The 72,089-nt window shown below is 45.8% G+C and overlaps 2 long non-coding RNA genes and 1 pseudogene across 4 annotated transcripts; 2 read left to right on the forward strand and 1 right to left on the reverse strand.

The window, feature by feature from the left end:
- The first annotated feature begins 13,393 nt into the window (after positions 1-13,393).
- Positions 13,394-15,615, forward strand: LOC125506123 (uncharacterized). 2 transcript variants are annotated; one of them, XR_007282588.2, is made up of 4 exons: positions 13,394-13,528; positions 13,611-13,786; positions 14,392-14,557; positions 14,988-15,615. It is a non-coding gene; the product is annotated as an uncharacterized LOC125506123 (long non-coding RNA). The 2 variants fall into 2 exon arrangements; XR_015602813.1 differs by having other exon boundaries at positions 13,395-13,528; positions 13,617-13,786.
- Positions 13,417-16,529, reverse strand: LOC125506125 (uncharacterized). 2 transcript variants are annotated; one of them, XR_007282589.2, is made up of 5 exons: positions 16,252-16,529; positions 16,039-16,171; positions 15,569-15,643; positions 13,646-14,015; positions 13,417-13,552 (listed from the first exon to the last, which is right to left on the reverse strand). It is a non-coding gene; the product is annotated as an uncharacterized LOC125506125 (long non-coding RNA). The 2 variants fall into 2 exon arrangements; XR_015602814.1 differs by lacking the exons at positions 16,039-16,171; positions 16,252-16,529 and having other exon boundaries at positions 15,569-15,691.
- Positions 16,530-19,237: 2,708 nt separating this feature from the next.
- Positions 19,238-31,943, forward strand: LOC125506126 (BTB/POZ and MATH domain-containing protein 3-like; annotated as a pseudogene).
- Positions 31,944-72,089: the final 40,146 nt, after the last annotated feature.

Below are 72,089 nucleotides of genomic sequence, written 5' to 3' on the forward strand. Positions count from 1 at the left end.
ATGCTTTGCCGACAAGTGCTCTTGCGCTAATGTGGTGACCACATATGCCTCCATGTATCTCTGCCAACAGCTTTTGTCCATCTTCTCGGTGAATACACTTCAATTTCACACCGTTCAGTCTTCTTCTGTACAGTGTCTCGTCGACAAACTGGTACATACTTGACTGTCGGGCTACTCTTTCCGCTTCTTCTTGTTCTTCGGGAAGTTCTCCTGTCTAAAGGAAACGGACAATCTGCTGCGCCCATGCTGGAGCCTGCGGCTCAACAACAAGGACTAAAGGCGAATCTGTTGCTGCGGGAACATCCGCTTCTACGGCAAGAACCTGCGGCTCTGCCGGAGCTTGACGTTCCCCGACAAGCTTGCCAGAGCAAAACTTGTCGGGAGCTTCTGCTTCAACGGAACAAACCCTAGGCCTTGCCGGAGCATCTTGCTCCTCAGCACTCTTGGTGTTGGCCTCAGCTGCTGCGTGAACATCCGCTTCTACGGCGAGAACCTGGGGTTCTGCCGGAGCTTGACGTTCCCCGACAAGCTTGCCGGAGCAAAACTTGTCGGGAGCCTCTGCTTCAACGGAACAAACCCTAGGACTTGCCGGAGCAGACTGCTCCTCAGCGCCTTCGGTGTTGATCTTAGGGACCTTCTTGGCGGCGGCTTCGGGAAGCTCTGCCGGCAAATAGTCACCAGAAATCAACTTCCTCTTCTTGCTCTGTCCAGTTGATGGTGTTACGAACGGTTGAGTCAGCTTGAGCACAAAGATCCCTGGTTCCACAGGTAGCTTAAGTGCGGCGTACTTTGACAGGCCATCGGCAATGGCGTTCTGAGCTCTTGGAACATGTTCCATTTGTAGGCCGTCAAAGTGCTCTTCTAGCTTTCTCACTTCGTCAACGTAAGCTTCCATCAACGGACTCTGATAATTCTTGTTTACTTGGCGGACGACAAGTTGTGAGTCACCCCTGACAATGAGCTTCTTGATCCCAAGGTCTGCCGCGATCCTGAGACCGGCAAGCAATCCCTCATACTTTGCAGTATTGTTTGTTGCCTGCTCCTTGGGAAAGTGCATCTGGACTATGTACTTGAGGTGCTCTCCGATGGGTGCGACAAGCAACACACCAGCGCCGGTGCCTTGCAGCGAAAAGGCACCATCAAAGTACATCAGCCACTCTTTGCTTGCTTCCTTGACGGGGATGCTCGTTTCTGGAATTTCCTCATCTGGTGTTGGCATCCATTCTGCTATAAATTCTGCCAATGCTCTGCTCTGGATAGTTGAAGTACTTTCAAACTTGAGGCCGAAGCTTGACAGTTCCAGTGCCCACTCAACGATCCTGCCTGTCGCTTCTGGATTCTGTAATATCCTCTTCAGCGGAAAGCGAGTGACAACTGTGATCTCATGTGCTTGGAAGTAATGGCGCAGCTTTCTTGAGGCCATGAGGAGGCCGAAAAGCAGTTTCTGCATGCCAGAGTACCTTGACCTAGCCCCCTGCAAAAGGAAACTGACAAAGTAAACTGGGCGCTGCACCATTTTCTTCTGTATCTCCTGTTGCATCTGCGCAGATCCATCTTTGTCGGGACCAGAACTTGCCGAGGAAGCCCCTTGCTTGTCGCTGGATGCGCCTGCCGTGGTTGCTGGCTCGTCATCTGCCTCCCTCTCTGCTACTAACGCAGCACTAACCACTTGATTGGTTGCCGCTATATACAGCAGCAACTTCTCTTGTGGCTTAGGTGCGACAAGTATTGGAGGGGAGGACAGGTATCTCTTCAAGTCTTGCAGCGCAGCCTCCGCTTCCGGAGTCCATTTCATTGGACCTGCCTTTTTCAATAATTTGAAAAACGGCAGGGCGCGCTCAGCAGACCGAGAGATAAATCTGCTGAGAGCAGCCACACAACCGGCAAGTCTTTGTACGTCCTTGACGCGTTTGGGTGCTTCAATCTGCTCAATGGCCTTGATCTTGTCGGGATTGGCTTCAATTCCCCGCTGAGACACGAAGAACCCGAGAAGCTTGCCGGAAGGAACTCCAAACACACACTTCTCTGGGTTGAGCTTGAGGCTAATCTTGCGCAGATTTGCAAAGGTTTCGTCCAAATCTTGAATCAGAGTTGCCCTGTCCTTGCTCTTGACCACTATATCATCCATGTAGGCTTCCACATTTCTGTGTATTTGCGGCTCAAGGGCGACATGGACTACTCTTGCAAATGTTGAACCAACATTTTTTAATCCGAAAGGCATTCGTACGAAACAGTACGTGCCACATGGAGTAATAAATGCGGTCTTCTCCTCATCCTCTTCTGCCATGAAGATCTGATGATATCCTGAATATGCATCAAGAAATGAAAGCAAAGCACATCCGGCTGTGGAGTCAACAATCTGGTCAATGCGCGGCAAAGGAAATGGGTCTTTGGGACAAGCTTTGTTAACATCGGTAAAATCGATACAAAGTCTCCATTTCCCGTTGGCCTTGCGCACGACTACAGGATTGGCCAACCACGTAGGATGGAGCACTCCTCTGACAAGGCCTGCTGCTTCCAACTTCTTGATCTCTTCTGCTATGAACTCTTGGCGCTCCACTGCCTGCTTCCTGACTTTCTGCTTGACGGGCCGCGCATGAGGACAAATGGCAAGGTGGTGCTCAATCACTTTTCTGGGAACACCGGGGATGTCAGACGGTTGCCACGCAAACACGTCGACATTCACCCGCGGGAAAGCAATGAGCGCGCTTTCCTATTTAGGGTCGAGAGTGGCACTGATGGTGAAGGTACCACCAGTGTCGTCCTCCTTGGCGGACACCTTTTTCGTCTCTGGCGGAGCTGCCATTGTCTTCTTACACTTGCCGGTGGAGCTCGGTGGTGCGTCCTCGACGGCAGCGCAGCACTCCGAAGAGGTGCGCTTGCCGGAGTGGGCATCAGAACTCTTGCCGGACTTGGTCTTCTTCCCCCCGGGAGCTTCAGCGGCAAGTGACTTGCGTTCTACTGCGGCTGCTGCTTCCCGGTAGATCTTGTCGGCACAGATAAGAGCATCTTTCTTGTTGCCGGGGACAGAGATGACGCTTATCGGACCTGGCATCTTCAGCATGTTATATGCGTAGTGAGAGGCTGCCATGAACTTGGCGAGTGCTGGACGGCCAAGTATTCCATTGTAAGGTAATGGAATATCGGCAACGTCAAAAGTGACCCTCTCAGTCCTGAAGTTCAGCTCGCTGCCAAATGTTACTGGCAACGTGACTTTTCCCTTCGGCTTGCTCCTTCCCGGATTGATTCCTTGGAATGTGCCGGTTTCTTCGAGCTCGCTGTCGGGGATTTGGAGTTTCTGGAGTACAGCAGAGGAGATCAGGTTCAAGCCGGCCCCGCCGTCAACTAACATCTTAGTGACCTTGAGGTTGCGGATAGTTGGTGAAACCAACATCGGCAAGCACCCGACCGCAGTTGTGCGATCAGGGTGGTCCTCAATGTCAAAGATGATAGGCGTGCTGGACCATTTCAGAAGTTTGCGCGATTCGACAGGTGGTTCTGCTGCATTGACTTCCCGCACCCACTGCTTGAGTTGGCGGTGTGAAGTGTGCAGAGAAGCACCGCCGTCAACGCACAAGACCTCTGTGGCTTTCTGAAACTCCTGCTCACTGGTCTCAACATCGTCCATGTCTTCGTCGTCGTCGTCTTCTTCATCGTTGTCGCGGCCGCGGGGAGGTCTGTCTCCTTGCCGTTGCTTGGCCTTGCCGCGGCGTCCTCCCCGGCCGGCGCGCTTCTTGCCGGATTCTCCAGCACCTCCTTGGGCCCTCTCCTTGTCTCGCCGCTCGTACTCAGCCTTTTGCTGCTGGACAAGCTGCTCGACCTTCTTGCAGCTCTGGAGGTCATGGCCCTTGGTGCGGTGAATCTTGAAGTACTGCTTGTCGGTGCCGTCCTGCTTGTCGGCGATTTCCACAGCCTGGCAGTTGGTGCACGCGGCAACCTCCTTGCCGGAGCTACCAACTTTGGCCTTCTTGGCGCCACCTTCGTTGCCGGACTTCTCAACGACTAGCACCTCTTTGCCTTTCTTCTTCCTGTTCCGCCGCCGGTTTTTCTTTGCCGGGGCAGCATCTTCACTGTCAGATCCTTCTGCTCCGGTCTTCTCTCCGGGGAGTTTTCTCCCTTCCTCAGCACGTGCACACTTGTCGGCCAGGGCATACAGCTCACTGACGTCTCTGATCCTGCACATCGCCATCTCCTCCCGCATCCTGCGGTTACGCACGTTCTGATGGAACGCGCTGATGACCGCGGCAGGGTGGACATCTGGGATGTTGTGCTATACACGGCTAAATCTCTGAATATACTTGCGCAGGGGTTCTCCTTCCTTCTGGGCGAGCAGATGAAGGTCACTCTCTTGGCCATGAGGTTTGTGGCCGCCTGTAAAGGCGCCGACAAACTGATGGCATAGATCAGCCCAGGAGGATATGGAGTTGTCCGGCAAGTGCATGAGCCAGGACCTGACGTTGGGCTTGAGCACCAGTGGGAAGTAGTTGGCAAGGATCTTGTCGTCCCGCCCCCCGGCAGCCTGCACCGCGATGGTGTAGATGCTGAGGAACTCCGACGGATGCGTCTTGCCGTCGTACTTCTCTGGCACATCTGGTTTGAAATTCTTCGTGCTGGGCCACTGGACTTGCCGCAGCTCACGAGTGAACGCAGGGCAACCTACCGCGTACGGCAAGTCGCCTGGTTCCCCTGGCGCATGCATGTCAACAGAGGGCCCAGCGCACTGGTCTGATTGACGTCGCGCTTCCCTTCGGCGCTCGATGCGAGTATGAGCGTCTTCTTGTTGTCGTTCTTGAAGAACTTGGCGATGATCGCGACGAGCTCGCGGATCTGACGACGCGGTGGAGTCGCTGTCGAGGTGGATCCGGCGAGTCGGCGATCTCGGCCTCCGGGGCGGAGAGTGCACAGTAGTTGCACCCCCACCAGTCTTGTCGTCTCCGGCTCGTGCCTGGCTGGCTTGCCGCGGCTGCGACGTGCTTGGTTGCCGTGGAGTGTCGCCGTTGGCGAAGCCGATGAGACTCTGTATGGTTGCCCTCCAGTCGTCGACCTTGTCCGCCGTTGGAGGGTAGTCTAGGAGCAGCTGAGCTCGCGCCAAAGCTTCTGCTGCAGTGGCGGGCGGTGGTGGCGAACGGTGCAAGGAGCGGGATATGCTCGGACTTCTAACCATGTTAGAAGGAGCAATATCCTGTCCAGGCGACCGTGCCTCGCTCGTGCCAGCATGTTGGCGTGCATGGTGGTCCTGAGCGCTCCGAGATCCACCAGCCCGATCTTGGTCCAGCAAACGCATGGTACCGTTAGTACCATGACGCTGCCGGTCCCGCGCCTCCTGAGACAGGCGCGGTGCATGTACGGACGCCGAGGTCTTGGAGTGCGCCCGGTCGTTGTGGGAGCCAGCTACGCCGCCGATGGGCAGCGCAGCCTCGCCCTTAGACCTGGCAGCACCGTGAGCTCCCTCGTCTACGCCCGTTCTCCCGCCGGCGCCCGCCCCATCAGCCGTTTGTCCCGGCGGTGGTGGGTAAGGCGCGGACGGAGCAGCCGCCTCCGAAACCTTCTTCTTCGGCGGCATGTTGATGAAGATGATGAAGATCTAGCTCGCGAGAACGCCGGATTTGGTTCACACAACTTCGACGCCCCCTACCTGGCGCGCCAAAGATGCCGGGGTGCTGATCCACGAGCACCTATGTGACCGGCGGACCGGGTCCCTTTCGGTTCGGCGGGGGCGGAGATCGTGCAAAGAGCAGATCGAGGCGATGCACGCGAGCGATTTACCCAGGTTCGGGCCGCACGGATGCGTAAAACCCTACTCCTGCTTTGTGGTTTGTATTGATTTCTTGCTCGGGAGCGCGGAGTGCTACAGTACACACCCGCAGCTAACAAGACCGAGCGTGAGTGCTCGAACTAGCTAGCCCCCCTCTACGTTGCACACGGGCCTCCTTTTATATGCTCAAGGGGTTACCGACAGGTGGCAACGGAGGTAAAGGGAAAAAATGGAAAGGTGCTGTGGTAGGCACAGCTACCTGCTACAGTGTATCATACCTAACCCTGACGGCAGGGGACAAGGGCCTTAAATGCCCGTCTGTGTCGCCTAAACAGTGCGAAAAGGGACCGCCAGGGACGCCACCGTTCGCCACGATGGCGATCTTGGCAGCGCCGCTTGCCACCGCACGCCGCTGGCTGCACAGCCTCCCGCCACGTACGCCTGGAAGGGCCCCAGAGCGACACGTTGGTGGATGTGCTGGAGCGCGGGCCCAGGGAGGTGGCTTGCCGTGGCAAGTGCCTTGCCGCTGTCGTTGTCTTGTTGTGTTCGGGAGCTTGTCGCTCACCGGGCCTTGCCGGGGCGCGTGGTGCGCCGCAGCAAGTTCCTTGCAATGCCTTGGGTGGCCTTCCCGGCAAGCTCCTCTTGCCGGGGTTTTGGGATGCTTTTGTTAGCCTTCCCGGCAAGCTCCTCTTGCCGGGGTCTTGTTCTTCTTGGCTTGGACACTTTGTTCTTGAATGGCTTCAAAGAAACCACGGAGGACCTTGGCGGTCACCCGACAAGCCTTGCCGCGGGATGCTGCGACTGCCCGTGCACAAGTTCGGGATACTAGGGTACCCCTACTCTAGTACACCGACACTGCCTGGTGTGGCGGAAGCCACGGCAGCGATGGCTGCGCGGTGGCGGCAATGGGCGGCTCAGCCGGGTGTGACCCGGCGAGAGCGGCGGAGGCCGCTTGCGCCTGGTGCAGCGGCTGCCACGGTGGTGCGGTGGCGGCGATGGGCGGCACAGCCAGGTGCGGCCCGTAGGACCCAACCAAGAACATGCGGATCTCCTGGACCGCCTGGGTTAGGTCCCGCAGCGCCCCGGACACCTCCTCCAGGGTGAGGACGGCGGGGGCGGGCGCGACGGAGGAAGACATGATCGAACCGAAGTTAGCTGATACCAAATTGTTATGGCGCTGCTAGAAGGAGGGCGCGAGAGGGCCGGCCGGGGGCCTTTTGCCCACGGCCGGGCAAGATGGAAGGGATTTCCTTCTTAATTCTTACTTGATTAGATTGATGAATCTCCTCTCTTTATATAGAGAGGTTTACTTGACTCCCAGGCAAGGCTTACTTGACCTCTAAACAAGCGACCCTTATCTCTAATTAACCCTAAGATTAACGTGCTATACCGCCAGCCCAGGCTATTAAGCCCGTTACGTACTCTAACATCCCAATTCTGAGCTTTCTTTAGATAATAGAAGCTTCGTTACCTTCGGCCAGCACCAACTAAAAACTGAATGTAAATCATGTGGACCTTTGGACCTTGTGTTGTAGTTCAGTTTAAAACACTAAGCTAAATAAAAATAAAATCTGCGTGTAGTCATCAAGCATTGACAATCAATATCGTTGTAACAACCCGTTGCCGTGGCGGCGATCGCCGGACGTGAGCTTAGGATACACAGTTTCTTGTGGAGAGAAATGTTCAGAGGGAAATAATAACGAATGTCACGTCACAAATTTTGCTAATAGAAGGTTCCTTGTTATGCTGGAAGTGCAGCCCAGTAGCTATGTCCTTATTCCTTGTTATGCTGTTGAGGGTTTGTCCGGTTTCAGTTTCAGAAAAATCAACTTCAAAGGGATTGTAGAGGGAAACAGGCCTTGTAGTTTTTTTTTTTTTTGAGGGAAGGCTTTTGTAGTTGTCTTGAAAATATATGATGCGTTGGGAGGATGAAAAGGTTGTTGGGGTCGAGTACAGTGAAAACATTCCCCAAAAATGTGGTGTGGATGATGATTAGTTCGGGTCTTCAAGTTCAGCTGGACTGTAGTACTGTCATTGGTGTTCCAAACGCTCCCCATGCCTGCTGTTCTGCCCGCCCAAAGTGTCAAGATGCTTCTGAATTATATGGCCTTTTCCCTAACACCGCAGGTCGTAGCAAACCATGAAATTTGCCAAGCGATATATGTGCTATCTTTTCGAGTAATTTGGAAAGGAGGCAGTATTTTCTGGTCGTGCCAACACCAACCTGACGAGTATTATCGTTGTCTCCTCATTTTCAGAAAAGAAACACGGAGACAGTAGGACCTTTTCATCTGCCGATGCCCGATGCAATGCATGTACAGTACGGAGTGTTGATTTTCCTCTTCGGTTAGCGTGACGTGAATCAACAATTCAACCCTCGGCACAAACAAAACTTCTCTTCTGCCGATGCTCCACCGTGGCCCCCTTTCGCCTCCCACCAATGGCAGAGCGCTGCACCACAATGGCGTCTCCTCGTCAAGGCAAACGAGTAGTAAATGGCATCGGAAGTGCATTCGAAACCCTCCCTCTCGACCGCGACCGCGCCCCCCCGCGGGCGGCCGGCCACGCCTCCCCTCCTCCCCCGCAAGCCCTCCCCCTCTCTCCTCTTCCTCCCTGCCGCCGTCGCCGGCGCCCGCCGCGGGCGACGTTGGCGGCGGCGGTCCCTAGCCCTTACCCGTCTAGGGTTTCTCCGGCGTGGGACGAAGCGCTCCGGGCGGTGTCTTCAGGCGGCGGCGGTCCTGTGCGCAGGCGGGGGCGCCGTTGGCGGCGGGGCTGCGCGGGCTGGTGGCGCCCGCCCGGCCCAGATCTGGGCCTGGGCAGGCCGGCGACAGGCGTGGCATTGGCGTGGCCATCAGGAGGCGATGGTGAGCGCCGTTGATCGGCGGGGGCTGGTGGCGTCAACGCCAGCCTGCTACAGCGTGGCCGGCGGGGCTTAGCCGGCCTATTTTGGGTCTGGCCGGGCCAGGGTGGCCTGGTATGCCCCGCTGCCGTGTCCGGACGGCTACCGCGACGGTGCCGGAGGCGCGAGCCTCCAGCACGACGGCGGTGGAGGTGGTTCCCTCCTGCTCGGCCTCGGTGCTGCTGCTCCCGTCGCTTGGATCCTTTCTCCAGTCTTCTTGGCCTCGTGGTGGTGCTCGCAGCGAGACGGCGTTGGTGGCGGCGCAACCGTGATGGCGCATGGTTGGGCGGTGGTTTGGCGGGTCGGCTCCAGTTGGCTGGTGGGGTTTGGCGTGCGGGAGAAATCCTTGCTGGTTCGTCCGGCTCCGACGCGGTGACACCGGCGGGTGCCACTATCCCTTCTTGGAGGGTGTCGGGAGTAGCTATCCCCCACCCCCCTCCGCGTACCGAGGGAAACCCTAGGTCTGGTCCGGGTAGCAGCGTCGTCGACGTCGTATCCTTTTTTGGAGGTGCTGCTTAGTTCACGGTAGATCGGAGCCTAGGGCTGTGGTGGTTTGTATCCGGAGGGCGCAGCGGTCGCGGGTCTGCCACACTTTGTCGAGCTGGCGCTGTTGGCATTTATTTCTTATTCTTTTTCTTTGGGCTTGATGTGCTGCTCGCCCCAGCATTGCGATGTGTACAATGGTGATTGCTTTGGAATACAAAGCGGGGGAAAACCCTTTTTGTAACGGCATGCATCAAATTTACTCTGACGCAAACATCTAGTACTCCTTCTCTCTCAGTTTATAGGACATACGTGTACCCCTAGATCGTCAATTTGACCAACCTAATACTCCCTCCGCCCGGGTTTATTGGGTCGCGCTATTCGTGTGTTATATATATATATATATATATATATATATATATATATATATATATATATATATATATATATAGGGTCACGATATTCGTCACCCTGGGTGAGGAATAGTTATTCTTCACCCCACTTTATTTTACCATCAATGCACCGTAATTTTATGTTCCGTAAGTTTTGTCTTATTTCCGACGCAAAAAGAGACCGTAAGAAAATATATAATCGTCGTAAAAAATATTTTATGTTATGTAAAATTACAAACGTAAAAACATAGTCTAAAATACACATAAACTGCAAATTTTCTTGTCTTATGATCTATATTTTTATTTTCTTATGTCAAATTTTACGTAGTGAATCAATAGAAATGTAACTATTTGAATTCCAAACGTAATTTAATTATGAAATGATTGTAAGATTACCTCGGGTGAAGAATAACTTATTCTACACCCTGGGTGATGAATAGTAACACTATATATTTAATTCGTTTCCTAACTATTCTTCGTGCAAGACTTTTCATGCTTATATTTTATTTTTGGTTCTAACAATTGGATATGCAAGACTTGCCATAGAATCAAACTATTAATGTTGACTTTTTTTGAATTGCTGCAGGTATATAATGTGCGTATTTTTGTTCCTAACTATCTAATACGTGTATCTAATACTTATCGATGAAATTATATGCATACGCATGTATGTATGTATTGAATAATTTTCTTTTTTCAACTATTAAATTTTTTGTTTTCTAATTATCTAAAATGGGTATCATATACTTACTAACGAATGTATGTACGTACGCGGGTATGTATATACACAATAATTTATTTGTTGATTAATTGCATTTTATTTTTGTTTCCTAACTATCCAATACGGTTATATAATACCTACAGACAAAAATATTGTAATACCCGGTTGACGTATATAACCGGCTATATGAAAAAGGGTATAAAAATATTGTATATACCCGGTCGACGTATATACCCGACTATGTGAATAAGTGTAGGAAAATATTATACATCCAATAATATACTTCAAGTGGCACACTTGTATACCTGGCTGTACGAAAAAACATAAAAAATTATTGTACATAATCAGTCGACGTATATACCTAAAAAAATATGGCTACATGATGTACGTCTATCTAATTTATATACCCAACATATTTCGAGTACAAAAACATACTTAAGATATTTTGGGTTATGGATGTATATACCTAGTGATTTATTCAAGGTATTAGATACTCGGTGAAAAATAAAGGCGAGCAAATAAAAAAAATAATATCCATTATACGCAAAAGAATACCCCGCTACGTGACGTATGAGACATGCATGGGCTTAATTTGGTGGGTATTAAGTGTCCATATTAAGAAATAATTAGCAAAAATTCTTTCCTAATACAAAACTAATTAATTTATCAATTAAAGCTAATTAAACCCATTAAACTACGCGTGAAGGGCGACTAACTAGCCATGCCATGTGGCGCAAGCTGGTTGGCTGCGGTGAGACATCTTTTAGAAAAAAATTAGATGAAGGTGTGGATTATTTTTTTAATGTTTTTTTTTTCTTTTGATGGAGGTGAGGACCTCTAGTATTTTTTAAATGAAGTGTTATGTAAAGTAGCGCACGGAGGTGAGGACTCTATGTATTTGTTTTAATGGAAACAGGCACACAACTTCCTCTCAAGCGGCGTCACAGGATGGCGCCCCAACCACTAGTACTAATTACACGTGCACACATCTTAGTGTCATCCAACGGTTTTTAGGCAAGGTGACCAGGCATCTAGGTGTTCTTTTCTAATATATACAGTTCAGTTTTAAACACTAAGCAAAAAAAATCTGCATTTAATCCTCAAGCACTGATTATTAATGCCCCGAGTAGTAGTTGTGAAGGGGCGTTGGCTATTATTTCCCTCTGGATGTTGCTGGTAGTGCAGCTGCTTGCTACTATTTGTTATGCTGACGAGGGCTGTTTAGATCCAGCATCAGAAAATCGGTTTTAAAAGGATGTTCTTGGAAAACCGGTTTTCCGTAGTTTTGCTTCCCTAGCACAATGCTCAATCTTGACCTTCCGAACGCCCCGCATCAGCCCCTTGCATTCATAGAGAATAGATGCTGCAGTGGTTGCACGGCTTTTCATTGATTGTCATCTCCTCAACCACTTCAAGGAAGTCTGACGGAGCGCGATAGCGTCAGCTGTACTGGCAATAAGAACCTGATCAGGAGGCAATTAGAAGCAGCAACAAATCACCTGCATCGTGTTTGGAAGATGGCTGCCCTCCATCTTCCAAATCACCTGCATCGTGTTTTTCATTTATCACCTTTCCGATGACAAGCTCCTTCCAAACAGATTTTGCCAATGTGGTTCATACGTACTCCCTCCGTTCCAAAATAGATGACCTAACTTTGTACTAACTTTAGTAAAAAGTTGGGTCATCTATTTTGGAACAGAGGGAGTAAGAAGTACATGTCGAGTATATTCACCATCCTTACATTCAGAAGCTGAAGCCTTTGTGCAGGGTTTATACAAGGCCCAAGAGCTTGGGATGGGTAAGATCATGATGGAATCAGATGCGATGCAAGTGCAACTGGTCCAAGCTATCAAAACGGCAACGTATGACTTGTCTCCAAATGGAGTGCTCTTTAGGGAGATTAAAGCTTTTGTTTCTTTGAATTTTAGTTCCCTCCAAATTGAACACTGCCCTCGGGCCTGTAATAATGTCGCAGACGCTCTTGCGCTGTTTGGGTCGAAGATGGGGCAGGTAGCCCCAGCCGTATGGCCTGGTGTTGTCCCTACCTTTGCCCAGGTATTTGTGGCCGGTGATCTTGCTCGGCAAGTTGAGTAATGGAATGAAAGTTTCCAGTTCAAAAAAAGAGAGAGAATATATTCAGCATCCTTTCTGCAGACAGGGCGTAGTGCAGAGTTCATCATATGGCTATTGGCCAGAATGCAGAAGCATGGAATTATTCCGTGTAGGCAGCGCCAAGGAGCTTCTCTGTCCATTTTGTGCTGCAACTTTTCACCATGCTGTTGAGTCCCACTCGTTATGCTGTCGAGTGTTGTTCAGAATTTTGGATTCAGTTTAGGAAAATCGGTTTCTTTTTTTTTGCGAGGGAAAATCGGTTTCACAGAGATTGTAGGGGAAAACAGGTTAGTTTTTTATATGTTTTTTTGTATTGTAGTTTCTATTAAGCAACTGTTGTACTGTATATACTCTGGTGAAAAAAAAAGATGTTTAAGTGTGCCATAGCGTGGTTGTTGTCTTGAGAACATGGTGGGATAAAAAGTTGTTGCGTTTGAGTGCAATGAAAACATTCAACAAAATCTCTTGTGGCAGTCGATAATCATTGGTTTCCAGGTCGTTACGCTTGGCTGGATTATACAATAATTGGTCTTCCAAATGGTAAATGTGCTTCTGAATTATACTACTCGACCAAAACCACCAGATTTTACACAATTATGCCTTTGCACCAACTAAAACCATTGCAGATGAGGCTATCAAGAGAATCTATACTACTATCAAAAGAGCAAACTAGAGTTATTTTACAACCACCTAAATAAGTGTACACAGAACAATCAAAACCCTCAGATCTAATCCATTTAGTTAAATCTAACAGTATATAATGACCCGATGGTCTGCCAGCCGATTGAACAGCTGTGATTTAATGTTCTGCCGCGCCAGACCATGGTCGGGCACTCCCCCCTGATGACCGATGTGATCCGTAATTTCAGGATCATCCTCAACCTCCCTCCCTTCTAATTCGCACAGATTTGCTCCATCCCCAACCTTCCCGACGCCCTACCGCCTCCTCCCCTCATCGCCGCCCCTCGGCAGCCGTCCGTCCTGCAGGCAGACTCTCGCTGCCGCCCCCGTCTGGTCTACCCGCAGACCCGCCGCTCCCTCCTCGCCGTCCTTCGGTTCTGCCCCTGCCGCCCCTCTCTCTTGCAGCGGAGTAGAAGCGGAAGCGCCGAGAGAAGATCAACCGACGATTCATTGAGCTATCCACTGTCATCCCCGGCTTCGAGAAGGTCGGCTCCTCTTCTTGCACATACCTGCATATCCAATAAAATAATTTTCTTAACTGATTGGCCAACTAAGTACGTTAAGCAGTAGCAGGAAAATCTCAAGGCACTCGAGGACGCAACCTCCAGAGCATCCAGTCCACGGTGCTCATCGGGAAGTTGTGCACAGCCACGCCGGAAGGCGTCGGCGGCTGCTGCCCGCCATCGTCTGCAGCGGCCGTAGCTGGAAGCACGACGCCGACGACCGGGAAAGTGCTGCTGGAGGTAGAGCTCCCCTCTTATTGTTTCCCACATCCCCTTTCTTTCAAAATTCTGAACCCAAAGATACAGATCCACCGACGTTGCGCTCGGTCATGAATATTGCATCCTTGCACACCTGCATCAACAAGATGTCTATAATATCTACCTGCATGCTTAGGCTAGCACTTGTGTACGCCCATGTTGCCGTATGCTTCCAATCGGTTCAGAAAAAATCCATCTTATATGTGCATACCTGTCAGAAAGCATAAATCACTCTGGTGAATCACTTTGGGAGTTCATGGTTGTGCCAAAAATTGGTACCAGATCACAGGTTGTTCGTCCATGATTTTCAAAAAGCAAGTACAAGATCATGGTGTTACTGAAGTGGGAAGACAATTGATCTATAACCCAGTTGTGCGTCAAGCCTGCGTCAATGGTGTTTCCAACGATCAACTATCCCCCTCTTTTGTAGTATTGATAAAAACCGTGCTAATGTTGCTACAGTTTCATCACCAAAAAAGAGAATCCAGTTTTGTTAAATTAATTTGTGTAATAATATGTTCATTACTGAACCTGAACAATGAGTAGACAGATTATAGTTTCTAAAGCTTCTCTGTCGGGATGCATAGGCGAGAAGGACAATTGGAGTCGCCGGCGTCGCTTATGGAGCTCCACACCATTGCCCAGTTGTACAATAGCATGTGCAATCTTCTCCATTCAAGACTAATAAGTGCAAATTGTGAACTCTTTGCCAAACAAGAAGATATGAGGATCAGGCATATAGGCCCCAATAAGGTAAAAAGTCACTTTGGAACCCAGGTGCATTGGAGCCCTATTTTTTGAACTGTGCCAAAATGCTTTTTTGAAGTTTTAAAAAATTCTGAAAACAAATCAACATGTTTATATGAATGTATATTACACATGTGCAAATTTTGATGCTGAAATAAGTAACCATGTGAGTTACACAAAAATGACAAAATCGTGGTTTTGGAAAGATGAACAGTGCATGCATTATTCACTATTTGGAAATCACCATTTTGTCATTTTTATATAGGTCGCCTATTTACTTATTTCATCACCAAACTTTACACATGTGTAACATACATCCATATGATCACGTAGAATTTTTTTCAGAATTTTTTGAAACACTAAATGTGATTTTCAAAGTATTTAAAATAAGGTCCTCCAATACACCCGGGTTCCAAAAATCCACTCTCCCAATAAGGTAGCTATATAGTAATTCATGTGTAGTAGTGTGGATTATGGTCACACTTTGTCTAGGACTGCAGATAGCTATGTCAATAAAAATGGTTATTCTGCATATTATCTGAATTTTGAGTAAGGGCTTCATGTATAAGGTATGCAGTAGTTTTGACTTGGGGCACTGATCAGTTCTTCACATGCAGGAACGTGGAGAGATCAATCTGGTCGATTGTAGCCACAAGGTGAGTGGCTTGATCCTTAATTCATCCAGTTAGATTTCATGGATTATTGATTAGTTTTTTAGCAAGCAAAATTTTGTACATCTGATTGTAGGGATACTGCTGTAGTATTTGGGAGAAAGAGTACGTCTGCACCTGATGGTGATATGCCAAAGTTTTGTATTTTCTAGGTAAATTTGCTACATGGGAATATTCCTCAATGGCAAAAATACACCATGATAGTGATAATGATATACGGAGTACATCCTATACTGAACAAGAGCAAGACAGAAAAGAGTAAAAGATTCTCTCCGAAGTAATTACAGATTGCTTCCAGTGATTTTCAATTCCAAGTAATAAAGAATATAAGGTTACAATTCATCACCTGAAAAAACAGATCTTTGTAGTCATAGTAATGTCTTCTCCAATTGACCATACCGAGCCATGGTCCAAATTTTATCTACAATAGGAAACACACGATGATGACATATCAGATATTACAAATCACTATATGAAATGTTTAATTTCTACTTCCCCTTGTAATGTTAGCTTATGTAGCAAATTTCTGTTATTCTGTACATCTGATTGATAAATTTCAAATAGTACAGGAACCATATATCCAGATATAATTAAAGTAGGGATTGACACTAATTAAACCTCTTGACACGCTCATTTGAAAGTCAAGTATGTTTATGCAGCAATGCCTTATTACTCCTACGGAAGATACCATTACTGCAGCTCATAGGAAGAGATATTACACCATCAGTTGAGTTTAGCTAAATCTGCAGTTTTCATTACAATGCATGAATCTTATTTATCTCGCTTCAAATGAACAAACAAGAGAGGATGAAGTACCCATCTTCCAGTCATCTGGCAAGCTACAGTCCAGTGGGTACTGCAGACCTTAGCAAGCATCATCGAGTGCCATTGTATCTTGAATAACACAATTGTACAGGGATCTTGAATAGCACATCAAACAGAGGCACGCCTAATTGAAATTATGGTCACATTAGTACACGGTAAACTGCACAGTATGAATTAAAATTTAAGTGCAAAGATAGCTCATACCAGTGGAGGCATCGAACTGTGCCCATATATTTTTGCGCACCCACGCCCGCTCCTTGTTGTCTTGTTGCGGGCATCCGCGTTGGGTCGCCCGTGAGCATGCTGAGCTCGAGCGCATCCTTCGGCACTTCGGCGAGCAGATTCGAAGAAGGACGGGGAAGAGCAGGGGCGTGGAAGTCCCGCACCTCCGACGGAGCCTAGCGCTGGGATGCTCCCGTGCATGCCGAGCTCGGGGACCTCCTCCGCCACTTGGGCGGCTGGATTCGACGAAAAGGCGGGGAAGAGAAGGGGTTTGCGAATCTCGAGGTGGCAGTGGGTACGAAGGGGAGGGGTGGCCTGAGGTGACGGGGAGAGGGAGCTGGCGACGACCAAGGAAGAATGGGGAACGACGGGGAGAAATGTTACGGCCGGTGGGATTTTTTTTAGGTGAAGCGGTGGGTGGGTAGATAGGTGACGGTGTGAGGGGCCTAAGTGAGGGAAACGTCTCCCTGTCTATTGATATGGGCCAGAAAATTATCAAAAGTCCGATCAATCCAACCCAGCCGTTCATCTGATGCCGGATGCCTAGCGCTCGGCTGAGTTTCCTTTACCTGCTAATTCACGATTGCGTTCTTGAATCGGAAACCAAGCTAGCTGCTAGGTAGGCAACGAATGAATTATATCAAAAATTAAAGTATTTGTAAAGGTGTAGTTAGATTTCAGTTGACTAAGACTAAGTTGAGTGATATTAGCATGTTTATTTTTTTAAAAAAATCACCTTTTTTATTTGGATTTATGTTTTCTAAATTTAACATGAATATATTTGTCATTTTTCAATTGAGATTCAATAATTATTTTGATCTCTCTAAAAAATCCAATATTTTATTATCCCTCTAAAAATACATGAAGACGGAGGAGGATCTCCTCGATATATATTACCTTTATATGTTAATATAAGACATTTTTTCAGTTTAGTTTACAGAGGGCGTAGTACATAATGTTGTTTAGTTGTTGTTTTTTAAAAAATTATGTAAAAAATTATAATAAAGTTATGTGATCGTGAATTTATTGTGAAGACATGTGTTGTCGGTTGTGTATTACACGCGCACTCTCATTGTTGGGCATGAGACATATTTCGATGGCTCGATAAAAAAATCACTAAAAATAAGATTTAAAATAGATTTTTTTATAAATTATGATACGTGCGTTGCACGTGCACGCTTACTAGTCACTCGAAAATGATCAAATGACATGAGCCGGTGGTGGCGGGCCTCATCACTGTTGCCGTGTGTTGTGGGCGGCCCACCCCCGACAAGAGATAGAAAAATCAGTAAGAGAGCTGCAGTGGGCGGCCCACCCCCGGCCGCGTCACTGCTGAGCCAGCGGTATCGGCGGGGCAGCGATTCCAGCAGCACGGTATCAATTCTGGGCAGGAGGGAGAAAGAAGGGGAAAGATAGGAGATGGACCGCATGGGATGCTGGGAGGGGTGAAACTTCAGCCCCGTATGAAACTTCCGTCCCCGCGCGGGAGGCTAAGAAGAAAGGTGAAACTTCCATCCTGTATGAAAGGTTGACGGATGGAGTGCGCTCTAAACAAATGCCCACATCCTCCAAATATGAAGGCTCGGAGGCTCGATATGGAACAACCTCTCCATAAATTATGGTGATCCGAGGCAGGATGGTGACTTGCTAGAGTGGCATTCTCGGTCAACATCACCATGCTGGGCTGCTTGCTCACGGCGATATAATTTTTTGACGCAAACAGCAGGAACTCTGCCTTTGCATTATAGAAGAAAGAGAAGTCATTACAAAACCACTAGAGCCTAGCTCAAACACCATACCCACGCACTCAGAACAACATGAAAAAACACCACATCACGGGAAATCTCACATCTATACTACAGTGATCCTCTTAGTTGCCTCACAGAATAAATTAACCTCCTCCTTGATGAAAACAGCCAGAGAGATGGCCGTCCGCTCCTTCTGGTCAAAAACCCTCCGGTTTCGCTCCTTCCACAGATTCCACGCGATATACGCGGCCAAAGTAATATCCTCAGATACTTTCTCTTTTTCACCTGTAGCAGAATACAACCTGAATCACCATTCCCCAATCGAGGGTGCCGACGAAATAGCATTGTACATTGCGCTGCTTGTTCTGCTGAACTGGAACCAAACCTCCTTTGCATAGCAGCAGGACAGAGTTAGGTGTTGCGCGGTTTTCTCCTGCTGATCGCACAACCGGCACATGGAATTATGTGACCATATGATGACTCTGCTAGAGTTGCTGTAATGTGTCCCTATATACATATAGTGATGATTTTCCTGTCGGTCAATGTGACTCGATCGCACAATTTAACCTCTCAGTGCACAAACAATTTTTTTCTGTGTCTGCCAATGATTCACCTCCTACAAAGGGCAGAGCGTTGCAATGCAATGCAATGGTGTCTACTCCCGAAGGTGTTTTCATATGGACCCGAAAAAGAAAACCAAAATGAGAGGTGCTTTCATGTGAACGTGAAACAAATGAAAAAAGAAACTTCTTAAGATATGATGATCCTCCCAGGGGAAATAGTAATACCGGAGCTTCTCAGGGCGATTGCAGCCTCGGCTGTGAACTGTATGATCTCATCCCCAAGCTGATCTTGGCCATCCAATTTTCCCAATGCGTCTGGTAAAAACCAACCGGTGGAAAACCTAACGCGCATGCATGTTTCCTCTCGACTCCGCCCGCCGCCACCCTTTTTCCCGCGTGTCTCTTGCCCCCGATCCCATCCACCTCTGCTCCAGCGCCAGCAACTCCCGCCGTCGAGCTGCAACTCCCTCCTTCTGCTCTAGCGTCACCACCTCCTCGCGCTTCTGGCTCCCCACCCTGCTAGGCGCTAGCGCCAGCGACGGGCGTGCTTCCGATGACACCACCAGGCGGCGGCGCGAAGGAATATAGATAGATAGACGCAGCAAATAAATCTTTTCTCTCGCCAGTCTTCCATCTTACTCCAAGCCCATCTCCACAATGGCGGAGCATTGCAAGATCTCTGTTGCCATGGCATCCGAGGAAAGGTCGTTTGTGCTCAAGGTAAGTGAGTACTCAAGAGCCAAGGCACTACTGAAGAACGGCGAGGCCGTGACCTCTACTCCTTTCAGTGTTGGCGGACACGACTGGGCCTTGAGATATTACCCAAACGGCAACAAGGGTTCTGCCGATTTCATATCTCTTTTTCTAGTATTACTCGAATCTGCCGATGCCAAAGATGTCAAGGCGAAATTCATGCTCTGTGTACTTAATAAGAATGGACAACCGCTGCCTTCATACAGCCGTACGTTCCCTATGGGTACCTTCTCAGGCGAAGGTGATAGCTGGGGTTACCATAACTTCATCAAGAAGGCTGATCTAGAAGGATCACAGCTTCTGAAAGATGACTGTCTCACCATCACGTGCGATGTCACTGTCATAAAGGAGATCCACGGCGAAGAAGAAACAAGGGTTCCTCCAAGCGACTTGCACCAACATCTCGGCGACCTCCTCAACAGCAAGGATGCGGCAGACCTGACCTTTCAAGTCGGCGGACAGACACTCTCTGCTCACAGGTGTGTCCTCGCTGCTCGCTCATCCGTCTTCAAGGCGGAGCTCCTTGGCGCTATGAAGGAGAGTTCTGCCGTTAGTCCTATTGAAATTCATGACATGGAAGCTGATGTGTTCAAGTCCTTGCTCCACTTTATATACACCGATTTGGTTCCTTCTGTGCTTGATGTGGTGATAGCCAGCCATCTGCTCGTAGCGGCTGACAGATACAACATCGTCAGGCTGAAGCTGATATGCGAGGAGAAATTGTGTAATCACATTGATTCCAAAATGGTAGCCACCAGTTTGGCTTTAGCATAGCAGCATGGTTTCCATCGTCTCAAAGAGGCTTGTTTGCAGTTCCTTGCCTCTCCTTCCAATTTCAAGGCTATGATGGCAAGCGGCGGTTATCACTACCAGAATTTACCCAATTGCCGACGGCCAAATCTATGCCGACGGCCCCCGTCGGCATCAACAGATCTATCCCGACGGCACAGGTCAGGCCGTCGGCGTAGAAACGCCTTCGGCATACATCCACCTATGCCGACGGGGGCCGTCGGCACAGATGGGCCGTCGGCATCCCAATAAATATGCCTACGGCGGCCGTCGGCATAGAGGCTGTCTTCGGCATATCTGTGTGCCCGACTGCCCGGGCGGCGACATCCTTTGACGGCGTGAAGCCTACGCCGACGGGGCCTAACGGTGGCCGTCGGCATATCTGCCACGTCATCGATCCGCGTGATCTGCCACGTCAACGATCCGAAACGCTCAATGGTCCGTGGGGTGGCATATCTATGCCGACAGCCTTGCCGTCGGCATAGGCTTGGCCCATGGACGGTCCCACGTCATCGATCCGCGCCATATGCCACGTCATCGATCCATGGCTCTACCCTTCTGTGGCTGTAGCTATGCCGACGGCATAGCCGTAGGCATAGATTTCTAATATTTTTTTCATATTTTATTTATTTTCTCTTTTTCCTTTTTATTTTTTTCCAAAATAATTAGATTAACTTAAATGTGCCTTATATATATATATATATATATATATATATATATATCGATTGCCCCCTCACGGGCGTCGCTTCCGTCGTGTTACGGAGAGGGGAGACGGGACGGGGTACCTGGGGGGTAGCAATGCCGCCAGGTGTTGCGATGGGCCCTCCTACGGTTGTGGAAGCGTGGTGGCAGGCGCAGGCACCCGGCACGCGGCTCCGGGGTGTGCCCCTCCCCTCACGGGCGTCGCTGCCGCCGTGTCCGGAAGGGGGGGGAAACGGCAACGTCGGGCCGACATGGAGGGAATCTTGGGGTGGGTTGGGTCGGGACTGTGTTGGGGGTGTAGCTATGGGCTGGGCTATGACAACCAGGTGAAAAGGTCCACCGGTCAAACCCCGTGCGGTGAAAGCCAAAGGGCTAGACCCGACGGTCGTCTGTGTCAGGGTTAGACGGGACGATGTACCTGGGGGGTAGCAATGCCGCGAGGTGTCGCAGTGGGCCCTCCTACGGTTGTGGAAGCGTAGTGGCAGGCTCAGGCACCCGACACGCGGCTCCGGGGTGTGCCCCCCTCACGGGCGTCGCTGCCACCGTGTCACGGAGAGGGGAAACGGCCACGTCGGGCCGACACGGAGGGAATCTTGGGGTGGGTTGGGCCGGGACGGTGTTGGGGGGTCTAGCTATGGGCTGGGCTATGAAAACCAGGTGAAAAGGTCCACCGGTCAAACCCCGTCCGGCAAAAGTCAAAGGGCTAGACCCAGCGGTCGTCTTTGTCAGGGTTAGACGGGACAGGGTACCTGGGGGTAGCAATGCCGCTAGGCGTTGCGGTGGGCCCTCCTACGGTTGTGGAAGCATGGTGGCAGGCGCAGGCACCCGACACGCGGCTCAGGGGAGTGCCCCCCTCACGGTTGAGGTCCTGGTGCGACGCTCCGGTGCCATTGCTACCCCCAGGGCCCCCGTCCCCCCATGGCCCTCAATGCCACCGGAGCGTCGCACCGGGCCCTCATACATGCGGGGTGGTTTGGTAGCATGTCCGAAGAGGCGAGACGCGTCTCGGGGGCGTGGCCCCCCCTCACGGACGGCGATGACACGGTAGTAGACGTTCTGCGGTAACGATCCGGCGTCAATATTACTAAATACTCGGAGCGCGATAAAATCATGAGTTTTTTTGCACGACGTGGGCACATGTGCTATAGGAACGATGGCATTTTTTCATAATTTTTGGTGATGGAGAAGTATCCGAAAAATTCCCTCTACACGGATTGCCCTCCGCGCGTCTACGGCTGTGGCCGGCGGCCTCCGGGGGCTAGCATGCCGCCAAATCTTGCGCCGGCGATCTCTCACAAGTCTGGAAGTGTTGTCGCGGTTGCAAACGCCCGGCACACGTCTCCGGGGTGTGCCCCCCTCATGGACGGCGCTGCCGCCGGCACCTGGAGGGGGGAAACGGACGCGTGGGGTCTACACGGAGGGGATCTTGCTGTGGGTCTGCCCCGGATGTTGCTCCAAAGTGTTCCTATGGGCTGACCTAACACAATCGGGTGGGGAGGTCCACTTGTCAAAGCCCGTCCGTGCAAAGTCAAAGGGGTAGATCCGGTGGTCAAACGCTACAGGGTTAGGCGGGACGGGGGCACTGGGGGGTAGCAATGCCACCGGAGTGTCGCACCGGGCCGTCATACATGCGGGGTGGTGTGGTGGCATGTCCGAAGAGGCGGGACGCGTCTCCGGGGTGTGGCCCCCCTCACGGACGGCGCCGACGCCGGCACCTGGAGGGGGAAACGGACGCGTCGGGTCTACACGGAGAGGATCTTGCTGTGGATCTGGCCCGGATGTTGCTCCCCGGTGTCCCTTTGGGCCGACCTGACACAACCGGGTGGAGAGGTCCACTGATCAAAGCCCGTCCGTGGGAAGTCAAAGGGCTAGATCTCGTGGTCAACCGCTCTGGGGTTAGGCGGGACGGGGGCCCTGGGGGGTAGCAATGCCACCGGAGCATCGTACCGCGCCTCATACATGTGGGGTGGTGTTGTGGCATGTCCGAAGAGGCCGCACGCGTCTCCGGTGCGTGGCCCCCTCACGGACGGCGCCTCCGCCGGCACCTGGAGGGGGGAAACTACCGCATCGGGTCTACACGGAGTGGATTTAGCTGTGCATTTGGCCCAGATGTTGCTCCCCGGTGTCCCTCTGGGCTGACCCGACACAACCGGGTGGAGAGGTCCACTGGTCAAAGCCCATCCGTGCAAAGTCAAAGGGCTAGATCCCGTGGTAAAACGCTACAGGGTTAGGCGGGATGGGGGCCCTGGGGGGTAGCAATGCCACCGGAGCGTGTCCGGGGTCTGCTCCCCATCACGGACGGCGCCGCCGCCGGCACCTGGAGGGAGGAAACGGGCGCGTCGGGTCTACATGGAGGGGATCTTGCTGTGGGTCTGGCCCGGTTGTTGCTCCAAAGTGTTCCTATGGGCTGACCTAACACAACCGGGTGGGAAGATCCGCTGGTCAAAGCCCGTCCGTGCAAAGTCAAAGGGCTAGATCCCGTGGTCAAACGCTACAGGGTTAGGCGGTAGGGGGGCCTGGGGGGGCGGGTAGCAATGCCATCGGAGCATCGCACCGGGCCCTCATACATGCGGGGTGGTGTGGTGAAATGTCCGAAGAGGCGGCACGCGTCTCCGGGGCGTGGCCCCCCTCACGGACGACGCCGCCGCCAGCACCTGGAGGGGGGAAACGGACGCATCGGGTCTACACGGAGGGGATCTTGTTGTGGGTCTGGCCCGGATGTTGCTCCAAAGTGTTCCTATGGGCTGACCTAACAAAACCGGGTGGGAAGGTCCGCTGGTCAAAGCCCGTCCGTGCAAAGTCAAAGGGCTAGATCCCGTGGTCAAACGCTACAGGGTTAGGCGGGACGGGGGACCTGGGGGTAGCAATGGCACCGGAGCGTCGTACCGGGCCCTCATACATGTGGGGTGGTGTTGTGGCATGTCCGAAGAGGCGGCACATGTCTCCGGGGTGTGGCCCCCATCACGGACGGCGCCTCCCCTCCCCTCCCCTCTGTGTGGTTCCGGGAGAGGAGAGGGCTGAGCGGTTTAAAAAAAATTAAAAATCTATATGAAATAATAATACATAAAAAGGAAAATTATAACTATAAAAAAATTTAAAATCTATATAAAATAAAAAGAATAAATATATAACTATAAGAAAACATTAAAAAATTTATATAAAATAAAAAAGGAAAATAAAACTATGCCGACGGCAAAGCCGTCGGCATAGCTTAGGCCATACGGTAGGCGTTACGCGGATCAGTGACGTGGGTAATAAAAAATATAAAAAAAATAAAAAAGTATGCCTACGGCTAAGCCGTCGGCATAGGTGACACGTGGCCTCCTCACGTATGTCGACGGCTTAGCCGTCGGCATAGTCTGCCTTATCCACCCGCGGGACGAACCCCCTCCACTCATTCCCTATCGCGCCCCCGACGCTGCGTCGCTCCCCGCCGCCCCCACGCTGCACCGCCGCTCCACCCGCGCTGCTCCCCGCCGCCCCCACGCTGCGCCGCCGCTCCACCCGCGCCGCTCCCCGCCTCTCCAACCCGGCGCCAGCCCCGTCCCCGCCTCTCCAGCCCGGCGCCGCCGCGCGCGACCCCGCCCCTGCCCTCTCCACCCCCGCGCCGCCTCGCCTCCACCCCGGCCCAGCCCCGTCCCCGCCTCTCCAGCCCGGCGCCGCCGCGCGCGACCCCGCCCCTGCCCTCTCCACCCCCGCGCCGCCTCGCCTCCACCCCGGCCCAGCCCCGTCCCCGCCTCTCCAGCCCGGCGCCGCCGCGCGTGACCCCGCCCCTGCCCTCTCCACCCCCGCGCCCTGACCTCCCCGCCGGCTGCACCGCCCCGGCCCTCCCGTTGGCCGTGCTTCTCTGTCTGGCCCAGCCACGCCCCGGCCCTCCCGTCCCCTACACCGCCGGCCCCAACTCCACAGCCGCGACACCGCTCTCCTCGGTGAGCTAGCACTCCTTTGTCTTTTTTTCTTCATTTTTTGCATGATTTAGCTACTATTGGATGTATGAATGGATGGATGTTGGATGTATGAATGGATGGATGTTGGATGTTGTTAGGTTGTTAGATGGATGAATGTTCTATGTGTCTTAGATGGATGGATGAATCTCGGCAAAATGAATGGATGCATGATTTAGTTTTTATTTTCAGTTTGTGATGTTGTTAAGTAGCTATGTGAGATGTCTTCAAATTTGGGATATGATAAGTGGTTATTTCATCATGATGATCTTGCTAAAAAAATGATATGTCAGTGCTTAATGTGAGGTGATTACCTAAATTGGGATATGATAAGTGCTTCCAAATTGACACTTGAGAAAATATGATTTTTTCATAGTTTAATGTGTCAATGCTTAATGTGAGGTGATGACCTAATTTTTTCCACGGACACTCCCGCCCCAGTGAGCTCCTCCCTCCATCGCCAGACGCCGCCGTGCCCGCTCCCAGCCCTAGTGAGCTCCCTCCACCGCCAGACGCCGCCGTGCCCGCTCCCAGCCCCAGTGAGCACCCGTTGTTCTCGTTGCTTGTGTTCATGGATTTTTTTTTTGCAATTTGACATTTTGTTTCATGTCGATTCATAATGTTGTGCCAAATGGTTAATGTGAGGTGAAGACCTAATTTTTTTCACTTGATGGAATTAACAGGATTTGTGGTGTTCCCATCTTCGTGGAGTGACCGTCGACGTTGGAGGTGTTGGTCCAGGATCGTCCCTCCTTTGATCGACTACATCCTCTACATCGGAGGGTGAGCAGCAATTCCATGACCCCGTCCACTTTTTTTCCATGTCACTAGATTAAATTTTCACATCAAGTCGCGTAACCTAGGTCTCCCGTCCGAAAGGGTTGCATCGATAAATATGCATTCAATTGCATATTTATCACTGCAGCTCTTTCGGATTGTCCAGCGCTTTCCACGGACAGCCCGAGGATTGTAGATTGGGTACGTTGTTCATGCTCTACCCCGTTCCGAGACAGGATTTAGGCGGCGCCTCCCTGTTGTTCTCCGGATGCACATTCTCTTGGCATTTTGCCGAGACGTGTATCTGGAGAACAGCGGGGAGGTGCTGCCGAAATTTTGTCTCGGAACGGGGTAGAGCGTGGACAACGTACTCAATCTACACATTCTCGGGTGGGATTAGGACCCATCTTTACCTATTAGAGATGTAGGTGGATTAAACGCGGTAGAAACTGAAAATTTGATGTGATTAATTTAAGTGAATCCTTAATTATGTTGTGTGGGTTGCAAAAAAGCAGAGGATGACAGATAATCAGTGGATGTACAGTGGTTTTATCCGTCGGAATCGAGTAACATCAGAGTGGATCGCGAAAACCGATGTGTATTTGAAGGAGATATTCCGTCGTCCAATGAGAATTATCCCACCATGCCCCTGTGCGAGATGTGCCAGACGTCATCGTAGAAATCAGACGGACATGAGTGAGCATCTTCGCACGCACGGATATATGCCAAACTTTGACATGCCACCGATAAACATAGCCGAGCAGGACCGTGGTAGAGAGGAGGTGATGCGACAACGCATCAATGGATATGAGGACGACGGGGTCAGGGACATGCTAGATGATGTCATTGTTGCAGAAACAGCAAATGCGACACCTTCAGAGAATGAACCAGAGGAGCCGGAGGCAACCACAAAGGCCTTCTTGGAGGTCTTGGCCTCGTCGAAGAAACCTCTTTATGCGGGTGCGAAAATATCTCAGCTGGATGCCATCTCGCAACTGATTGCAGTCAAGGCTGAGTATGGCTGTAGCCAGAAATGCTTCGAAGCGTTCCTGGGAGTATGGGCTAACAGCCTCCCTGAGGGTCATGAACTACCGAAAAGCATGTACGATACAAAGAAAATCATGAAGGCACTCTCTATGGATTATGAGAAAATAGATGTTTGCCCGAAGAATTGCCTTTTGTTTAGGCACGAGTATGCGGATGACAAGTACTGTAGGAAGTGCGGTTCATCTCGGTACATTGAGGTGGTCGGTGAGGATGGTGAGAAAAAGCAGCTAACCATCCCCGTTAAGGTTCTTCGATATCTTGATTTTATAAAAAGACTGCAGCGCCTTTTCATCATGAAGGAGTCTGCCAAAATGATGAAGTGGCACAAGGAAGGTATAAGGTACAATCCAAAAAAAATCATACATCCATCGGGAGGGGAAGCATGGAAGTCATTCGATGAAGAATACCCCGAGGAAGCAGCCGAGGCTGGGAATGTCAGAATAGCCATATCAGGTGATGGGTTGAATCCATATGGTATGTCGTCCAATCCATACAGCTGCTGGCCTGTGTTTGTAATTCCGCTCAATCTTCCTCCTGGTGCCCTAATGCAACGGAAGACCATGTTCTTGTCGCTCATCATTCCGGGGCCTGACTACCCGGGGAAGCAGTTGGGTGTGTTTATGCAGCCGCTTGTGGATGCTTTGCACCATTCTTGGTATTTTCCGAGGTTGAATACGACCGGGATTTGCAGAGAAATTTCTTGATGAAAGTTTGGTTGCACTATTGCATGCATGACTTTCCCGGCTATGCTCTATTCTGCGGATGGTGTACAAGTGGTAAGATGCCATGCCCAGTGTGCATGCAGGCTCTGCGAATGATTTGGCTGAGTAAGGGTGGCAAGTATGTAGCCTTTGACCTGCATCGACAGTTCCTCCCTCCAGACCATCCAGACAGGGAAGACAAGAAGAACTTCACGAAAGGCTGGGTTGTTCATGAAGTAACCGAGATTCCAACATTTTCGGGGGCAGATGTTCTTGCTCAGCTAAAAGCTCTCAAGCCTAAAGTCAAAGGCAAAGGCAAAGCCAAAGCCAAAGGCTTCGAGGGATATGGTGAGACGCACAACTGGACGCACATTACCCCCTTCTCGCAGCTTCCCTATTTCAAGGACCTCAAACTTCCTTACAATATTGATGTGATGCACACCGAAAAGAATGTGGCAGAGTCACTTTTCCACACGATCCTCAACATTCCTGATAAGACGAAGGATAACGTAAAAGCTAGAGCCGATCAACAGAGAATTTGTGATAGACCACGCCTTAACATTAAGCCTCCCACAGGCGGTCGTAAAAACTGGTTCAAGCCAGATGCTGACTTTGTCCTTAAACCGCCAGAAAAAAAAGAAGTACTTATCTGGCTGAAACAAATTTTGAAGTTCACCGATGGTTATGCATCGAATATAAGTAATGGAGTCAATCTTAACCCCATGAAGACGATTACTACAACATTAACCCCATGACATACGAGGGAGTGTTCTATCAAGAGCAACCTGATGATGATGATGATGATGTGGTTAGAAACGATGACGCTAGACCATTGGGTGATGATGATGTGGACCCAAACGTCGACGATGCACGGAATGATGGTGAGAACATTGTCAATGAAAATGACATACTTATGCTAGAAAAGTTAAACGAAGACGCTGACGACGAGGAAGAGCCTCCACATCCGTCGGACAACGAAGATGATATGATTGATAGTGATGATGAGACGGACCGAGAAAGAGGTTACAACAGTGATGATTCATATGGGTTCTAGCAGATGTACGTTTCAAGTATTTTTTTCTATAGTTTAGGAATATGCCTTTTTATGCATTTTTATTAATGTGTTTATTATCATGCCTTTTCCTTCATTTCATTAATTTACTAATTGCTTTTTCTCTTTTCAATGCAGGTTCGTGGAACATGGGCAAGGGGAAGGCCGACGGCGTGGGTTTCCTACGCAAGGTCGTCGGCCTGCCTAGTCGGAGTGGTCGAGCACGTAATCCTCCCCCTCGGCTACTTGACGATGACTCCTCACAGGGAGGTCGAGGGAGAGGTGCCCCTAGAGGAGGAGGGGGCGGGGGGAGAGCCTCTAGAGGACGAGGTGCCGGGGGGAGAGCCACTACAGGGGGTCGCGGCCAGAAAGAGCGCACCCTCACCGACTTAGGGGTGTTGTCTTCGAGGCCCTCCTCTAGTGAGGTAACCTCCTCTAGTGAGGCAGGCGAGGAGAAGGAGGAGGAGGAGGAGGTGGAGGAGGAGGCAGGCGAGAAGGAGGAGGAGGAGGAGGAGGTTGGGGAGGGGGAGGCAGGCGAGGAGGAGGGTGGTGGCGGGGATGATGGTGGTGACGGGAAGGGGGTTGACACGAAGGGGTGGCTGCGTGGCAACGCAAAGCTACCAAAGCAGGTTCCTGCTACTGAGGAGCAGAAGTGGCTCATTGAGCCCACGGGAAAAGAGTAAGTGGTTCATTATGTTGCTTGTCACATGCTTATTCCGGTTGTTATTTATTTTTCTTGTCACATGCTAATCGTTCATTCTTTTGCAGCAACTGGATATATTCTAAAGGGGTCCGTATTCCCAACGGCCTCATCACCGTCTTGCTGAAGTTATATTGGCCGGGGTTGTACTGTCCTGATCCAGTCAGGCAGCCGGACCGTCGGGTTTTGGCCATGAGCTGGGACCACTGGGAAGCGGCCCACCACGCGGACCATGAGACCCATGCCAAGGCCGTGATCACTACTTTCTGGGTGAGTTCTCTTCAGAAGCACAAGTCCATTCTAGTTTCATGAATGATTTAACTCATGGCTTCTCCCATTCTTGTTTCATGCATGATTGTAGAAATTCTATCGAGTTCTTCCGGAGCACAGGGCTAGAGCGGACCAGATCGTGCTGCACCAATGCAAGAAGAAGGCCCGCCAGATGCAGTACGAGGTGCGCTATGTGGCCATCTCCACATACTACCACGACTATCTTGGTGTGAAGATGACCAAGGAAGAAGCGCGGAGGATGGGCATTACCTTGGAGAGGCCCGAGTTCTTGGCGGTAAGTATAAAAGATTTTTCATTATGCTTTCATATATTATGCTTTCATTATGCTTTCATTACCTTGTGGTACATTATGCTTTATGCTTTATGCTTCCATAACACCAATTTGGACACACCTACATGCCATTATGCTTTTATTATGTAGGTGTGTCCAAATTGGTGTTATGGAAAAGACGAGTCCTGGGCGGCATTGGTGGATCTTTGGTGTGATGAGGCTGGAGCCTGGGCGGCTATGAGAACCAAAAATAAGGCTAACCGAGGGACGGAGGGAGTACATGCTCAGGGAAACCGAAACCACTATCTCCACAAGGCAGTTAATGTATGACTAACCCCATTAAACATTCTTCTTCTTCTATTTACCATCACTTTCTTATGTATGACTAACCTCTGTTTGGTGGTGCAGGAGGAGAAACTGAAGCGGCCGCTCTCACACATGCAGGCGTGGGAGATCGCCCATACGCGGAAGGACCCCAAGCCTGGCGAGCCCAAGTACTACGGCAAGAAGACCGCAGAGAGGAAGAAGGCCTACTCTGAAGCGTATCTGGAGTTACATCCTGACACACCTAACCCCATTGCGGCGCCTCTGGACGACATGGCGGTGGTGAGGATGGGGCCCAAGGAGCACGGTCAGGAGGCGGTTCTCGATGCTGTGATCACTCCTAGTATCTCCTACACACAGCTTCGTCGGATCGACCCGAGCCTGAGCCAGCGCACGAGCCAGCCAGTGACCAGTACACAGTACCTCTTTCAGGAGCAACAATCTGTAAGTATTTTCCCTCTTATCTTCATTTCTCACTTCATTTTCCGCATTTAGTAGTTTTATGAGTTCCATCCTGTCATACCGTAGGCCTACATGGAGTACACACGCCAGGAGACCATGGCGTGGCATCAGAGGCTTTATGAACACCAAGTGCAGAGGGATAGCCAGATGCAGCAGGCTTTTCAGGATATGGCGGCCGGCAGGTGTCCTCAGTTCCCTCCAGCACAATGCCCTCCAGCACAACCAGTGCTGATGAGCTTTGAGGAGTTTGTGGCACAGAACGCTGGCCCCTCGCCGGTTAGTTCATCCCCAATCTATTCACCCAAAGCATGTCATGCCTTTCAACACAGTCATATATCCCGTGCATATGTCTTTTCAACATCCAGGGAACACGTGGATCTACCGTTGGCGGCGGTCTTCGCAGCACTCTGGAGACACGGAGCCCGACCACTCCGATCCACGGAGGCGGAGGCGGAGGCGGTCTTGGCGGTAGCGCTGCCGCTAGCACTGACGACCTGGGCTTTGGCCGTCTTGGCGGTGACGACCTCCGCGGTGCTCGATGATCCTTGTGTGGTGATGATGCTTGAGATGACTTGTGTGTGGTGATGATCATTTAGATGACTTGTGTGCTTCTCTATATGCTTATGTTGGTTGTGATGATTTTCATTTAGAGACTTGTGTGTGATGATGCTTATGCATATATTGTTGTGATGGTGCCGGATGATATTCCGTTGTGTTTTATATGTCTATCTCATCATATATATTTGCTGATATGTGCTGCTATTTGAATTGAATTGATCTGAAAACAAACAGAAAAAAGAAAAAAAAAGAAAAAGTAAACTATGCCGACGGCTAGGCCGTCGGCATAGGTCTAGCGTGAGCTCCCAGTAGCTGACACGTGGGCGCCTATGCCGATGGCATGGCCGTCGACCTAGTTTAAAACTGTGCCGACGGCTAGGCCGTCGGCATAGGCGCCCACGTGGCAGCTACTGGGAGCTCTGTATGAAGAACTATGCCGACGGCCTGGCCGTCGGCTTAGTTTCAAATTATGCCGACGGCACGGCCGTCGGCATAGGCCTGGTCCTAGAGCAGCGGCTGGTCGCCACGTGGCACCCCTATGCCGACGGTCTAGCCGTCGGCATAGGTTTTGACTAAGCCGACGGCTAGGCCGTCGGCATAGGGGTGCCACGTGGCTATCAGTCATTGGGCAGACTTGACGGCGGCCGCCGTTAGGCGTGATAGTTGGCGACGGCCAAGGCCTTGGCCGTCGGCATAGATGTACGGCCCCCGTCGGCGTATCATATATGCCGACGGCTTTTCTAAGACGACGGCCTCCCTGGCTGTGCCGACGCATATGTTGCCGACGGCCCTATGCCGACGGGGGCCGTCGGCATAGGTCTACCCCGACGGGACTCAGGCCTATACCGACGGCCCTTGCCGTCGGCATAGGGGGCGATTCCGGTAGTGTATGAGCATCTCAAGTCTAGCTGCCCATCGGTTCTCAAGGAGCTCATAGCTAGAATCCTCCCGGCTGAATGGGACGTGGCAAAGGATATGGTCATGGAAATTTAGTAATAATGCGTTTGGTACTTTTATATATATGGCATCCAAATTTATAGTACTCTACTTCATGTATGGCTGCATATTTATGTTTCAGAACAAAAATGCTATTGTATTTATCAATCACATTCAATCGAGTCACATGAGTGGCTAGAAATGTTAATTTCTTTCCTTGCGAGATAAAAGAAAGTAGTATTATTTAGACTGCACATCTACACACCTTGCTTATCCATTGTGTATTAGTTTAACTACTCCCTCCGTTCTTAAATATAAGTCTTTTTAGAGATTTCAATAAGCGACTATATACGGAGCAAAATGAGTAAATCTACACTCTAAAATATGTCTATATACATCCGTATGTAGTCTATAGTGAAATCTCTAAAAAAAACTTATATTTAGTAACTTAGGGAGTACTATTCAGTCGATTACTTAATGCATGCATGATTACGTTAAGCTGGAAGCAGAGTCAGTGCAATCCTTGTTCCAGTGCTCCCATAAATGGTCTAAACTCTGGATATTTTTCAGAAAATAGAACTTCAATACCTTCGGCCTTTTCACCAACTGAAACCGGGATACCAAGAGAATCAGTCAAAAATGACAAAATGACAACAAATCAGACCATCATTTCCCTCTGAATATTGCCTGTAGTGCAGCTGTGTATTTTTTTTCCCGGGAAGACCATCATGGTTAGGTTTATTACTTAAACACAAGGTATATCATCCACAAGAAGTTGTAAAACAGAATCTGGGCATCCGCCGGCCACAATAACTTAGCTAGCTCATGCGCTGCGAAATTTGCTTCCGGAGCACAATGCTCAATCTTGACCTTCCCGGAGCCCCGAATCAGCTCCTTGCATTCATAGAGAATAGTTGCCGCAGTAGTCGCATGGCTTTTCAATGATTGTCATCTCCTGGACCACCACAAGGCAGTCTTATTGCACGATTATATAATGAACGCCCAGATTTCTTGCAAGAGTCAGGGCCCTGACGGAGTGCGATAGCTTCAGCTGTATTGGTGTCAAGGACCTAATTCAGAAGGCAATTAATCATAAGCAGAAACAAAATCACCTACGTCCTCTTGGATGATGGCCCTGGCCCCGCATGATCCTGAACTGTCTTCATAAGCGTATAACCAGCATAAACATTTAGTAAAAGCATACCATGGGGTTTGCTCCAACCACTATTGCCTCTAAGGTGTTGGACTTACATAGCTTGTCACCAAGGCGTTGATCGCCACCGAGGGTCTGGAAGGGTTCTGGCGTTCTGCATGCGCTCGCCATTCCTTTTCTGCCAGATCCACCATATGCACAGGCTGTAGCGACAATATCCTGAAATGCTACAGTACCCAGCTACTGCTCCTGTGATTTTGGGTCATAGAGTAGAAATTCAAGTACAGTGGACCCAAGGGCATCATTTATCACCTTTTCGATGCCAAGTTCCTTCCAAACAGATTTTACCCGTTCACAAGTAAGAAGTACATGTCAAATATCTTCGGCATCCTTCCGCACACATGACATAGCACAGAGTTCATCATATGCCTATTCGTGAGAATGCGGAAACATGGAATTGGTCCGTGTAGGCAGAGCCAGATAAAGATCTTCACCTCTGCAGGTATCTGATTCTCCATAATATTTTCCACATAGGGTGAGCTAAGGGGCTTCCCTGTCACCAGAGGGTGGTTGTTGTCCCGAGAAAATGGCGGGATAAAAAGTTTTTGCGGTTGAGTATAGTGAAAACATTCTCCAAAATGTCTTGTTGTGCTGGAATATCATTGGTGTTCAGGTCATTACGTTCGGCTGGATTTTTTTATTTTTTTTAGAAAAGAAAGATGACCCCTGGCCTTTGCATCTGGGAGATGCATGCGGTCACTTTATTGATTATTTTCGAGGACCTTACAAAGTATTACAACAATATGCCTGAATCCGCCATCTTGACAACATATGCCACTACTCCTATCCATATGATGAAGGGGTGCTAGCTGGGCCAAATACCCAAACAACTCACCTAAGCCTATCATCAAAAGTCAGAAGCCCCAGCCGAGCCACTTACTGGGTCTGGGGCATAAACTGGTCTGACGCACTCACATGTGTCATCGCCGCCATCTTCCACAGGTCTGTCTTCAGAGCAGATATTGAGGCTTCTACCTTGTCAGGCCACTCTGCCATCGACGCCAGACAACTACCACCTACTGCGCGAGTCCATCACCGTGCATCGGGCGCCGAGTCTTCACTGCGCCACGCCGCCGAGATCTGCCATCATCAATGTGTAGGATGAAGCACTGCTCCACCAAAAAAGCCGCCCATTGGTTCCTCGATCCCGTGTACGCCTCCAAGAATGACGCCCCCAAGGAGGAAACGACACCAACGCGCCGCCGTCGTCCGATCTACTGATATAGGGTTTCCCCCGAAGGTAGCGGATAGAGATCTGGAGCTTCTCCACGGCGATGCCTTCAAGAAGGTAATGACACAAAAGAATGCCGCCAATGCCGGTCTTGGCATCAAGCCGAGATCAAGGTTTTCACCCGGATCCGCTCGAAGAACCTCCATCAAGCATCGTGTGCATGGGTCGCTGCCGATCTGAGCCGCCGCACATCGAGCAGGCCGCACCGGCCAGATCAAATCTGTCCGAAGGACAAACCACGCATGGCGCCGACCCAACCACCAGGCCCTCCATGCCGCCACCGCCGATCCGAGGTCAGATGGTCCGTTGCCGCAGACCCGGCCACCGCCGCCGAACACAGCCAAGGCCGCTGCCCGAAGCAGGGCCGACCGCCGCACCCGCCACCATCGCCGCCCTACGCCGAGGCAGCCGCCGCGCTGCCGCCGGTCAAGGCAGGCCCACCAGGCCACCAAGGCTAGATCGGCCGTGCCACCACACGCCGCGGGGCTCCGCACCGCCCCCATGACGCAGGAGAGAGGGAAGGCCCCCGCCACCGCCGCCAGCCCCCGGGCTATAGGCCGGCGACATCCTTTGGCGGCGACGGAGGGAGGGATGGAAGGACGGGGAGCCCCGGCGGCTAGGGTTGCGATCCCACCCGAGTTGCCCGAGCGGGGGTGTTCTGCTGGATTATTCAGTCATTGGTGTTCCAAACGGTAGATATGCTTCTGAATTAGTTTTGCAGATTAGGCTACCAAGAGAATCAGGTGACATGAGCTGATGATTGAGGGCCTCATCACACCGTTGCCCTGTTTTGTAGCGACTGACTTCAATGGTAGGCTGCTTGGGTCTTTAAAACATCTCTACTAGATGTTTGCGTTACTTCGTTCTGTCTGGTTATTTGCACTCGTGAGATATGTCCACGGCTCGACTGCTTCTGTTAGCAAGCTAGCACTTACTTTGGGTAAACGTTTCACACCGGCGGATCGGTGGAAGCTTCGGCCGGTCCAATCCATGCGCACGCGCGCGACTTATTCATGAGCAACTAGGTGGCGTGGTGGACCCGAGTTGACTGGTTCTCCTGCGTTATCCCTTCTTCTCTTCTAGGCTACTCGCTTTTATCCCCTTCTTTCGTATATTTTTTTTCTTCGAGCTCGCGCGTCTCCGCCCATCCTCCTCGTCATGGCCAGCCTTTATTCTTCTTCCTCACAGCGTCCCTCCATGCCAAGGCCATGCGCCACCTACCCCCTCGTCCTAATGGCGCACTCCTAGGTCCCCAACTCCCTGCCCGTGCTATTATGGCCATTGGCGCGTGCTATAACCAGCAGCGGAAAAGCTATAACCGTTTGATTCAAAAGCTTCAACACGTGGTATATTAAGCTTCAATCGAATACCACGCACAGAAAAAAGCTACAATCGTTCATACGAAAGCTTCAACTGTAGTTTGAAAAAGCTTCAACCAGCGACGGCTGGAGGTGGAAGAAGATGACAAAACGCTGCAGTTTTGCTACATGCTTCAACTGTCATAGATTTTGCTACCGGCATATCATTTTGCTACAACTAGGGTCACGTTTTGCTACAACACACAACCGGCGTCGTGGTTTTGCTACAACTAGCATTGCTTTTTGCTACAACCGGCATAATGTTTTGCTGCATCCAGCACGGCCGAGTTGCGACCCGCGACGGCGACGACGACTTTTTTGTTGCAACCGTCGTAGGTATTTGCTACGTCCGGCAATGGGTTTTGTTACATCTGTTCATTTATGCAAATGTTCCTACCTCCAACCGCGAGCTACAACCAGTGAAAACAACAATGTTTCTTTTTTGCTACAACCGTGTCTCCATTTTGCTACGACAAACAAAGAAAAATGCTACAACGGGCAATTCTATTTGCTGGAACCAGACAATCACCAACGAGGTGGAGCTGCATCCATGACGTGCGCGGGCGACGAGGGCGGATCCATCCATGGCGAGCGTGGGCGACGAAACTGCATCCATGGCAAGCGCCGGGCGGCGGAGCTGCATCCATGGTGAGCGCAGATCTCTGATGAGCGCGGGCGGCAGAGCTGCATCCATGACAAGCGCGGATCTGGGGCAAGCGCGGACGGCCGGCAAGGGCGCCCACCGGCGACGAGGAACGCCGCGGTGGTGCTTCAAGCTCGGCTGTTTTCTCGCGAGGATATGGCGTGGTGTCGGTGACGCTCGGGCCGTTGCAATTTTTTTTTAAAAAATTGACTCAGAAGGAGGAGAAAGCGAGGGACAGATCCGACGGTTTAATCGCTGCATCGGGCGGCTAGGGCTAGACCGGCCAACTGTTGGGCTGGTGCGCCGGCGCCTAGCGTCGCTCCTTACTTTTTGATTCGTGCCACAAGGTAAAGCGCCGCTAATTGTACGTCCAGTAGCAGCATTAGCTTCGTATAAATCGCTGCTGGTTGTTTGAACCGAAACATGCGTTCGGCTGGTGTGGTGATTCAAGTTAGTTTTGTCGTGTTCCTTCTGCACGGAACGCTGCTAGTTTACTGCCAACTTGCGGCGTCCGCTTTCCTCAAACCCTGCTGGTGTTTCGAGGCAGAATACCTTCCTTGGGGTACAACACTAGCAGCGTTTGTTCTGTCCAACGCAGCTACTTCCTCGGTTTCAAATTACTCGTCGTATAAATTGATATATCTAGAACTAAAATATATCTAGATACATCCATATCTATAACAAGTAATTCGGAACGAAGGAAGTAGTTCTGTAGTACTATTACAAGCGCCCATTACTTTCCTGGACCCCGTTGGTAGTTGGTCAAATTAGCAGTCGCGTCTTGTTTTAGCCGAACGATGCTACTGGCAAAATCCTAAAAGGGGCTTTCCTACTAGTGGATACCTTGTGCGAGGGGTTTACGTGGTCTATGAGATTGCTACCGATAGTTCTATATGAGAATAGATGTCTATGAGAGCCCCCTTGTCTTCACTTAGAGCAAGTATAATAAGCTTATGTAAGCAGACTATAAGGATTAAAATATTGTTTTTTTGCTGACATGGAGGGAAGAGAAGAGGAGAGAGAAGATGAGCCAGCTACAGAATAAGAGCTAGCTGCAGCACGTGCTCCTAAACACTATGTGAGAGTGAAAGGTGGGCCATGTATTAATGAAGTAGCACATCTTTGTATCTTACTATTATACTTGAAGACTATAAGATTGGCTATAGATGACATGGCAATATCATATAGCCATCAGCTGACTGTACTATTAACCATGCTCTTATATACACAGTCTTGGCTGTCGCCGCCCTAGACTTGGTGGGCAAGAAGTTCTGCGATGCCCACTTTAGGGTTCCCTTTGATCCTCAGGCCTCGTGGGCTTCTAGGAAGGCATGATGCCGGGCTCCCTTGGGTTCTTCCCCGGTGCATGACACCATCATTGCCACTATCAAGCGTCCTGCTGGAGGGCTTCGTGGAAAAAGGATGGGCCCCATAGCGGATGAAGGCTCAACCAAGTCTTCTCTCGTTAACGATGGCATGACGAAGTGGTGCGTTCCATAGAGGAGGAAACAAGTCAATGCAGACAACGACAAGGTGAACACTTGAGGGCAACTCGCGGAGACGGCGCGTAGGGGCTTGTAGCCAATTTCTTCGCAAGCGTTAATGGCACAACCACAATTCATGAAAATCTAGTGGCATCCATCGAATATCGGATCCAGGTAGTAGCACATATCGAGTTTTTCCTTTTTATAATTGGGCTCTAGTTGTTCTCTTATGGCCTATGGGTACAAGTTTTGAGTTATGTTGCCCGATGTTGCCTTGAGTTTGTTCTGTGTTCTCGGTGATGTGCTGCCGTTGTATCCTCAGAAGCTTGGAATCTTTTGCCCCTGGTCGTTACCTAGTTAGATGTATGGTGAATGTTTTGCGAGCTTGCACCCCTGTTGATGCGCGAACCTTATTCGATAACTAAAATTGGAGGCTATGCTCCTTAATTCCAACAAATGGTACACTGCCTATTTTGCGGGCAAACAATATTTTTACGGTTTAGTACAATGAAAACATTCTTCAAAACATCTACAGTTTTTTTGTCAACGGGGAGCTCGTCCTAGTTTCATTCTCATAAAAGATGAAACCAGTGATACATTGTTTTTGATAGCCAGCGGTCTACACATCCTACAAACTCAGCCGCCTCAAAAGCAAACAAGGTGTGTCAGAATATCGAAACAAAGTATTACATCATGGAATAAGAAACAAACTACAAAGTACTAGAGATTGTCTTCAGCTAGAGCATGATGACAGATCTCGTCATTTCTCTCATGATTCTTTATCAAATATACTCCCATCGAAGCCATTCTTCCATGGCCAGTGTCGTCGGTAGCCTCGGCCCAAGAAAGTTGATTTGGGGGTAATTACATAATTGACCAGTCTAGTCTTGCTCCAACTTCAAAGGCGATGCTAGTTTAAATACTGACATTCTATTAAGATGTTAAATCGTGATCACGACAGAAAAGAACAGATGTTGTATTTCTGTCGTTGGTGTTCCAATGCTCCTCTTGCACTCTTGCCTGTTCTTCCCAAAATGGTCAAGATGCTTCTAAATTGTTCCATTATTACCTAATTAGAGCGAATGCACTCTCGGCCATCTGGTCTCCTCCCCGAGCTGATCTCAGTCGTCCGTTTATCTCACAGCGTCTGGTAAAAACCAACCAGAAGAAACCTAAGTTGCCAGTCCTCTCTCTCCCTTCTACTGCTCCCGCCGCCACCCTTTTCCCTTGCACGTATCTCCCTCCCGATCCACCAGCTCTCGCACCCTCCTCCAATCCTCGTCTCGTCACATGATCTGCCACCCCCCCCCCCCCCCCTAGCGTTGGGTGCGAGTTGTGCAACCGTGCGAGCATTTTATCTCTCTCCTCCATTGGCATAATAAAATCATCACCGTGAAAATCGCCAACGTGGCATGGTCCATTGATTGGCCTTTCTTTTGTTGTTGGAGGGTGTGATGGTGAATGTTTTGTGAGCTTGCACCCCTATTGATGCGTGAACCTTATTTGGTAACTAAAATTGGAGACTATGCTCCTTAATTCCAAAAAAATGGTACACTGCCTGTTTTATTGAGAAAATTTGGGTGAGAAAATGTTTTTACAGTTGAGTACAATGAAAACATTCTCCGAAACCTCTACAGTTCTTTTATCAATTGCGGCCTCAGTTTCATTCTCATAAAAGACGAAACCAATGATACAATGTTTTTTTATATACAGCAGTCTACACATCCTACAAACTCAGCAGGCCTCAAAGGAAAACTAAATTTATCATAATATCGCAGAAAAATATTACATCGTGGAATAAGAAAAAAACTGAAAAATACTAGAGATTGTCTTCAATTAGAGCATGATGACATATCTTGTCATCTCTCCCATGATTCTTCATCAAATACTCCATCGAAGCCATTCTTCCATAACAAGCGTCGTCGGTAGCCTCAGCCCATGAAAGTTGATTTGGGGCAATTACATAATTGAGCAGTCTAGTCTTGCTCCAACTTCAAAGGCCACGTTAGTTTAAATATCCACATTTTATTAAGATGTTAAACGTGACCGCGATAGAAAAGAAAAGGTGTTAATTTTTTTAAAGCAAATATGTTATATTGTTGTCGTTGATGTTCCAATGGTCATCTTGCCCATTCTTCCCAAAATGGTCACGATACTTCTAAACCCACTCCGTCCCAAATTTTTTTGTCTTAGATTTCTCTAGATACGGATGTATCTAATATTAAAACATGACTTGATACATCCGTATTTAGACAAATCTAAGGCAAGAATTTTGGAACGGATGGAGTAGGTAGGAAGTGCGCCTTGCCGCATCCGGCAATAGTGGTGCTTCCGGATATAGTCATATCCAATCCGATAATATAGTCATAAGACCATTGCAAATATAAAAAATAGCAATGATATTGGTCCAGTATAGTGCCATACAACAAATTATTTTCTATGAATAAGATATGAAATTTAAGATGAGTTTTAGACGTGGATAACATATTGGATAGAATATATTGACAAAGATGATGAACAATTCAAACATAATCATTGGCCGTCACATGAAAATTTATTCAAAAATGAGCAGATGTGCTAAGTCAAAGAAGAAGAACAGTACAAAGGATACATTGAGCTTATATAAGCATACGAAGCCCGAAATACAAGGGTGAACATGGTTCCACGCGCAGCCATGTGAATAGTAAATTTGAAAAAAATATTATAAAAAATTATAAATTTCAGGGTATGAAACTTAGTCGACCATTCTACTCACGTGTGAGGTTCCGTGATGTATTGACACCCATAGTATTTTTAGTGAAGAAAATACAATTAGGACAATACTATTCATCGAACAATGTTTCTTAATATAGCTTCAATTTTTTTTCATTTTTGCCTAGATTACTATGGATGCGATTTCTTCGTGAAATTTCATACCTGAGTATACTGATTGACTATGTATATTACATAAAAATTTCAGTTTTTTTATTTATTTTTTTCCAGTATTTGTTTTGAATTTACTATTCATATGGGGTGCGCGTGGAACCATGTTCACCAAATTCGCGTCCTATGAAGGCAGTCTATGTAGACATAACTCGACATCATCGATATAATAGTTCATAAAGTCAGATATAGGCCAGATATGTTCTCCTTATAGACACCACCAGTAAATACATAGTACATGACTTAGTTGCCTCATCGTGATCTATTCTCATACGGTATGGTAGACAAAAGATAGTACTCAACGTACATAAGGACCTTGATCATCGTCGTGCCTTCCTGTTGCCTTTAACTTAACCAAATGCCTGCAAAGAAGCAACAAAGAACCACATCAGTGGCTACATAAGTGAGTAGAATAACAGTACCAACAAATATAGCCAATGATCAATGTCTAAAGGTACTAATCGCAATCACAATTCATACTGGAGGTTACTTGATAATTAGCACGAACATGTGAGAAGAGGTCGCATCTCACCTACGGCATGGAGCATAAAAAATATTAGGATCTCTTCCTTTCCCGTAGTATGAACATGACATCGCTGCATTGCACCTTGATGTGTCGCCACTTCCACCAGCCGATTAGCAGGAGCTATCGATTTGTATTTGCAACCACACATGTTGTTTAGGCAGCTTCAATAATATCTAAAAGAAAGACCATTATGTTTCATTACAGCAGCAGCAAAGAGTACTATTTTGAATCAGATAACGAATCACTTGTATTCTATACCTAAGCCATAAATATGAACAACTTACCTATAAACTACACATCTTTCAGACACTCGGACCCATAGTGCTCCTTGGAGCAGTCCTATATCTCAAAAGATAATCATTCACCTGCAAGGGCAAGTAAGTAGGCTTCATTAAGAAAATGTAGTATCCATCTTAAGTCCTAGACATAACAAAGATATCGTTACTCCTACTTGCCTCGCCAAGACCTGAGACTTTAGGAGCTATACCATAAGGTGCTTTTATTGCAATTAGAATCTGATTCATAAAGTTACATATTGGAGAATAGTTGAGCTCAAGAAGCTGGAGAAAGATGGCACATTGTTGAGCACAAGAAGTTGTTCTCACTTGCATATTTGCACAATTTAATTTATTGGAGTGCTCCTGTGTAATTTTTTAAAAGGAAAAAATGGAAAATAGTTTGCAATCAACGGTTTAAGGGTAGATTATTTATAAATGAGAATGTTTTCATCAAACGAACAAAGCATCACAAGGAAAATATGAGCCCATTCATAGTATACAACTACTGTGAGCTATCAAAATGCATGATTCTTCTATGAGACATGCTGTATCCAACTAACTGTTAACAACAGAAGAGGGGAACTCATAGGAAGATTTAAGGCTATGAACATGGTATTTTAGGTAAGTTGCTTATACATGAGCTCATAGATCATCATCCAAATGAATAGTATATTATTAGTACTCTTATCAGAAGTGAACCTACAGGATGCATCATCAATTACATAGTCCCATTTTAATGTTTTAGCCTACTACTACTGGTATAATATGTCACAGCACAGCCAATGCAATACTATTGAATAGGAAATATAACATTTCTTAGGCACTTCTGGCACGACTAATGGAATGAATAATTTCAGTGCTCTCTCGCCCAGTGAATGGTGGTAATACCTCAAATATATTGTTTGATCATAATATATATTCTTTATCAGGTTTTGAGTATCACAATGGGTTAATATCCTACCATGTAAAGTCGGAACGGCTGTAGTTATATTAGCAAAATCATGAAATCAATTAATTCCATTATAACTAAATTATACTTTGGAATGTTGCTGGTGTCATTACAAAGAAAATATGTTCATTAAGCATATGATAATAATAGACTTATTAATATTATTCGCATGGGATTAACCACAACTTAAAAGGTCTCGGTTAATTTAACCTGATGCCATTTGAATATTGTCCTCTGCAGTGATATGTCTCCAACGTATCTATAATTTTTTATTGTTCCATGCTATTATATTATCTATCTTTGGTGTTTTATATGCATTAATCTGCTATTTTATGTGATTTTTGGGAATGACCTATTAACCTAGAGCCCAGTGCCAGTTTTTGTTTTTTCCTTGTTTTTGAGTTTCGTAGAAAAGGAATATCAAAGGAGTCCAAATGACCTGAAAATTTACGGTGATTTTTTATGGACAAGAAGAAGCCCCCGAAGCAAAAGAGTTGGACCAAAAGAGCCACGAGGCCTCCACAAGGGTGGAGGGCACGCCCTCCGACCTTGTGGTTGACTCGTGGACCCCCCTGGCATGTTCTCAATGCCAAAAATTCCTATAAATATAGAAACCCCCAGAAATAAACCTAGATCGGGAGTTCCACCGCCGCAAGCCTCTGTAGCCACCAAAAGCCAATCGAGGCCCTGTTCTGGCACCCTGTCAGAGGGGGGAAGCATCACCGGTGGCCATCTTCATCATCCCGGCGCTCTCCATGATGAGGAGGGAGTAGTTCACCCTCGGGGCTGAGGATATGTACCAGTAGCTATGTGTTTGATCTCTCTCTCTCTCTCTCCCATGTTCTTGATTTGGCATGATCTTGATGTACCACGAGCTTTGCTATCATAGTTGGATCTTATGATGTTTCTGTTGGGGAACGTAGTAATTTCAAAAAATTTCCTACGCACACGCAAGATCATGGTGATGCATAGCAACGAGAGGGGAGAGTGTTGTCTACGTACCCTCGTAGACCGATAGCGGAAGCGTTAGCACAACACGGTTGATGTAGTCGTACGTCTTCACGGCCCGACCAATCAAGCACCGAAACTACGGCACCTCCGAGTTCTAGCACACGTTCAGCTCGATGACGATCCCCGGATTCCGATCCAGCAAAGTGTCGGGGAAGAGTTCCGTCAGCACGATGACGTGGTGACGATCTTGATGTTCTACCGTCGCAGGGCTTCGCCTAAGCACCGCTACAATATTATCGAGGATTATGGTGGAGGGGGGCACCACACACGGCTAAGAGAACGATCACGAAGATCAACTTGTGTGTCTAGAGGTGCCCCCCTGCCCCCGTATATAAAGGAGCAAGGGGGGTGCGGCCGGCCCTAGGAGGAGGTGCGCCGGAGGAGTCCTACTCCTACCGGGAGTAGGACTCCCCCCTTCCCTAGTTGGATTAGGACTTGGGGGGAAGGAGGAGAGGGAAGAAAGGAAAGGGGGGGGGGCGCCGCCCCCCTTCCTTGTCCAATTTGGACTTGGGGGGGGGGCGTGCGGTAGCCCCTAGGCCTCCTCTCCTCTTCCTCTACTAGGCCCATTAAGGCCCATTAGGTTACTGGGGGGATCCGGTAACCTCCCGGCACTCCGGTAAAATGCCGATTTCACCCGGAACACTTCCGATGTCCAAACATAGGCTTCCAATATATCAATCTTTATGTCTCGACCATTTCGAGACTCCTCGTCATGTCCGTGATCACATCCGGGACTCCGAACAAACTTCGGTACATCAAAATATATAAACTCATAATGAAACTGTCATCGTAACATTAAGCGTGCGGACCCTACGGGTTCGAGAACAATGTAGACATGACCGAGACATGTCTCCGGTCAATAACCAATAGCGGAACCTGGATGCTCATATTGGCTCCTACATATTCTACGAAGATCTTTATCGGTCAGACCGCATAACAACATACGTTGTTCCCTTTGTCATCGGTATGTTACTTGCCCGAGATTCGATCGTCGGTATCTCAATACGTAGTTCAATCTCGTTACCGACAAGTCTCTTTACTCGTTTCGTAATACATCATCTCGCAACTAACTCATTAGTTGCAATGCTTGCAAGGCTTATGTGATGTGCATTACCGAGAGGGCCCAGAGATACCTCTCCGACAATCGAAGTGACAAATCCTAATCTCGAAATACGCCAACCCAACATGTACCTTTGGAGACACCTGTAGAGCTCCTTTATAATCACACAGTTACGTTGTGACGTTTGGTAGCACACAAAGTGTTCCTCCGGCAAACGGGAGTTGCATAATCTCATAGTCATAGGAACATGTATAAGTCATGAAGAAAGCAGTAGCAACATACTAAACGATCGGGTGCTAAGCTAATGGAATGGGTCATGTCAATCACATCATTCTCCTAATGATGTGATCCTGTTAATCAAATGACAACACATGTCTATGGTTAGGAAACATAACCATCTTTGATTAATGAGCTAGTCAAGTAGAGGCACACTAGTGACGTTTAGTTTGTCTATGTATTCACACAAGTATTATGTTTCCGGATAATACAATTCTAGCATGAATAATAAACATTTATCATGATATAAGGAAATAAATAATAACTTTATTATTGCCTCTAGGGCATATTTCCTTCAGTCTCCCACTTGCACTAGAGTCAATAATCTAGTTCACATCGCCATGTGATTTAATACCAATAGTTCACATCACCATGTGATTAACACCCATAGTTCACATCGACATGTGACCAACACCCAAAGGGTTTACTAGAGTCAATAATCTAGTTCACATCGCTATGTGATTAACACCCAAAGAGTACTAAGGTGTGATCATGTTTTGCTTGTGAGAGAAGTTTAGTCAACGGGTCTGCCACATTCAGATCCGTAAGTATTTTGCAAATTTCTATGTCAACAATGCTCTGCACGTAGCTACTCTAGCTAATTGCTCCCACTTTCAATATGTATCCAGATTGAGATTTAGAGTCATCCGGATCAGTGTCAAAATTTGCATCGACGTAACCCTTTACGACGAACCTTTTTGTCACCTCCATAATCGAGAAACATATCCTTATTCCACTAAGGATAATTTTGACCGCTGTCCAGTGATGTACTCCTAGATCACTATTGTACCCCTTGCCAAAAACAGTGTAGGGTATACAATAGGTCTGGTACACAGCATGACATACTTTATAGAACCTATGGCCAAGGCATAGGGATTGAGTTTTATTCTCTTTTTATCTTCTGCCGTGGTCGGGCTTTGAGTCTTACTCAGTTTCACACCTTGTAACACAGGCAAGAACTCTTTCTTTGACTATTCCGTTTTGAACTACTTCAAAATCTTGTCAAGGTATGTACTCATTGAAAAAACTTATCAAGCGTCTTGATCTATCTCTATAGATCTTGATGCTCAATATGTAAGCAGCTTCACCGAGGTCTTTCATTGAAAAACTCTTATTCAAGTATCCCTTTATGCTATCCAAAAATTCTATATCATTTCCGATTAGTAATATGTCATCTACATATAATATCATAAATGCTACAGAGCTCCCACTCACTTTCTTGTAAATATAGGCTTCTCCAAAAGTCTGTACAAAACCCAATGCTTTGATCACATTATCAAAGCGTTTATTCAAACTCTGAGAGGCTTGCACCAGTCCATAAATGGATTGCTGGAGCTTGCACACTTTGTTAGCTCCCTTTGGATCGAAAAAACCTTCTGTTTGCATCATATACAACTCTTGTTCCAGAAATCCATTCAGGAATGCAGTTTTGACATCCATCTGCCAAATTTCATAATCATAAAATGCGGCAATTGCTAAAATGATTCGGACAGACTTAAGCATCGCTACGAGTGAGAAGGTCTCATCATAGTCAATCCCTTGAACTTGTCGAAAACCTTTTGCAACAAGTCGAGCTTTATAGACAGTAACATTACCGTCAGCGTCAGTCTTCTTCTTGAAGATCCATTTATTCTCAATTGCTTGCCGATCAACAGGCAAGTCAACCAAAGTCCACACTTTGTTCTCATACATGGATCCCATCTCAGATTTCATGGCTTCTAGCCATTTTGCGGAATTTGGGCTCACCATCGCTTCTTCATAGTTCGTAGGTTCATCATGATCTAGTAGCATGACTTCCAGAACAGGATTACCGTACCACTCTGGTGTGGATCTTACTCTGGTTTACCTACGAGGTTCCGTAGTAACTTGATCTAAAGTTACATGATCATCATCATTAGCTTCCTCACTAATTGGTGTAGTAGTCACAGGAACAGATTGCTGTGATGAACTACTTTCCAATAAGGGAGCAGGTACAGTTACCTCATCAAGTTCTACTTTCCTCCCACTCACTTCTTTCGAGAGAAACTCCTCTAGAAAGGATCCATTCTCAGCAACGAATATCTTGCCTTCGGATCTGTGATAGAAGGTGTACCCAACATTTTCTTTTGGGTATCCTATGAAGACGCACTTCTCCGATTTGGGTTTGAGCTTATCAGGTTGAAAAAATTTCACATAAGCATTGCAACCTCAAACTTTAAGAAACGACAGCTTAGGTTTCTTGCCAAACCATACTTCATACGGTGTCGTCTCAATGGATTTAGATGGTGCCCTATTTAACGTGAATGTAGCTGTCTCTAATGCATAACCCCAAAACGATAGCGGTAAATCAATAAGAGACGTCATAGATCGTACCATATCTAATAAAACACGGTTACGACGTTCGGACACACCATTACACTGTGGTGTTCCAGGTGGCGTGAGTAGTGAAACTATTTCACATTGTTTTAACTGAAGGCCAAACTCGTAACTCAAATATTTTACTTCTGCGATCATATCGTAGAAACTTCTATTTTTTTACGATGATTCTCCACTTCACTCTGAAATTCTTTGAACTTCTCAAATGTTTCAGACTTGTCTTTCATCAAGTAGATATACTCATATCTGCTCAATTCATCTGTGAAGATCAGAAAATAATGATACCTGCCACGAGCTTCAATATTCATTGGACCACATACATCAGTATGCATGATTTCCAACAAATCTGTTGCTTGCTACATTGTTCCAGAGAACAGAGTCTTAGTCATCTTGCCCATGAGGCATGGTTCGCAAGCATCAATTGATTCATAATCAAGCGATTCCAAAAGTCCATCAGCATGGAGTTTCTTCATGCGCTTTACACCAATATGACCTAAACGGCAGTGCCACAAATAAGTTGCACTATCATTATTAACTTTGCATCTTTTGGTTTCAATATTATGAATATGTGTATCACTACGATCGAGATCCAACAAACCATTTTCATTGGGTGTGTAACCATATATGTAAACAGAACAATAATTTATTCTATTACTTAAATGAATAACCGTATGGCAATAAACATGATCAAATCATATTCATGCTCAATGCAAACACCAAATAACACTTATTTAGGTTCAACACTAATCCTGAAAGTATAGGGACTGTGCGATGATGATCATATCAATCTTGGAACCACTTCCAACACACATCGTCACTTCACCCTTAACTAGTCTCTGTTCATTCTGCAACTCCCGTTTCGAGTTACTACTCTTAGCAACTGAACCAGTATCAAATACCGAGGGGTTGCTACGAACACTAGTAAAATACACATCAATAATCTGTATATCAAATATACCTTTGTTTACTTTGCCATCCTTCTTATCCGCCAAATACTTGGGGCAGTTCCGCTTCCAGTGACCAGTCTGCTTGCAGTAGAAGCACTCAGTTTCAGGCTTAGGTCCAAATTTGGGTTTCTTCTCCTGAGCAGCAACTTGCTTGCTGTTCTTTTTGAAGTTCCCCTTCTTCTTCCCTTTGCCCTTTTTATTGAAACTAGTGGTCTTGTTGACCATCAACACTAGATGCTCCTTTTGATTTTTACCTCTGCAGCTTTCAGCATTGCGAAGAGCTCGGGAATTGTCTTATTCATCCCTTGCATATTATAGTTCATCACGAAGATCTTGTAGCTAGGTGGAAGTGATTGGAGAATTCTGTCAATGACGCAATCATCTGGAATATTAACTCCCAATTGAATCAAGTGATTATTATACCCAGACATTTTGAGTATATGCTCACTGACAGAACTGTTCTCCTCCATCTTGCAGCTATAGAACTTATTGGAGACTTCACATCTCTCAATCTGGGCATTTGCTTGAAATATTAACTTCAACTCCTGGAACATCTCATATGCTCCATGACGTTCAAAACGTCGTTGAAGTCCTGATTCTAAGCCGTAAAGCATGGCACACTGAACTATCGAGTAGTCATCAGCTTTGCTCTGCCAGACGTTCATAACATCTGGTGTTGCTCCAGCAGCAGGCCTGGCACCCAGCGGTGCTTCCAGGACGTAATTCTTCTGTGAAGCAATGAGGATAATCCTCAGATCACAGATCCAATCCGCATCATTGCTACTAACATCTTTCAACTTAGTTTTCTCTAGGAACATATCAAAAATAAAACAGGGGAGCTAAACGCGAGCTATTGATCTACAACATAGATATGCTAATACTACCAGGACTAAGTTCATGATAAATTAAAGTTCAATTAATCATATTACTTAAGAACTCCCACTTAGAAAGATATCCCTTTAATCCTCTAAGTGATCACGTGATCCAAATCAACTAAACCATGTCCGATCATCACGTGAGATGGAGTAGTATCAATGGTGAACATCAATATGTTGATCATATCTACTATATGATTCACGCTCGACCTTTCGGTCTCCATGTTCCGAGGCCATATCTGTTACATGCTAGGCTCGTCAAGTTAAACCTAAGTATTCCGCGTGTGCAACTGTTTTGCACCTGTTGTATTTGAACGTAGAGCCTATCACACCCGATCATCACGTGGTGTCTCAGCACGAAGAACTTTCGCAACAGTGCATACTCTGGGAGAACACTTATACTTTGATAATTTAGTAAGGGATCATCTTATAAAGCTACCGTCGAACTAAGCAAAATAAGATGTATAAAAGATAAACATCATATGCAATCAAAATATGTGACATGATATGGCCATCATCATCTTGTGCCTTTGATCTCCATCTCCAAAGTATCGTCATGATCTCCATCGTCACCGGCATGACACCATGATCTCCATCATCTTGATCTATATCAATGTGTCGTCACATGGTTGTCTCGCCAACAATTGCTCTTGCAACTATTACTATCGCATAGCGATAAAGTAAAGCAATTATTTTGTGCTTGCATCTTATGCAATAGAGAGATAACCATAAGGCTTTTGCCTATTGTCGATAACTTCAACAAAACATGATCATCTCATACAACAAGTTATAACTCATCACGTCTTGACCATATCACATCACAACATGCCCTGCAAAAACAAGTTAGACGTCCTCTACTTTGTTGTTGCAAGTTTTATGTGCCTGCTACTGGGCTTAGCAAGAACCGTTCTTACCTACGCATCAAAACCACAACGATAGTTTGTCAAGTTGGTGCTGTTTTAACCTTCGCAAGGACCGGGCGTAGCCACACTTGGTTCAACTAAAGTTGGAGAAACTAACACCCGTTAGTCACCTGTGTGCATAGCACAGTGGTAAAACCAGTCTCGCGTAAGCGTACGCATAATGTCGGTTCGGGCTGCTTCATCCAACAATACCGCCGAGCCAAAGTGTGACATGCTGGTAAGCAGTATGACTTATATCGCCCACAACTCACTTGTGTTCTACTCGTGCATATTACATCAACGCATAAACCTAGGCTCGGATGCCACTGTTGGGGAACGTAGTAATTTCAAAAAAATTCCTACGCACACGCAAGATCATGGTGATGCATAGCAACGAGAGGGGAGAGTGTTGTCTACGTACCCTCGTAGACTGATAGCGGAAGCGTTAGCACAACGCGGTTGATGTAGTCGTACGTCTTCACGGCCTGACCGATCAAGCACCAAAGCTACGACACCTCCTTTGGCACACGTTCAGCTCGATGGCGATCCCCAGACTGTGATCCAGCAAAGTGTCGGGGAAGAGTTCCGTCAGCACGACGGCGTGGTGACGATCTTGATATTCTACCGTCGCAGGGCTTCGCCTAAGCACCACTACAATATTATCGAGGATTATGGTGGAGGGGGGCACCACACACGGCTAAGAGAACGATCACGAAGATCAACTTGTGTGTCTAGAGGTGCCCCCTGCCCCCGTATATAAAGGAGCAAGGGGGGTGCGGCCGGCCCTAGGAGGAGGCGCGCCGGAGGAGTCCTAATCCTACCGGGAGTAGGACTCCCCCCTTTCCCTAGTTGGATTAGGACTTGGGGGGAAGGAGGAGAGGGAAGAAAGGAAAGGGGGGGGGGCGCCGCCCCCCTTCCTTGTCCAATTAGGACTTGGGGGGGATCCGGTAACCTCCCGACACTCCGGTAAAATGCCGATTTCACCCGGAACACTTCCGATGTCCAAACATAGGCTTCCAATATATCAATCTTTATGTCTCGACCATTTCGAGACTCCTCGTCATGTCCGTGATCACATCTGGGACTCCGAACAAACTTCGGTACATCAAAATATATAAACTCATAATGAAACTGTCATCGTAACGTTAAGCGTGCGGACCCTACGGGTTCGAGAACAATGTAGATATGACCGAGACATGTCTCCGGTCAATAACCAATAGCGGAACCTGGATGCTCATATTGGCTCATACATATTCTGCGAAGATCTTTATCGGTCAGACCGCATAACAACATACGTTGTTCCCTTTGTCATCGTTATGTTACTTGCCCGAGATTCGATCGTCGGTATCTCAATACCTAGTTCAATCTCGTTACCGGCAAGTCTCTTTACTCGTTTCGTAATACATCATCTCGCAACTAACTCATTCGTTGCAATGCTTGCAAGGCTTATGTGATGTGCATTATCGAGAGGGCCCAACGATACCTCTCCGACAATCGGAGTGACAAATCCTAATCTCGAAATACGCCGACCCAACATGTACCTTTGGAGACACTTGTAGAGCTCCTTTATAATCACCCAGTTACGTTGTGACGTTTGGTAGCACACAAAGTGTTCCTCCGGCAAACGGGAGTTGCATAATCTCATAGTCATAGGAACATGTATAAGTCATGAAGAAAGCAATAGCAACATACTAAACGATCGGGTGCTAAGCTAATGGAATGGGTCATGTCAATCACATCATTCTCCTAATGATGTGATCCCGTTAATCAAATGACAACACATGTCTATGGTTAGGAAACATAACCATCTTTGATTAACGAGCTAGTCAAGTAGAGGCACACTAGTGACGTTTAGTTTGTCTATGTATTCACACAAGTATTATGTTTCCGGGTAATACAATTCTAGCATGAATAATAAACATTTATCATGATATAAATAAATAAATAATAACTTTATTATTGCCTCCAGGGCATATTTCCTTCAGTTTCTCCCCCTCCACCTTCTTGTAATGGATTGAGTTTTCCCTTTGAAGTTATCTTATCAGATTGAGTCTTTAAGAATTTGAGAACACTTGATGTATGTATTGCATGTGCTTATCTGTGGTGACAATGTGATATTCACGTGATCTACTTGATGTATGTTTTGGTGATCAACTTGCGGGTTCTGTGACCTTGTGAACTTATGCATAGGGGTTGGCACACGTTTTCGTCTTGACTCTCCGGTAGAAACTTTGGGGCAGTCTTTGAAATTCTTTGTGTTGGTTTGAATAGATAAATCTGCGATTGTGTGATGCACGTCATATAATCAAACCCGCTGATACTTGTGGTGACATTGGAGTATTTAGGTGACATTAGGGTTTTGGTTGATGTGTGTCTTAAGGTGTTATTTTAGTACGAACTCTGGGGCTGTTTGTGACACTTAGGAATAGCTCAATAGATCAATCAGAAAGAATAACTTTGAGGTGGTTTCGTACCCTACAATAATCTCTTCGTTTGTTCTCCGCTATTAGTGACTTTGGAGTGACTCTTTGTTGCACGTTGAGGGATTGTTATATGATCCAATTATGTTATTATTGTTGAGAGAACTTGCACTAGTGAAAGTATGAACCCTAGGACTTGTTTCGAAGCATTGCAATACCATTTTTGCTCACTTTTACCACTTGCTACCTTACCGTTTTTATATTTTCAAATTACAAAAACCTATATCTACCATCCATATTACGCTTGTATCACCATCTCTTCGCCGAACTAGTGCACCTATACAATTTACCATTGTATTGGGTGTGTTGGGGACACAAGAGACTCTTTGTTATTTGGTTGCAGGGTTGTTTGAGGGAGACCATCTTCATCCTATGCCTCCCACGGATTGATAAACCTTAGGTCATCCACTTGAGGGAAATTTGCTACTGTCCTACAAAACTCTGCACTTGGAGGCCCAACAACGTCTACCAGGATAAAGTTGCATGGTAGACATCAAGTTCTTTTCTGGCGCCGTTGCCAGGGAGGTTAGTGCTTGAAGGTATATCTTTAGATGTTTCAATTGAATCTTTTAGTTTCTTGTTTTATCACTAGTTTAGTCTATAAAAGAAAACTACAAAAAAATTGGAATTGAGGTTGCCTCATATGCTTCATCTTTTTAATGTCTTTCGTGAAAATAAGGATTCCGATAATTGTGCCAAAGTGTTAGATGAAGAATGCATTGAAATGTTTGGCACTAAATCTTTGAATGATGAGCATGATTGCAATGTTGTTAGTATGAATTCTTTGAATACCCATGATGCTAATGATATGCAAAGGCATAAGCTTGTGGATGCTATGTTTGATGAATATGATATTTTTGATCCCCCAAGTTTTGATGAGAATATTTATTATGATGATAGCATGCCTCCTATTTATGATGATTATGTTGATGAAAGTGGGTTTGGAAGAGTGTCAACTCTAGGTACTAATGATCCCACTATTTTGGAGGGCATTGAATCTTATGATTATATTTATGAAAGTGGATTTGGAGAGGTCATGACTTTATTTAGTGATGAATTCACTATTTCAGAAGAGGTTCCAATTGATTATGAGAACAAAGTTGCTATCTATGATGATTATTGTGATGACATGTATGCTATAAAGAATAATGATAACCATGAAAGTTGTCATCATTATTTTAATTTTCAATTGGATTATGCATCACATGATAGTTATTTTGTTGAGTTTGCTCCCACTACTATTGATGAGAATAAATTTGCTTATGTGGAGAGTAATAAAATTTCTATGCTTATGGATCATGAAAAGAATGCTTTATGTGATAGTTATATTGTTGAATTCATTCATGATGCTACTGAAAATTATTATGCGGGAGGAATATATGCTTGTAGGAGTTGCAATAATATCAAGGTTCCTCTCTATGTGTTGAAAATCTTGAAGTTATGTTTGTTTTACCTTCCTATGCAAGTTGATTCTTGTTCCCATAAGTTGTTTGCTCACAAAATCACTATGCATAGTAAGTGGGTTAGGCTTAAATGTGCTAGTCATATGCTTCATTATGCTCCTGTTATCTTTCAATTCTTACCTTTTATGTGAGCATCATTGAAATTATCATGCATAGCTAGAAAGGCAATAAAGAAAAGAGCTTGTTGGGAGACAACCCAATATTTACCCCTACTGTTTTTGTGTGTTCACATGATTATGCTGTTTTATAGCTTTTGTTTCAATAAAGTGCCAAGTAAGACCTTTGGGATGATCTATGGTGATAGTTGATTTGATCCTGCTGAAAAATAGAAACTTTTGTGCCCAGGAGATTAGTTTTCATTTTTAATAGAAGCGTGATAAAATACTGATTCTTTCTGCAGAGGATTAATAGACAAATTTCCGAGGACTTCCTAATTTTTCAGGATTTTTGGAGTTACAGAAGTATTCGAAATCTCCAGATTACTATAGACTGTTCTGTTTTTGATAGATTCTGTTTTCGATGCATAGTTTGCTTGTTTTCTAGTTTCTATGGCTTATATTGCCTAATATAAATTGTAGAAATGATAGGGTATAGTAGGAATCATGTGAGAAAAAATTATGAATCTAGTCTTGACAGTACCAAAAGTGGTGATTTTTTTTATACTAATGGAGCTTACGAGTTTTCTATTAAGTTTTGTGTTGTGAAGTTTTCATGTTTTGGGTAAAGATTCGATGGACTACGGAATAAGGAGTGGCAAGAGCCTAAGCTTGGGGATTCCCAAGGCACCCCAATGTAATATTCAAGGAATACCCAAGCAACTAAGCTTGGGGATGCCCCGGATGGCATCCCCTCTTTCGTCTTCGTTCATCGGTAACCTTACTTGAGGCTATATTTTTATTCACCACATGATATGTGTTTTGCTTGGAGCATCATTTTATTTTATTTGTATTTGCTTGTTGTTATTTATATTAATGTTTTTCATCTTTTAGTTCAATAAAAAGGTCAAGTATAGACTTTACCATGCTTATTCTTCAAGTCCATATGTTGTGGTTTTAAAAATAGAAAGTTTGCTATTATGTTTTGAATATCTGTGAATAGCAAGAACATGATAGAATCTTGAAATTTTTACACAATGAGTAACAACAAATTATCTACAGTGTGGAAACTTTACAGAATTTTTGGAGTTAGGGAAGTATGATTCCTCTTGCATTCTTTATAGACTGTTTTGTTTAGACAGATTGCTGTTATGTTTGCGTTGTTTGCATATGTTTGCTTGTTTAATGATTATATTTGAAGATAGGAGTATTAAATATGCAGAGGAATTTAGTGTGCAATGTCAAATAATAATTTTAGTGATTTTCTACAGTAGAGAATGATAAGGTTATGCGTGGATTTATACTAACCTATCTCACGAGTTCTTGTTGAGTTTTGTGTGGATGAAGTTTTAAGAATTAGGGAAACTATGATATGAAAGGAAATAAGGAGACACAAAAGCTCAAGATTTGGGATGCCCAAGGCATCCCTAGTTAATATTCCAAGAAGTCTCAAGCATCTAAGCTTGGGGATGCCCTGGTAGGCATCCCACCTTTCTTCTTCAACAACTATAGGTCAGTTTTGGTTGAGCCTAAGTTTTTGCTTTTTCACATGATATGTGCTATCCTTGCAATGTAATTTTATTTTGTTTTGGTTTCTGTTTGAATAATATCCCAAGATCTGAAATTATTAAATGTTAGAGAGTCTTCACATAGTTACATAATTATTCAACTACTCATTGATCTTCACTTATATCTTTTGGAGTAGTTTGTCATTTGCTCTAGTGCTTCACTTATATCTTTTTAGAGCACAATCATAGTTTTATGTTGAAGAAATTGATGAACTCTCATGCTTCACTTATATTATTTTGAGAGTCCTTAAACACCATGGTAATTTGCTTTGGTTATGAATTTAGTCCTAATATGATAGGCATCCAAGAGGGATATAATAAAAACTTTCATATAAAGTGCGTTGAATACTATGAGAAGTTTGATTCCTTATGATTGTTTTGAGATATGAAGGTGGTGATATTAGAGTCATGCTAGTGAGTAATTGTGAATTTGAGAAATACTTGTGTTAAGGTTTGTGAGTCTCGTGATACGTCCATTTTGCATCATGCTTTTATATCGATATTTATTGCATTATGGGCTATTATTTCACATTATGTCACAATGCTTATGGCTATTCTCTATTATTTTACAAGGTTTCCATAAGGAGGGAGAATGCCGGCAGCTGGAATTCTGGGCTGGAAAAGGAGCAAATATTAGAGACCTATTCTGCACAACTCCAAAAGTCCTGAAACTCCACGGAATGCCTTATAATAAATAATGAAAAATCCTCGCCAAAGATGAAGACCAGGGGGCCCACACCCTTGCCACGAGGGTGGGGCGCCCCCCCTAGGGCGCGCCCCCCTACCTCGTGGGCCCCCTGGTGGCTCTCCGTTGACCATCTTCTCCTATATGAAGTCTTTCGTCGAGAAAAAAATAGGAAGCAACCTTTCGGGATGAAACTCCGCCGCCACGAGGCGGAACCTTGGTGGATCCAATCTAGAGCTCCGGCAGAGCTGTTCTGCCAGGGAAACTTCCCTCCCGGAGGGGGAAATCATCGCCATCGTCATCATCAACGCTTCTCTCATCGGGAGAGGGCAATCTCCATCAACATCTTCATCAGCACCATCTCATCTCAAAACCCTAGTTCATCTCTTGTATCCAATTCTTGTCTCCAAGTCCGGGATTGGTGCTAGTAGGTTGCTAGTAGTGTTAATTACTCCTTGTAGTTGATGCTAGTTGGTTTAATTGGTGGAAGATCATATGTTCAGATCCTTTATGCATATTATTACCCCTCTGATTATGAACATGAATATGCTTTGTGAGTAGTTACGTTTGTTCCTGAGGACAAGGGAGAAGTCTTGCTATTAGTAGTCATGTGAATTTGGTATTCGTTCGATATTTTGATGAGATGCATGTTGTCTAGCCTCTAGTGGTGTTATGTGAACGTCGACTACATAACACTTCACCATTATTTGGGCCTAGAGGAAGGCATTGGGAAGTAATAAGTAGATGATGGGTTGCTAGAGTGACAGAAGCTTAAACCCTAGTTTATGCGTTGCTTCATAAGGGGCTGATTTGGATCCATATGTTTCATGCTATGGTTAGGTTTACCTTAATACTTTTGTTGTAGTTGCGGATGCTTGCAATAGAGGTTAATCATAAGTGGGATGCTTGTTCAAGTAAGAACAGCACCCAAGCACCGGTCCACCCACATGTCAAATTATCAAAGTACCGAACGCAAATCATATGAGCGTGATGAAAACTAGTTTGACGATATTCCCATGTGTCCTCGGGAGCGCTTTTCCTTATATAAGAGTTTGTCCAGGCTTGTCCTTTGCTACAAAAAGGATTGGGCCACCTTGCTGCACTTTATTTACTTTTGTTACTTATTGCTCGTTACAAATTATCTTATCACAAAACTATCTGTTACCACTTATTTCAGTACTTGCAGAGAATACCTTGCTGAAAACCACTTATCATTTCCTTCTGCTCCTCGTTGGGTTCGACACTCTTACTTATCGAAAGGACTGCGATAGATCCCCTATAATTGTGGGTCATCAAGACTCTTTTCTGGCACCGTTGACGGGGAGTGAAGCGCCTTTGGTAGGTGGAATTTGGTAAGGAAAAATTTATATAGTGTGCTGAAATTTACTGTCACTTGTTACTATGGAAAGTAATCCTCTGAGGGGCTTGTTCGGGGTATCTTCACCCCGACCAGTAGAGCAAAGAGTTGCTCCTCAATCTACTGAACCTATTGAAGATGAAATTCCTTATGAGTATCCTTCGGTTATGATAGAAAAACTACTAGCTAATCCTTTTACAGGAGATGGAACAAAGCATCCTGATGAACACATAATATATGTGGATGAAGTTTGTGGATTGTTTAAGCTTGCAGGTATACCCGATGATGTTGCTAAGAAGAAGGTCTTCCCTTTATCTTTGAAGGGAGACGCATTGGTATGGTATATGCTATGTGATGATACGAGATCATGGAATTATAGAAGATTGAAATTGGAATTTCATCAAAAGTATTACCCTATGCATCTTGTTCATTGTGATCACAATTATATATATAATTTTTGGCCTCGCGAAGGAGAAAGCATCACTCAAGCTTGGGGGAGGCTTAAATCAATGTTATATTCATGCCCCAATCATGAGCTCTCAAGAGAAATGATTATTCAAAAATTTTATGCTCGGCTTTCTGAAAATAATCGCACCATGCTCGATCCTTCTTGTGCTGGCTCTTTTATGATGAAGACTATTGGATTTAGATGGGATTTATTGGATAGAATTAAACGCAACTCTGAAGATTGGGATCTCGACAAAGGTAAGGAGTCAGGTATGACACCTAAGTTTGATTGTGTTAAATCTTTTATGGATACCGATATTTTTCGTAAGTTTAGCACTAAATATGGACTTGATTCTGAAATAGTAGCTTCTTTCTGTGAATCTTCTGCTACTTATGTTGATCTCCCTAAGGAGAAGTGGTTTAAATATCATCCTCCATAGATGTAAAAGTAGCTGCACCTATTAAAGTTGAAGAAAAGACTGTCACTTATAATGATCCTATTGTTCCTACTTGTTATGTTGAGAAACCACCTTTCCCTATTAGGATAAAGGATCATGCTAAAGCTTCAACTGTGATTCATAAAAGCAATATTAAAACATATACACCTCCTGAGCAAGTTAAAGTTGAACCTAATATTGCTATTGTTAAAGATCTCTTGTCTGATAATATAGATGGGCATGTTATTTATTTCTGTGATGAAACTGCTAGAATTGCTAAACCCCGTGATACAGATAAACCTAGACCTGTGATAGGCATGCCTGTTATTTCTGTTAAAATAGGAGATCATTGTTATCATGGCTTATGTGATATGGGTGCTAGTGCTAGTGCAATACCTATTGACTTATACAACGAAATTATGCATGACATTGCACCAATTGAGTTAGAAGATATTGATGTTACTATTAAACTTGCTAATAGAGATACTATTTCACCAATGGGAATTGTTAGAGATGTTGAAGTATTGTGTGGGAAAACTAAATATCCTGCTAATTTTCTTATTCTTGGTTCCCCACAAGATAGCTTTTGTCCCATTATATTTGGTAGACACTTCTTAAATATTGTTAATGCTACCATAGATTGCACAAGGGATGTTGTTACTGTCGACTTAGATGATATGACTCATGAATTTAATTTCTCTAAATTTAGTAAACAACACCGTGAAGGAGAATTGCCTAGTAAGGATGAAATTATTGGTCTTGCTTCTATTGCCGTACCTCCTAGTGATCCTTTAGAATAATATTTGCTAGACCTTGAGAATGATATGTTTATGAATGAAAGAAGGGAATAGATGAAGTATTCTTTAAACAGGAACCTATGCTGAAACACAATTTCCCTGTTGAAATCCTAGGGGATCCTCCTCCACCTAAGGGTGATCCCGTGTTTGAGCTTAAACCATTGCCTGATAATCTTAAATATGTTATCTTGATGAAAAGAAGATATATCCTGTTATTATTAGTGCTAACCTTTCAGAGCACGAAGAAGAAAGATTATTGAAAACTCTGAAGAAGCATCGTGCTGCTATTGGATATACTCTTGATGATCTTAAGGGCATTAGCCCCACTCTATGTAAACATAAAATAAATTTGGAAGCAGATGCCAAACCAGTTCGTGATCCTCAACGACGTCTGAATCCTAAAATGAAAGAAGTGGTAAGAAAAGAAATACTAAAGCTTCTGGAGGCAGGTATAATTTATCCCGTTGCTGATAGTCAGTGGGTAAGTCCTGTTCATTGTGTCCCTAAGAAGGGAGGTATTGCTATTGTTCCTAATGATAAAGATGAATTGATTCCACAAAGAATTATTACATGTTATAGGATGGTAATTGATTTCCGCAAATTAAATAAGGCTACTAAGAAAGATCATTACCCCTTACATTTTATCAATCAAATGCTAGAAAGATTATGCAAACATACACATTACTGCTTTCTAGATGGTTATTTTGGTTTCTCTCAAATACCTGTGTCAGCTAAAGATCAATCAAAGACTACTTTTACATGCCCTTTTGGTTCTTTTGCTTATAGACGTATGCCTTTTGGTTTATGTAACACACCTGCTACCTTTCAAAGATGCATGATGCCTATATTATCTGACTTTTGTGAAAAGATTTGTGAGGTTTTCATGGACGATTTTTCCGTCTATGGATCTTCTTTTGATGATTGCTTGAGCAATCTTGATCGAGTTTTGCAGAGATGTGAAGAAACTAATCTTGTCTTGAATTGGGAAAAGTGCCACTTTATGGTTAATGAAGGTATTGTCTTGGGCATAAAGTTTCTGAAAGAGGTATTGAAGTTGATAAAGCCAAGGTTGATGCTATTGAAAAGATGCCATGTCCCAAGGACATCAAAGGTATAAGAAGTTTCCTTGGTCACGCCAGATTTTATAGGAGGTTCATGAAGGACTTCTCAAAAATTTCTCGGCCTCTGACTAATTTTTACAAAAATATATACCATTTGTCTATAATGATGATTGTGTAGAAGCATTTGAAATACTTAGGAAAGCATTAGTCTCTGCACCTATTGTTCAGCCACCTGATTGTCATTCACCCTTTGAAATTATGGGTGATGCTAGCGATTATGCTGTAGGTGCTGTTCTAGGGCAAAGAGTTGATAAGAAATTAAATGTTATCCATTATGCTAGTAAGACTCTAGACAATGCTCAAGGAAATTATGCTACTACTGAAAAAGAACTTTTAGCAGTTGTATTTGCTTGTGATAAGTTCAGACCTTATATTGTTGATTCTAAAGTAACTATCCACACTGATCATGCTGCTATTAAATATCTTATGGATAAGAAAGATGCTAAACCTAGACTTATTAGATGGGTTCTCTTGCTACAAGAATTTGATTTGCATATTGTTGATAAAAAAGAGCTGAGAACCCCGTTGCAGACAACTTATCTAGGTTAGAGAATGTTCTTGATGACCCACTACCTATTGATGATAGCTTTCCTGATGAACAATTAAATGTCATAAGTACTTCTCGTAATACCCCTTGGTATGCTGATTATGCTAATTACATAGTTGCTAAATTTATACCACCACTGGTAGAAAAAGGGCCTTTAGTCCCGGTTCTGGAACCGGGACTAAAGTGTCGGTACTAATGCCCTGACCCTTTAGTCCCGGTTCAATCCAGAACCGGGACTAAAGGCCCTCCACGTGGCCGGTCCACCTTTAGTCCCGGTTGGTAACACCAACCGGTACTAAAGGAAATTTCCTGATTTTTTTTTGAATTTTTTTTTGATTTTTTTTGAATTTTTTTATTTTCAAATTTCTGAATTATTTTAACCTCTAATCTCTAATCACCCCTCATCACTGCTCAATTTAATCTCTAATCACCCCTCATCATTCCAAATCATCTCACTTCCCGAACGGTCACCCATCCTCTCACTACTCCAGCCTGAGCACGCTTAACTTCCGGGTTCTATTCTCCCTCGTTTCCAAGTCTGCACTTGTTGTTTTCTTGACAATAGTAAGATGTCAATCCTATTAACCCTCAGGAATTTAGCTTGAGCATGAAGTCACATATTTCACTGTTTGAGTTTAAAACTATTGTTCTAAAAAACAATAATTTTTTAGTAACACTAATATTTTTGAATAAGTAGTTTGACCATTGTTTGACCACAGTTTGACCATAGTTTGACCAGATTTGACCTAAATTCAAAAAAGGTGAAATAATTATTTAATAACACTAATATTCTTGAATAATTATTTAGTAACACTGATACTTCTTGAATAAGTAGTTTGACCATAGTTTGACCAGATTTACTGAAAATTTAAAAAAACTGAAATTTGAGCATAACTTTTTTCCTTTTGGAATTTGAGGATTCTAGAAATTTGCAAACAGGCCGTAGGCGGTCTCCATCGGATGTAACTTTTCGAGTAGATGATTTTTCATATAAAAAACTTTTTCATCTGAGTTCGTATGCAAAAGTTATGCCCAATTTACAAATTCCAGAGAGATTTTGTAAATAAAGTCGAAATTCATATTTGTAAATTTTCCCAAAAACTAGACCACATATCACATGTGAAACTTATTCTCTTTTATTTTTTTTGACATTTCCATCATTTTCTTTTATTTTTTTTAAAACTGAAAAGGCGATCCACCGGGGGGGGTATAGTTTGAAAATGGGACCTTTAGTACCGGTTCGTGGCACGAACCGGGACTAATGGTCTCACAACCATTGGTCCCGGTTCGTGCCTCAAACCGGGACTAAAGGTCTAATCTTTAGTCCCGGTTTGTGGCACGAACCAGGACCAATGGTTGTGGGCCAGGAGCGAGGCCCATAGGTCCCGGTTCATCCCACCAACCGGGACCAAAAGGTCTAGATGAACCGGGACTAATGCCTTAGCCGCACGAACCGGGACCAATGCTCACATTAGTCCCGGTTCTAGACTGAACCGGGACTAATGGGCTGAGTCGGCCTGGACCATAGCCCTGTTTTCTAATAGTGCACCTAGCTTCACATACCAACAAAAGAAAAAGTTCTTCTATGATTTGAGACATTACTTTTGGGATGACCCACATCTTTATAAAGAAGGAGTAGATGGTGTTATTAGACGTTCTGTACCTGAGCATGAACAGGAACAGATTCTACGCAAGTGCCACTCCGAAACTTATGGAGGACACCACGCGGGAGATAGAACTGCACATAAGTTATTGCAATCCGGTTTTTATTGGACTACTCTCTTCAAGGATCCCGTAAGTTTGTCCTATCTTGTGATGAATGTCAAAGAATTGGTAATATTAGTAGACGTCAAGCAATGCCTATGAATTATTCACTTCTTATTGAACCATTTGATGTTTGGGGCTTTGATTATATAGGACCTTTTCCTGCCTCTAATGGATATACATGTTGGGGAACATAGCAGAATTTTAAAATTTTCTACGCATCACCAAGATCAATCTATGGAGTCATCTAGCAACGAAGGGAAGAGGAGTGCATCTACATACCCTTGTAGATCACGTGCAGAAGCGTTCAAGAGAACGAGGTTGATGGAGTCGTACTTGTCGTGATCCAAATCACCGATGACCTAGCACCGAACGGATGGCACCTCCGCATTCAACAGACGTACGGTTGGGAAGACGTCTCCTCCAACTTGATCCAGCAAGGGGGAAGGAGAGGTTGATGAAGATCCAGCAGCACGACGGCGTGGTGGTGGAAGCAACGGTGATCTCGGCAGGGCTTTGCGAAGCACAGGGAGAGGGAGGAGTGTCACGGGAGGGAGAGGGAGAGGCCAGGGGCTAGGGTGCGGCTGCCCTCCCTCCCCCCCACTATATATAGGGTCCCTAGGGGGCGCCGGCCCTAGGAGATCCAATCTCCAAGGGGGGGCGGCGGCCAAGGGGGTGGCTTGCCCCCCAAGCCAAGTGGGGTGCCCCCCACCCCTAGGGTTTCCAACCCTAGGCGCAGGGGGAGGCCCAAGGGGGGCGCACCAGCCCACTAGGGGCTGGTTCCCCTCCCACTTCTGCCCATGGGGCCCTCCGGGATAGGTGGCCCCACCCGGTGGACCCCCGGGACCCTTCCGGTGGTCCCGATACAAAACCGATTACCCCCGAAACTTTCCCGATGGCCGAAACTTGACTTCCTATATATAAATCTTCACCTCCGGACCATTCTGGAACTCCTCGTGACGTCCGGGATCTCATCCGGGACTCCAAACAACTTTCTTGTTACCGTATACTAATATCTCAACAACCCTAGCGTCACCAAACCTTAAGTGTGTAGACCCTACGGGTTCGGGAGACACGCAGACATGACCGAGATGACTCTCCGGTCAATAACCAACAGCGGGATCTGGATACCCATGTTGGCTCCCACATGCTCCTCGATGATCTCATCGGATGAACCACGATGTCGAGGATTCAATCAATCCGTATACAATTCCCTTTGTCAATCGGTACGTTACTTGCCCGAGACTCGATCGTCGGTATCCCAATACCTCGTTCAATATCGTTACCGGCAAGTCACTTTACTTGTACCATAATGCATGATCCCGTGATCAACCACTTGATCACATTGAGCTCATTATGATGATGCATTACCGAGTGGGCCCAGAGATACCTCTCCGTCATACGGAGTGACAAATCCCAGTCTCTATTCGTGCCAACCCAACAGACACTTTTGGAGATACCTGTAGTGTACCTTTATAGTCACCCAGTTACGTTGTGACGTTTGGCACACCCAAAGCACTCCTACGGTATCCGGGAGTTCCACAATCTCATGGTCTAAGGAAATGATACTTGACATTCGGAAAAGCTATAGCAAACGAACTACACGATCTTAGAGCTATGCTTAGGATTGGGTCTTGTCCATCACATCATTCTCCTAATGATGTGATCCCGTTATCAATGACATCCAATGTCCATAGTCAGGAAACCATGACTATCTTTTGATCAACGAGCTAGTCAACTAGAGGCTCAGTAGGGACGTGTTGTGGTCTATGTATTCACACATGTATTTGAAGGAAATATGCCCTAGAGGCAATAATAAAGTTATAATTTATTTCCTTATATCATGATAAATGTTTATTATTCATGCTAGAATTGTATTAACCGGAAACATAATACATGTGTGAATACATAGACAAACAGAGTGTCACTAGTATGCCTCTACTTGACTAGCTCGTTGATCAAAGAGGGTTATGTTTCCTAACCATAGATATGAATTGTCATTTGATTAACGGGATCACATCATTAGGAGAATGATGTGATTGACTTGACCCATTCCGTTACCATAGTACTTGATCGTTTAGTTTGTTGCTATTGCTTTCTTCATGACTTATACATGTTCCTATGACTATGAGATTATGCAACTCCCGTTTACCGAAGGAACACTTTGTGTGCCACCAAACGTCACAACGTAACTGGGTGATTATAAAGGTGCTCTACAGGTGTCTCCGAAGGTACTTGTTGGGTTGGCATATTTTGAGATTAGGATTTGTCACTCCGATTGTCGGAGAGGTATCTCTGGGCCCTCTCGGTAATGCACATCACCTAAGCCTTGCAAGCATTGCAACTAATGAGTTAGTTGCGAGATGATGTATTACAGAATGAGTAAAGAGACTTGCCGGTAACGAGATTGAACTAGGTATTGAGATACCGACGATCGAATCTCGGGCAAGTAACATACCGATGACAAAGGGAACAACGTATGTTGTTATGCGGTCTGACCGATAAAGATCTTCATAGAATATGTAGGAGCCAATATGAGCATCCAGGTTCCGCTATTGGTTATTGACTAGAGACGTGTCTCGGTCATGTCTACATAGTTCTCGAACCCGTAGGGTCCGCACGCTTAACACTATGATGACAGTTATATTATGAGTTTATATGTTTTGATGTACCGAAGGAGTTCGGAGTCCCGGATGAGATCGGGGACATGACAAGGAGCCTCGAAACGGTCGAGACATGAAGATCGATATATTGGGTGGCTATATTCGGACATCGGAAAGGTTCTGAGTGATTCGGGTATTTTTCGGAGTACCGGAGAGTTACGGGAATTCGCCGGGGAGTATATGGGCCTTATTGGGCTTTAGGGGAAAGAGAGAGGAGAGGTTGGGCGCCCCCCAAGTCCTAGTCCGAATTGGACTAGGGGGGAGGGGCTGCGCCCCCTCCTTCCTTCTCTTCTCCCTTCCCTTGCCTTGACTCCTACTCCTACTACTTGGAAGGGGGGAATCCTACTCCCGGTGGGAGTAGGACTCCTCCAGGGCGCGCCATAGGGGCCGGCCCTCTCCCCCTCCTCCACTCCTTTATATACGTGGCCAGGGGGCACCCCATAGACACAACAATTGATTTCTTGATCTCTTAGCCGTGTGCGGTGCCCCCCTCCACCATAGTCCCTCAACACTCGGCTGGATCGGAGTTCGAGGGACGTCATCGGGCTGAACGTGTACTGAACTCGGAGGTGTCGTACGTTTGGTACTTGATCGGTCGGATCGTGAAGACGTACGACTACATCAACCGCGTTGTGCTAACGCTTCCGCTTTCGGTCTACGAGGGTACATGGACAACACTCTCCCCTCTCGTTGCTGTGCATCACCATGATCTTGCATGTGCGTAGGAAATTTTTGAAATTGCTATGTTCCCCAACAGTGGCATCCGAGCCAAGGTTTTATGCGTTGATGTAATATGTACGAGTAGAACACAAGTGAGTTGTGGGCGATATAAGTCATACTGCTTACCAGCATGTCATACTTTGGTTCGGCGGCATTGTTGGATGAAGCGGCCCGGACCAACATTACGCTTACGCGAGACTGGTTTTACCGCCGTGCTATGCACACAGGTGACTAGCGGGTGTCAGTTTCTCCAACTTTAGTTGAACCAAGTGTGGCTACGCCCGGTCCTTGAGAAGGTTAAAACAACACTAACTTGACAAACTATCGTTGTGGTTTTCGATGCATAGGTAAGAACAGTTCTTGCTAAGCCCGTAGCAGCCACGTAAAATTTGCAACAACAAAGTAGAGGACGTCTAACTTGTTTTTGCAGGGCATTTTGTGATGTGATATGGTCAAGACATGATGAGATATAAGTTGTTGTATAAGATGATCATGTTTTCTTGAAGTTATCGGCAACTGGCAGAAGCTTGTGGTTGTCTCTTTATTGCATAAGATGCAAGCGCCAAATAATTGCTTTACTTTATCGCTATGCGATAGCAATAGTTGCATGAGCAGTAGTTTGCGAGACGACCATATGACGACACATTGATATAGATCAAGATGATGGAGATCATGGTGTCATGCCGGTGACGATGGAAATCATGACGATACTTTGGAGATGGAGATCAAAGGCACAAGATGATGATGGCCATATCATGTCACATATTTTGATTGCATGTGATGTTTATCTTTTATACATCTTATTTTGCTTAGTTCGACGGTAGCTTTATAAGATGATCTCTCACTAATTATCAAGGTACAAGTGTTCTCCCTGAGTATGCACCGTTGCGAAAGTTCTTCGTGCTGAGACACCACGTGATGATCGGGTGTGATAGGCTCTATGTTCCAATACAACGGGTGCAAAACAGTTGCACACGCGGAATACTCAGGTTTAACTTGACGAGCCTAGCATATAACAGATATGGCCTCGGAACACGGAGACCGAAAGGTCGAGCGTGAATCATATAGTAGATATGATCAACATATTGGTGTCTTTCTAAGTGGGAGTTCTTAAGTAATATGATTAATTGAACTTTAATTTTTCATGAACTTAGTCCTGGTAGTATTAGAATATCTATGTTGTAGATCAATAGCTCGCGTTTAGCTCCCATGTTTTATTTTTGATATGTTCCTAGAGAAAACTAAGTTGAAAAATGTTAGTAGCAATGATGCGGATTGGATCCGTGATCTGAGGTTTATCCTCATTGCTGCACAGAAGAATTATGTCCTTGATGCACCGCTAGGTGACAAACCTATTGCAGGAGCAGATGCAGATGTTATGAACATTTGGCTAGCTCAATATGATGACTACTTGATAGTTTAGTGCACCATGCTTAAACGGCTTAGAATCGGGACTTCAAAGACGTTTTGAACGTCATGGACCATATGAGATGTTCCAGGAGTTGAAGTTAATATTTCAAGCAAATACCCGAGTTGAGAGATATGAAGTCTCCAACAAGTTCTATAGCTAAAAGATGGAGGAGAATAGCTCAAGCAGTGAGCATGTGCTCAGATTGTCTGGGTACTACAATCGCTTGAATCAAGTGGGAGTTAATCTTCCAGATAAGATAGTGATTGACAGAATTCTCTAGTCACCATCACCAAGTTAGTAGAACTTCGTGATGAACTATGATATGCAAGGGATAATGGCAATGATTCCCAAGCTCTTCGTAATGCTGAAATCGACGAAGGTAGAAATCAAGAAAAATATCAAATGTTGATGATAGACAAGACCACTAGTTTCAAGAAAAGGGCAAAGGGAAGAAGGGGAACTTCAAGAAGAACGGCAAGCAAGTTGCTGCTCAAGTGAAGAAGCCCAAGTCTGGTCCTAAGCCTGAGACTAAGTGCTTCTACTGCAAAGGGACTGGTCACTGGAAACGGAACTGCCCCAAGTATTTGGCGGGTAAGAAGGATGGCAAAGTGCACAAAGGTATATTTGATATACAGATTATTGATGTGTATTTTACTAGTGTTCGTAGCAACCCCTCGGTATTTGATACTGGTTCAGTTGCTAAGAGTAGTAACTCGAAACGGGAGTTGCAGAGTGAACATAGACTAGTTAAGGGTGAAGTGACGATGTGTGTTGGAAGTGGTTCCAAGATTGATATGATCATCATCGCACACTCCCTATACTTTTGGGATTAGTGTTGAACCTAAATAAGTGTTATTTGGTGTTTGCGTTGAGCATGAATATGATTTGATCATGTTTATTGCAATACGGTTATTCATTTAAATAAGAGAATAAATTGTTGTTCTGTTTACCTGAATAAAACCTTATATGGTTACACACCCAATGAAAATGGTTCGTTGGATCTCGATCGTAGTGATACACATATTCATAATATTGAAACCAAAATATGCAAAGTTAATAATGATAGTGCAACTTATTTGTGGCACTGCTGTTTAGGTCATATTGGTGTAAAGCGCATGAAGAAACTCCATGCTGATGGGCTTTTGGAATCACTTGATTATGAATTAGTTGATGCTTGCGAACCATGCCTCACGGGCAAGATGACTAAGACTCTGTTCTTCGGAACAATGGAGCGAGCAACAAATTTGTTGGAAATCATACATACTGATGTATGTGGTCCGATGAATATTGAGGCTCGCGGCAGGTATCATTATTTTCTATCTTCACAGATGATTTGAGTAGATATGAGTATATCTACTTGATGAAACACAAGTCTGAAACATTTGAAAAGTTCAAAGAATTTCAGAGTGAAATGGAGAATCATCATAACAAAAATAAAAGTTTCTACGATATGATCGCAGAAGTAAAATATTTGAGTTACAAGTTTGGCCTTCAGTTAAAAACAATGTGAAATAGTTTCACTACTCACGCCACCTGGAACACCACAGTGTAATGGTGTGTCCGAACGTCATAACCGTACTTTATTAGATATGGTACGATCTATGATGTCTCTTACCGATCTACCGCTATCGTTTTGGGGTTATGCATTAGAGACAGCTGCATTCACGTTAAATAGGGCACCATCTAAATCTGTTGAGACGACACAGTATGAACTATGGTTTGGCAAGAAACCTAAGCTGTCGTTTCTTAAAGTTTGAGGTTGCAATTCTTATGTGAAAAAGTTTCAACCTGATAAGCTCAAACCCAAATCGGAGAAGTGCGTCTTCATAGGATACCCAAAAGAAAATGTTGGGTACACCTTCTATCACAGATCCGAAGGCAAGATATTTGTTGCTAAGAATGGATCCTTTCTAGAGAAGGAGTTTCTCTCGAAAGAAGTGAGTGGGAGGAAAGTAGAACTTGATGAGGTAACTGTACCTGCTCCCTTATTGGAAAGTAGTTCATCACAGAAATATGTTCCTGTGACTACTACACCAATTAGTGAGGAAGCTAATGATGATGATCATGTACCTTCAGATCAAGTTACTACCGAACCTCGTAGGTAAACCAGAGTGAGATCTGCACCAGAATGGTACGGTAATCCTGTTCTGGAGGTCATGTTACTTGACCATGACGAGCCTACGAACTATGAGGAAGCGATGATAAGCCCAGATTCCGCGAAATGGCTTGAGGCCATGAAATCTGAGATGAGATCCAGGTATGAGAACAAATTATGGACTTTTCTTGACTTTCCCAATGATCGGCGAGCCATTGAGATTAAATGGATCTTCAAGAGGAAGATGGACGCTGATAGTAGTGTTACTATCTACAAAGCTAGAATCGTCGCAAAAAGGTTTTCGACAAGTTCAAGGTGTTGACTACGATGAGAGTTTCTAACTCGTATCTATGCTTAAGTCTGTCCGAATCATGTTAGCAATTGCCGCATTTTATGAAATCTGGCAAATGGATAAACAAAACTGCATTCCTTAATGGATTTATTAAAGAAGAGTTGTATATGATGCAACCAGAAGGTTTTGTCAATCCTAAAGGTACTAACAAAATATGCAAGCTCCAGCGATCCATCTATGGACTGGTGCAAGCATCTCGGAGTTGGAATATACGCTTTGATAAGTTGATCAAAGCATATAGTTTATACAGACTTGCGGTGAAGCCTGTATTTACAAGAAAGTGAGTGGGAGCACTGCAGCATTTCTGATAAGTATATGTGAAAGACATATTATTGATTGGAGATAATGTAGAATTATTCTGCAAAGCATAAAGGAATGTTTGAAAGGAGTTTTTCAAAGAAAGACCTCAGTGAAGCTGCTTACATATTGAACATCAAGATCTATAGAGATAGATCAAGACGCTTGATAAGTTTTTCAATGAGTACATACCTTGACAAGATTTTGAAGTAGTTCAAAATGGAACAGTCAAAGAAAGAGTTCTTGCCTGTGTTACAAGGTGTGAAACTGAGTAAGACTCAAAGCCCGACCACGGCAGAAGATAGAGAGAGAATGAAAGTCATTCCCTATGCCTCAGCCATAGGTTCTATAAAGTATGCCATACTGTGTACCAGACCTATTGTATACCCTTCCTTGAGTTTGGCAAAGGAGTACAATAGTGATCTAGGAGTAGATCACTGGACATTGGTCAAAATTATCCTTAGTGGAATAAGGATATGTTTTCTCGATTATGGAGGTGACAAAAGGTTCGTCGTAAAGGGTTACATCGATGCAAGTTTTGACACTGATCCAGATGACTCTAAGTCTCAATCTGGATACATATTGAAAGTGGGAGCAATTATCTAGAGTAGCTCCATGCAGAGCATTGTTGACATAAAAATTTGCAAAATACTTACGGATCTGAATGTGGCAGACCCGTTGACTAAACTTCTCTCACAAGCAAAACATGATCACACCTCAATACTCTTTGGGTGTTAATAACATAGAGATGTGAACTAGATTATTGACTCTAGTAAACCCTTTGGGTGTTGGTCACATGTCGATGTGAACTATGGGTGTTAATCACATGGTGATGTGAACTATTGATGTTAAATCACATGGCGATGTGAACTAGATTATTGACTCTAGTGCAAGTGGGAGACTGAAGGAAATATGCCCTAGAGGCAATAATAAAGTTATTATTTATTTCCTTATATCATGATAAATGTTTATTATTCATTCTAGAATTGTATTAACCGGAAACATAATACACGTGTGAATACATAGACAAACAGAGTGTCACTAGTATGCCTCTACTTGACTAGCTCGTTGATCAAAGAGGGTTATGTTTCCTAACCATAGACATGAGTTGTCATTTGATTAACGTGATCACATCATTAGGAGAATGATGTGATTGACTTGACCCATTCCGTTAGCATAGCACTTGATCGTTTAGTTTGTTGCTATTGCTTTCTTCATGACTTATACATGTTCCTATGACTATGAGATTATGCAACTCCCGTTTACCGGAGGAACACTTTGTGTGCCACCAAACGTCACAACGTAACGGGGTGATTATAAAGGTGCTCTACAGGTGTCTCCGAAGGTACTTGTTGGGTTGGCGTATTTCGAGATTAGGATTTGTCACTCCGATTGTCGGAGAGGTATCTCTGGGCCCTCTCGGTAATGCACATCACCTAAGCCTTGCAAGCATTGCAACTAATGAGTTAGTTGCGATATGATGTATTACACAACGAGTAAAGAGACTTGCCAGTAACGAGATTGAACTAGGTATTGAGATACCGACGATCGAATCTCGGGCAAGTAACATACCGATGACAAAGGGAACAACGTATGTTGTTATGCGGTCTGACCGATAAAGATCTTCGTAGAATATGTAGGAGCCAATATGAGCATCCAGGTTCCGCTATTGGTTATTGACCGGAGACGTGTCTCGGTCATGTCTACATAGTTCTCGATCCCGTAGGGTCCGCACGCTTAACGCTACAATGATAGTTATATTATGAGTTTATATGTTTTTATGTACCGAAGGAGTTCGGAGTCCCGGATGAGATCAGGGACATGACGAGGAGTCTCGAAATGGTAGAGACATAAAGATCGATATATTGGACGAC

This window comes from Triticum urartu, chromosome 5A (assembly GCF_056163025.1).
Source record: "Triticum urartu cultivar PI428250 chromosome 5A, HENAU_Tu73, whole genome shotgun sequence".
NCBI classification, from domain to species: domain Eukaryota; kingdom Viridiplantae; phylum Streptophyta; class Magnoliopsida; order Poales; family Poaceae; genus Triticum; species Triticum urartu.